Source organism: Centroberyx gerrardi, chromosome 8, assembly GCF_048128805.1.
Source record: "Centroberyx gerrardi isolate f3 chromosome 8, fCenGer3.hap1.cur.20231027, whole genome shotgun sequence".
Taxonomy (NCBI): domain Eukaryota; kingdom Metazoa; phylum Chordata; class Actinopteri; order Beryciformes; family Berycidae; genus Centroberyx; species Centroberyx gerrardi.
The window spans coordinates 1,993,835-2,065,923 of NC_136004.1; the positions used below are offsets into that span (position 1 = coordinate 1,993,835).

Genomic DNA, 72,089 nt, shown 5'->3' on the forward strand with positions numbered 1-72,089 from the left:
CTGTCTGTCTCTCTCTTTAACAATCACCTGATTACCAGCCTGGGACTCTAGGTTAGTTTCCAGTGATCACTGGACCACAGGTTGTTTTTGAGCCTCTTTTACCTTCTGGGATCCTGAGGTAATAGTCTGTACATCCTGGGGTATCAGGAGGTGTAATTTGTTTGCAGGGCTCCATGTATTGCGTACATAAGCCTCCTAGTGATGATAAGTGTATATGCCTACATTGTATTGCAGTTACAGGATGGGTTATCTACAGGATAATGAGCATACCTTAGATGTCTACGCAGTCCATGCACCCTGGGGTTCCAGAAGGTGTACGACTTGTCTGTAGGGCCTCATGTACAGTAAGTATATTTTTCAATAGTAGGCCTACATGTTAATGACATTGGACATTGTGACCTCTAAATGATGGACTGTATTGATTCTACTGCTACTATTACTCTGAAAGGACGTGCTTATGTGTGAACTTGGTATATATGCTGCCACGCGGAGTTAAAGAGCAGCAACTGCATAAGAGCAAGACAGTGAAAATGTGAAAAATTACTTAATTGATAATTAATTTTCATTGTCTCCTGTCCTGATATAACTGTTCTTGGTACAGTATTGGATAACATATATGGTTTAGTAACGTCTATGGGTCTAAATCTAAATTTCGGTCATGACATTTGACCATTGAAAAACACAGCAGTTGCTGCGGTTTGGGTTTTTAGTGCAGTATACACAGAAGCATTTCTTGGCAGCCCACTGTCTGCCTCCTGCTCAACAAGTCCTCCAACCCATACGACCACATAGGTCGTTTGTTCCTACCCTCTAATACGACCCACAGGAGCGTTTCCAACGTGATCTCACAAAAATACGTGAAATGAAAACAACTTGGGTTATGGTTATGGTTAGGCAACTAAAACAACTTGGTTAAGGTTAGGAAAATGGTTTGGTCATGGTTAAATTTGGAAACGCTGGGAATCGAACCCTGGTCGCCGACATCAAAGGCAAACGTATATGCCCTTCCGCCATCCCCGACCACAACTCCCTCACTTTCCACCGTGTTATTTCAATGTTGAGAGAGACGTGACAGTCACGTGACGTGGATGCAGACCAATGTAGCACATTGTCGTTATTTACACAACTGCTAGAGGTCGCTTAACTTTAAAACGTAACTATAGGTCGTAATAAGCTGCTTGTACAAACGACCTATGGGGTCATTTTTTGGGGGAGGACAGGCTCCTCCTGCTGTATACTCCTGTGAATTTTTGTTTTGGGTTATTTATTTATTTATTTATTTATTTTGGGGGGGGGGGGATATCGGTGTGTTACTTTTTTTTGTGATCTATATTCTGTATGTCTGATTATAATATTAGAATTTCTAAAAATAAATAGTTTGAAAGAAAAAAAAATGTCACTCCACTTGAAAAACAAAGGATTACACATAGTAGAGATAAATTCAAAATTCAATGTCGCGGGGCTGACTCTTAGGGCCGGATCTAATAACATGTCGCAATCCCAGCGCAGCGCAAAAGCAATTGTTAAGCCCTAGGGTCGCCTGGACAGACATACCCAAAATAAATCAAGAATAGCTCCACAACTATCAGGTCTATATGCATCACCTTGCCCTCTATGGATAGGTAAAAACCTAGAGCAGTGATTCCCAAAGTGTGAGCCGTGGCCCCCTGGTGGGCCGTGAAGGTACTGCAGGTGGGCTGCGAGAGGTCATTTACAATAAATAAATAAAAAGTTTTTAATTTTCAATTTTGTAATTAAGTTTGAAATTACCATAAAATATTTAATCAGAACTAATAAAACAAAGCCATGGGATTTAAATTACGTGTTATTATTCATTTATCTGACCTATTTTTGATCCGGCCGGAATGTATCTTATATCTCGTCATTGGCGGGGAATTGTAATTGAGGGAATACCTCATCATTGGCGGGGGAAGAGTAAAAATGGAGCGGTGGCTATCAGGTTGCAAAAGGAAAGCTGGAGAATCAACCTCCACAAGCGAATCATCAGAAGATCAAAATTAATCCGTGAAAACAAAAAGAAGGACTCGTAGAAAATACTCAAGTGAGTACCTACCGCTGGGATTTACAAGTGTGGGACCAGAAGACAATCCCCTGCCTGTCTGTGTGTTATGCTCGGAGGTGCTAGCAAATGAGGCTCTTAAACCATGCAAGCTGCGCCGCCATCTAGAAACTAAACATGGACAATATTCATCAAAGCCTTGAGATTTTTTTTAAAACAAGATGAGAGAGTATCTGAGCTGTAGGAAAGCAATTGAATCCACGCAAAAACCGGGAAGCCACACACCATCGGGGAGGATTTAATTTTACCTGCTGCCAAAGAGATGGTTGGAGTGATGATTGGGGAGAAAGCAGCTAAACAACTTAACATGATTTCTTTGTCTGATAACACAGTAAAGCGCCGTATTGATGATATGGCTGAAGATATGTTGAAGCAGCTAGTGAGCAGAATAGGAGCAAGCCGTTTCTATGCTCTCCAGATTGATGAGTTGACAGACATTGCAAGCTTGGCAAATTTGCTTGCTTTTGTCAGATATGGATATGATGGAGAAATACATGAAGATTTTCTGTTTTGCAAACCTTTACCCTCACATACTACAGCGGAAACCATTTTTGAAACTCTGAACGCATTCATGGTATCCAATGAGATAGACTGGACAAAGTGTGTGGGACTAAGCACTGACGGAGCTCGGGCCATGGTGGGGAAACTCACTGGAGTTGTGAAAAGGGTCAAAGACATGGCTCCGCTGGTTACAGCTGTCCACTGCAGTATCCACAGAGAGGCACTGGCCACAAAGACGATGCTGGCGGATTTAAAGACTGTTTTGGATGAAGCAGTGAGAACAGTAAATTTCATCAAAAGTTGTCCACTGCAATCACGCCTGTTTGCCATATTATGCGTGGAGATGGGAAGCGACCACCGGCAGCTTCTCCTGCACACTGAAGTCCGGTGGCTTTCACGTGGTAAGGTGCTCACTCGACTTTTTGAACTGCGTGACAAAGTCAGGACATTTTTCGTGGACTCCCGGTTTGAACTGTCAGATTGATTCTGTGACTTCAAGTGGCTTTGTAAGTTGGCGTATTTGGCCGACATTTTCGGCTACTTAAATGGACTCAATCTATCCCTCCAAGGAAAAGCAGTGACCATGTTTCATGTCAACAGTAAGTTAGAAGCCACAATAAGGAAGCTCGAGCTGTGGGACAGAAGAGTGGTTCAGAACAACTACGAGTCCTTTGACAATCTGTGTGAACTTCTCAACAAAGAGGAGAGGCAGATCCCGACCTCCGTGGCAGGTGCCATCAGAGAGCACCTGCAAACCCTGAGGAGGAAGCTCTGGGAATACTTCCCTGTGCTCAGCGAGCAACACAGCTGGATACAGAATCCATTTGCCCCCCATAATGAGGATGCCATCGCAGGTCTCAGTTCCAGGGAGCAGGACAGCCTTGTGGATTTATCTTGTGATACTGCTTTGAAACTGATCTTTACACAGAAGCACTTGGCACATTTCTGGATGCATGTTTACTCAGAATATATTGATCTGTCTAACAAGGCATTGATGTTTCTGATGCCTTTTGCTACCACTTATCTGTGTGAAACTGGATTTTCAGCACTTGCGGCTTTAAAGACAAAGTACAGGAATAAACTGGATGTTGAGCCTGATCTCCGCCTAAAGCTGACGTCCATTCAGCCAGACATCAAGACTTTGACAGCTGCTATGCAGCAACATCACCCTTCTCATTAGGTGAGTTGCAGGTGACGCAATGTAACGTTACCCAACGTGTGATTCATATCCAGTGTATCGAGATAAATTGTTTGCGGGTGGTCTCACAGAGACTGGAGTAAATCTTGTGTTATTAATGTCAATTTATGGACTTGTGAGAGTGAGCGCTATGATCCCACAGAAAAACAGTGATGTCAAATGTCTGTCCATGGAGACATTTTAATAGGATTAATAGCTTGTGGATTTATTTTTTTCTGTTGTTGCTCATCACAGTTTGTCTCAACAAATATCTCATCTGTGTTATGCACGCAAATACTTCTGATGAGTAAGGGGGAAGAAAATGTTGGCAATCGGGCTTTTGGGTATTTTGCCTCAATTTTTCTATGTAAATTTTAGCTTGAATGTTCATGCCGTTGAACGCCTCAGTTACATCACGGAACATCAGTTACATCAACTTGTTTGTAACGAGTTGAAGTGGTACTATGTTAACTTACATTGTCCCTATCAAATAAACTATATAAAATAAAATTAAAAATGCAACCTTTGGCCATGACATTTACCCTGTGCATCATCAGATTCCACCTTTGTGCATAGTATAAAATCAATAAAAAACAACTAAACTGCATAATTTTGTCTCCAAATGGAGTACTTTTATCAGAAAATAATAGTGTAATAGTAGTAGTATAGTGTGATAATAATAATAGGCCTGCTACCCAATCAGCCGACTTAGGCTATTTACATGGTCAGCCATTGCATGTTGTGGGGGTTTGGCAACTGCAGGCCTTGTAAACAAAGGTTTTGTGGAGTTGGTGAAACAAATATGAAATAACAATTGAAATCTCCAGGTTGATAATCAAATTGCACCAAACAGCTGCATGCAATGTAAACAAGTTTTGGTATAGCCAAAACCTATTGTTTACATTAGCCAAAACCTATTGTAAACAATAGGTTTTGGCTATGCCATCTGAGCAGTAATAAAACGAACAAAATAAAATCTGAAATCTCTCGTTTAGCTATCATCAAAAGTCATGAAACACATACACAAAGGATAAAGTAGCCTACAATCAGCTGGCTGGTCCCTTTACTAAAACGAGGGGGCGGGGCGGCAGTGTGTTTAGGTTACGACGACATGTAGGCAAAGTTTTCAAGCTATGCCATAAAAGTAATAGAGCCACGAACATAAAATTAAATACATGAAGTAAAAGCAGTATAAATATCACGTTTGGTAATGAAATCCCTGCAAAACATACTCAGAACGTCAAACAAACAACGTGCATGCGTCATCGAGCTTGTCCTTTTACATGATCAGCTGATCGCCCAGTCGATGTAAACAAGCAGCATTGTAGCTTAGCTTTACCATGCCAGTCAAACTAACAAAAATGCACTGCAGAGTTGTTCAAAATGCAAAAGAAACAGAAGTATATATGAGGTAGTGAAAATATACTACATGGACAAAAGTAGTAAGGGTGTGGACACAACTTCTCATTAGTGAATTCGGCTATTTCAGCCACTGCCATTGTTGACAGGTATATAAAATCAAGCACAAAGCCATGCAATCTGCATAGACAAACATTGGCAGAAGAATGGACTGTAGTGAAGAGCTCAGTGACTTTCAACATGGCACCGTCATAGGATGCCACCTTTCCAACAAGTCAGTTCGTCAAATTTCTGCCCTGCTAGAGCTGCCTGGGTTAACCACACAAACTCACAGAACAGGACTGCAGAGTGCTGAAGTGCATAGCACATACAAATCGTCTGTCCTCACTTGCAACACTCACTACCAAGTTCCAAACTGCCTTTTGGCAGCAACATCAGCACAAGAACTGTTCGTTGGGAGCTTCATGATATTGGTTTCCATGGCCAAGCAGCCACACACAAGCCTAAAATCATCATGCGCAATGCCAAATGTTGGCTGGAGTGGTATAAAGCTTTCTGCCATTGGACTCTGGAGCAATGGAAACGCGTCACTCCAGAGAACGCGTTTCTACTGCTACAGAGAACACGTTTCCTCTGGAGCAGTGGAAACGCGTTCTCTGGAGTGATGAGTCACGCTTCACCATCTGGCAGGTTAACATCTTTGGGCTGAATTGGAACACCGAATGCAAACCAGGCCTAATCAGGACCAACCAGGCTTTTGGCCATGAAGTATATGTATGTGAGAGTAAAGTATATACATATTTATACCATGGTCTGGGTGAATACTCGATTCTGATTGGCTGCAGGGTGTCCATTAATTCCTGATAATGGACACCTCCTAAGTAGTTCCAGTGAAACTGTCTGTTCACCGTTCTAAATTAATGCGCTGGCTACGTACAGTGTCCGAAATGTCCGACTCACCGGCCAAGGTGGCTGGTAGATGAAAAAATCCACCGGCCAAGCATATTATAATAGCAAAATAATAAATTGCCTTTTTGTGTCACATATACATATATATATATATATATATACACATTCGTTTCAGTACATTTCATTGAGATAATAAGGTATTATGTTGAATACAAACTTAAAGAAGAGGCCAGAGCAAAATTTGAAGCAAAATTATTTTCATATATTGATCAACGGTTAATCAATTGAATACAACTCAAGAAGTCTTGATCTCAAAATTCTACTGAAGTATTTGCTATTAAATGTACTTAAGGATCAAACATAAAAGTAAATTTGAAGGTTTTGTAAACCTATCGGATGCTTAATCATTTTAATCAACTTAAACCTCCTCATCAGACTCCTCACTCTCTACCCTCTTTGCACGGTCCATGAAGTATGGCCTCCTGCTCCTGACAGAGTCCTGGTGCCACAGCATCACAGCTTCTGTGGGATCATACTCCCTGATCTCTGGAGAGGACAGCTGGACCGTAAGGAGATCTGACAGTGTATCAGACCTTAGGTTGGACCGCCAATCGGTTTTCACTCTTTACTCCTTGTAAATATCGCTTGTAAATGGCTTACTCCTTGTAAATATCGCCACATAATAGCTATTTAGTTAGCCTAACGGTAGCTAGCAGCAGACCGGCGGCAAGTGACAGTGGAGTAGCTGATGTCCCGTACGGTAAACAGTGCCGCTAAACTAGGAGAGCTTGAGACGGCCTGTGGCTGGCGCTCCTGTGTGCGTGTGTGTGTGTGTGTGTGTGTGTGTAGGAGCTCAGCCCCGCCCTTGTGAAACTCCGACGCAGATGTGATCTCTCTCTCTCTTGCTCTCTCTCTCTCGCTTGCTCTCTCTGCGCGCCCAACACCAAAACGCGGTAGAGACTCTCAGCATAGTTTTTTATTACATGACTATTTTGGTACAAACATTTACCCGCCATGTGGCGGATAGCCTTCCGAGATTTAAGGCCTTTGCACACCAAGTCCGTATTTTTCGTATGCGTTTTTTTGATCCGTCATCCGATAAAAATCATTACGCACAGAAACCTTGCACACTGAGTCCGATGCGTTTTATTATTCTATTCGTTACGAAAATTCGCAATACGAGACAAAATGGAGTCGTCAAGCAGTGAGGATGATTTTGTGGTCCTCTCACTTCTTTTAAGTAGAAAAAGAAAAAGAAAATATTGGGTCCATCCGATCCTGAGAAGGCGTCAAGAGCAAGGAGAGTTTCACCTGCTGATAAAGGAGCTGCGGGATTATCCCAATTGTTTCCAGGTCTATTTCAGGATGTCAGTGGTCCAGTTTGATACGCTGCTAGCAATACTGGAACCACACATTAAAAAGAAGACCACCATTTTCCGCGATCCAATTGATCCTGAACAGCGGCTGGCAGTATGTCTAAGGTAGGGACACACACACACACACACACACACACACACACACACACTTCATGAGTTGGCAATCCAAATTGTGCCATCGGAAAAGTGCGCGCTAGGTGATCAGCCTTTCGACTGGATCTGCAGATATTCAGGGCACAGCCTCAAAACGCTGCAACATACAAACAAGATCATGGTCAATAGTTGTCCTGTGATCAGTCTGTTTATCACACTTTTCTGCCAGAGCTGATAGTATCAGTGTTTCGAGGCTGTGCGGAGATCCCAGTAGATCCAGTCGTGCGTAATGGCTGAGCTGCCTCATTGCCTAGATCATGCATGCACAGTGTTTACACCTTCTTGAGATTCCTTTAAATTGTTCCATCAATTTATTAAGCTTGTTGCAAACATACACACACCAGAGTTATTATAGTTTGGGATTTTTCATTAGTTTTTATTTTTATTTCGTTTTTAATTTTTGTTTTCAATTCAGTTTAGTTTCAGTTAGTTTCCAGAGTTTGCTTGTTTCAGTTTAGTTTTTATTGTTTAAAAATGTTTAGTTTTAGTTTCGTTTTTATTAGTTTCAGTATTAGTTTTAGTTTTGTTTATTATAATATGGGGGGTATTTGTCAGGGGCAAGATTTAAGAAGTTCAGAATAGGTAGGCTATTACAATACAAACACAACACTTTGTGAAGGCAATTGACTCACAGTCATGTAGACATCCCAGTCTCAATAAACAGCACCAATGCCTCCTCATGCTTGTTGTTGACAAATTTGACCAAATTGACAAAGAGTAAAACTAAAGACATTTTCTGTATATTTTTATTTTATTTTAGCCTAGTTAGTTTTGTAAGTACACAATATTGTTTCAGTTAGTTTTCGGGTTTTTTTTTGTTTTAATTTTTATTTCAGTTAACTAAAATGTTTTTTCACACCTAGTTTCAGTTTTTAGTTTTAGTTAACTATAATAATATATAATATAACTATAACCTTGACACACACACACCCACATGTTTGTTCGTTCATCAATTCATTTGCTATAACAATCTTTGTATGATTTTAGATATCTCAGCACTGGGGACTCATTTACCACCATCGCCAGCAGTTTCAGGTTGGGCGTCAGCACCGTGGGGAAGATTGTGAGGGAGACCTGTGACCAAATCTGGCTGCAACTCAAGGAAAAATACATGCCAGCTCCAACAGAGGAGATCTGGAAGTACACACCAAGGAGGTTCAATGAGAGATGGAACTTCCCTAATTGCCTTGGAGCTCTGGATGGGAAGCATGTCAAAATTGAGGCCCCTACAAACACAGGTTCCCTTTTTTATAATTATAAAGGCACCTTTTCCACTGTCCTCCTTGCCTTAGTGGATGCGGATTACCGTTTCCTTGCCATAGATGTGGGGAGCTATGGTGGGAATAACGACGGAGGCATATTTGCAGATTCTGCGCTGGGACGGGCCCTCCAGCGTGGAACACTGAATGTTCCACCCCCATTGGAGCACCCGTCTGCACCTGAATTGGGGAAGGTCAATCATGTTATCGTGGCAGACGAGGCCTTTCCCATGAAGCCATACCTTCTCCGACCCTACCCTGGAAAGCGTCTTGAAGAGGACAAGCGCATCTTCAACCTCCGCCTGTCAAGAACGCGTCGCATATCAGAAAATGCGTTCGGCATTCTGACCCAACGTTTCAGGGTTTATAAAAGGCCAATGGAGGTGAACCCTGACCTGGCAGACAGCATGGTCAAAGCAACCTGCATATTATGCAACTACCTGCGCCATGAAGTAGAGGGACAAGCCGGCCAGGATGACAGCTTTGACAATGCTGACGGCAACGCGTGTCTACAGGAGATCCAGAGGCCAAGGGGCAACCGTGCATCTGCAGAGGCTCTGCGCATTCGAGACACATTTAAGCAATATTTTGTCTCACCTGCTGGCCAACTACCATGGCAGTACGACCGTGTGCGCCGTGGACTCCAGAGAGATTAGAGAGAGATACAGCAATGTAACCGTAGAAGATGGAAGATGTCATTTGGGTTAGGGTATTTTTACATTTGTTTGAATGTTGTTCATAGGTTCAATACTGTATAGTTAGATACATTGGCTGTTATTATTATATCTTGTAAACACAACACTGAACCAAATATTGTTATACACTCAGTTTACACATTATTATTAGCCTACTATTGCTATTATTGTTATATTTTGTAAATACAACACAGAACCAAGAATTGTTATATACTCATAGTTTACACATTATTGTTACTATTGTTATTGTTATATTTTGTAAATATATTTCATATATTTATATATATATATTATTATTATTACTATTATTATTTATATATTTATTTATATTTATTTATTTATTTATATATATTTTATATATTTATTTACATATATTTTGTAACTACCACACTGAACCAATACATACATATAAAGTAAAAGAACAAAAGACCAGTGAACTCGTTCCCTGTTTATTTTGCATTCATAAATACAAAAGAACCTGCTGCTCAGAAGAGCAGAACCTGAACCAATGCAAAAAGAGTGAAAAAGTGCTATATTAAAAATGAATCAATAATAATAAATTGTTAAATTGACAAATAATAAATTAGTAATAATAATTTTATAGAAATTTGGCGACCTAACATTTAAATGGTTGTGAAAAAATTATTCAAACATTGTAACATGTAAAAAAACAAACAAAGATAAATCACTGACATAAAATACAATTCAGAATTGATTTTTACTTATTGATTTTACTTTTAAAATCACAAAGTACGGTAGGTTGGATCCTGGGAAAACTGCTGATAGAAGACCCCCCCAAAGGCAGCATCATGAACCAATTCCTGCATCTTGATTTTTACAAAGGATAGTTTCTCTGGGGTGAGTCTCCTCATGCTGGGGGCCAAGCTGGAGAGAAAGGTGGACACCTCATCTGTCTGCAGCTCCTGCGAGGCCTGACGCTGCTGTCGCTCTATCTCTCGCTTCTCTCTCATTTCCTCCCTTGCTTCTCTCCACTGGAGATACCTCTCTAGGCTGTCGCCACTCTCTGCCTGCGTCTTTTTTTTGGCACCGCGGCTACCTGAAGGGGCTGAGCTGTCCTCCCTCTCTGTCTCCACACTATCGCTCTCCCTCTCTGTCTGTGTGCTGTCCTCATCCTCTATTTCATCCTCCTCCTCGTCATCATCATCCACCTGAATATTACTATCTGACCTGTTGAAAGTAGGCTATCTGAGTTATGAAATGATACTGTGCGGCTATTAAATTGCACTCTGCTATAAACATCATCATTGCTGTTGTGCATTTTTGGATAGGCTAACCTTCTCTTTGTCGTGGAAGATTTCAAGAAGGACATTGCTTCCATGTATTTCCACTTCTTTTTCTTGCTGGCCCCCTGTCCACTTCTGCCCTGTTCCTCTCTCTTGTTGCGGACGTATGTGTCCCGCAGGTTACGCCACATTTTCTTCACTGCTTCAACTAACATTACACAAAACAAGGCAAATTAATAACTTAGCTATCGTTTAGCTGCCTTGAGCACAATCACTACTGTCTAATCTTTCGTACATCCTTTGTTTTATGATCAGTAACTTAGGCTACCTACCATCCCCAATTCCAAGCTGTTCTGCAATGACCTGCCACAATCTGTCTTTAAATTCCGCATCTCTGTATTCTTTACTTTGTTTTTCATAAAGTGCTTTGTGCTGGGAGACGAGGTGAATCAGCCTGTCAGATGCCATTTTGGATGATGAATAACAACAGTACGGTGGCTCTGAGTGGTCAAACAACTCTCTAAAGGCTTTTGACGGATGCGAAAAAACGCAGAAAATCGAACCTGTTCCGAAAACTTTAATGACGGACAAAAGTTTCGGAGTCGGTGTGTAAATGTGATTGACACAACGTGAGGTCGTATTTATTTTTAAACGTGCGACAATTTCGGACGAAAAATACGGACTTGGTGTGCAAAGACCGTTACTCGCCAAACAGAAAATCTACCCGCATTTGGCGCTTGGCGACTGTTAATTTCGGACCCTGGCTACGTAGTATCAGCCTGTATCTAAAATGAGTAACCATAGCAACAGGGACGCAGTAAAAGCCTCCGTTTACAATTTGTATGTTCGTATTCCGCGGAGGCAACCTCTGGCCTCCCTGTCGTCCATTAATTCCTGATAATGGACACCTCGTCGGGCATTATCCCTTACGTATGTGAGAGTAAAATGAATGTATATGGGAGTGAGAATATATGTATGTGACAGTAAAATTAATATATGTGAGAGGCTCAGAATGAATTACAGCCTAGACGGTCCCTCATAAATTGGTGAAGGCAATACGCAAGTTCAGCTGACACATCAGCTGATCCAGAGCATGGCTCCATTTGAGTTGTCTGCCTGAACTAGCTTGCAGATTTCGCTTCATTAAACTGTTATTTGTTGTCACCCACAGATTTATTGAGATGCTTATTCAAACTCAATGACATTTATTTTTATTTATTTATTTAACCTTTATTTAACCAGGTAAGTCAATTGAGAACCAATTCTCATTTACAATGGCGACCTGGCCAAGAGGCAAGTCTACACAAATAGTAAAAACATAGCCACAATAAACAAACAACATGAGTCAGTTTAAAACATCACAATATACACAATATATACAACAACAGAAATCTATGTATAGTAGCAGGGCCAGAAGAAGCAAAATTCAAAAGCAGGTGCAGTAATCAGAAACTATGTCTTCTAATGAGCTGTTAAAGGAAGGCAGTGGAATGAAGGTGTGGAGTTTTAGGGACTTTTGCAACTCGTTCCAGTCACTAGAGGCAGTGTACTGGAATGAGGGGCGGCCAAAGGAGGTGCAGACTTTGGGGATGATCATAGTTATGAGTTTGCCGGAGCATAGAGCGTTGCGGTTGCTGGTGGAGATGTTGAGTAATGTGAGGTATGTGGGATTTTTACCAATGATGGATTTCTAAATGAACCGATACCATCGACATCTTAGCTATAAGTTGATAAGCATCTTTTTTCATATTGCCTGTTGCACATACAGTAGAATTCTGTAAAATGCATTCAAAAGAAAGAGAAGCTATTGAGAGAGGCAACCAGAAAGAATAGAGTACCTCTATTTACTGTCAGTGTGTGATTAGTCTATTCTGGCTCCCCATAGATGTCATTCTCCACTGTCAAAATATGAAACTATATTTCCTCACATACCAAATGGTGGTATGTTATTCAGTGTTTTAATAAAATCAAGCTATTGGAGAGCTCCTGAAATTTCAACATGTGGATTGAGGAAGTAAGACTGCGCTGGAATAAAGTCATAATAAATGGACAAAGGAATGCACTGTTAGTACTGTTCCCTTAATAGAACTAAGTGTGTTATGTGGCCAACAGAATGGAACAAGCTGGTATGATTGGAAAACACATATGTGATATTGAACATCTCATGTGTGATGAATTTCAAAAATATGGCAAAGGGTTAATATAATGCAACAGAGAAATCTCAATACCAAAGTGACTTTAATCTGCAAGTATTAAATCAATACTAAACTGAGATATATGTGGCATATAATATTGCTGAAAAGAACAATAATGGTTCAAGAATAAAGGTATAGACACACACCATTAAACACAGGCCCATTTAAGTCTACTACATTGTACATTAATGTCTGTCCCTGTTAAAAGCCTCACAATGCAAGCATGCTTGGGGTGAAGGAAGTGTAACAGTGCCGGTCAGTATCTGCCCAGCTTGTTATCCCGCTTAGCATGGCTGCTTGGAGGCTGAGCATAGCTAAGCTGTTGAGTCCTTTGATTAAAAAGAATCTGAGGAATTTTTCCACTGGGGTTACCATTGCCAGATGTGAAATAAAAAAAAGTGATTCTGGATGAACTGTGTTTTTTATACAATTTGGAATTCCACTGAGCTGGCCTTAAGGTTAGAGAAGTATATTTAAACTATGCGTTGTCATACATCAATCAATCAATCAATCAATCAATCAATCTTTATATCTTCTAAAACAATCTTTCTAAAACAAGGTTACAAAGTGCTTTACAAGAGATAAGAGTGGTAAAAAACCATACAGTGGTACGCAGGGTTGGGGAGTAACAGAATACATGTAACAGCGTTACGCATTTAAAATACAAAATATGAGTAACTGTATTCCGTTACAGTTACAGTTTAAATTGGTGGTATTCTGAATACAGTTACTGTCTTTAAAAATAGATTACTTGAAGGGATTACTTTATTTGTTTGTTTTATTTGCTCTAAAATTCATATGAGGCACGCATTTCCCATAAACAGATTTAAAAAATGTGCAACAATTTGTGCGTGCGCAGTGCACCTGCCACACACCACAAGACAATGGCAATATCGGAGGAGAGACACAGCCAGGACACTCTCAGGAATGTGTTTTTGACATGGAAATATAAAGAACATTTTACTTACAAACATGGTCAAGGAGGTCGCAACATTACGGTGCAGTGCAAGCTCTGTTTGCCATCAACCAAGCTGCTTTCCGCATCAAAAGACTCCACGTCTAATTTGAAGAAGCACCTTGAGGTAAGTTCTTTTTTTTGTCATGCTAATTTACTCGTTAGTTTGGCTAACTAGCTTAGCCGAATTGCCGATAAGTATCGCTAATTAGCCACCTAGAGATAGTTATCCAGTCTGCTAGCTTGATGGTTAGCTACATCACCCGACCGGCTAGCCAGCTACTCTGCCACTAATGTTAAAGCCTCTGGAAATGTGGCTTGAAATAGTAAAAATGCAGCCAGCCGGCATTCTGCCTGTCAGCCTGGCTGCCGTTAGCTAGTTAAAGCCTCTGGAAACCCAAATCCACAATAACCTTCTAACTATGTAATTTAGGGTCTTATGTACATAATAGTAAGCATCTAAAAAGTATTAGAAATTAGTTTCAATCCAAATTCGAAATATTGTCATTTAAGTTTTTGTAAACTTTCCTGATATTGGGTTTGAATTGGGCGTGGTTATGCTCGGACATTTATTACGCAATTAATTCCGTGAACCAATCATAAAAAAAATCCACGTCAGTTGTCAGTTGTTGTTGAGCGAAAAAGAAACAGAGCAGAAATCCATCTGCTACACTAGCATATAGCTAACTAGAGAAGATGTCCGCTAGCTGTGATGCTAATTTTCGCTATGTTCAACTCCACTGAGTTATGTTAAAAGCCTTATAGTCCGTGAGCCAGTAGGGTTGGTCGGTACCATCTGAGGGGAATAATGCTCATAGTGATTTTTGGCATGGTATACATCTATAAAGTTAGAAAATATGTGATAGCATTGCACCAGTGGTAGCTTTATGTGTGCTGTCATGCATTTTATAACACTACCCTAAAATAAACATTTCTGGAAAGTGGCCAATATAAAGTACAACATATACGTATATTCAACCTAGTGGTATTTTCTCATCAGTGATCCCTCAACATTGAAATTTGTCACCATGATAGCTGAGTTCAAGCGCTTTTCATCAAATGTTGTTATAAAATTCTACATTGAAAACTGTGTCATATTGGTGGCACTCGCAGTACAGTGCCCAATTTCAGTAGAGTGAATCATTTCATTTTTAGAAAAATATTTGTCGTTTATTTTGGAAAAGTCAATAAAAACCCTAGGACACATATAATCACATGGATTTGTAGAGAATTTATTTTACTTTTTGTATAAATTCCATATTAACATCAGTACAGCAGAAAATGTTACCCCCCCCCCCAAAAAGGTAAAAAACCTCATTTGGAGAGATTTCTTGAGTTTTATCAATGTCATGATATTTTCCATATTGTTACTGAAGGATATACTCCTAGAATTACAAGAATAAGTGTATAATGGGTAGATAATTACTTTATCCCTGTAATTTCTCAATTATACAGATTTTTATAAGGGTATCAAACACCAGTAGTCCACAACTTGGGTTACTTAGGCACTGGATGGTTAATTTATCTGTGCTTAGTATCAAATCAAAACAATCTTAAGCTTTTGTCATAGCATATAGAATTACAGTACAATATTTCAAATGTGGGGTTCCCCACGGCCATAACCTAGGCCCCATTTGGTTGTAAAATGAATATATTTAATCAAAGACTGATTTCCACACTTTGTTTTACATACTTTCATAACCTAATAATCATAATAATTTTTCAAGTCTTCCACGTCTTCCACATCTTCATCTGAACTTTCCACACTCTCTGAGGTGGATGCCTGGTTCTCACAGTCTGCCAGTCTACACATGTCACTACACCTGAGGCCATTTGCAACACACATACATCTTGGGAGTGAACATTTTTTTGGACAGTTACAGGCCAGTAGATCCAGGACAGCATCGGGTGCTGGCTGGTCTTCCATCCAGTGCACCACCAACTATTCAGCTTCCTCTTCTCTCTCCATCTTCCATCCTCTGCCAACAGGGCTTGGCACTTGTGGGTCCTTCTCCAAACATCTTCTCCATATACCAGTCTGGTAGTTGGCTCGCTGTGCACGTTTTGTTAAGCAGTCCTTGCATGGTGGGAGTTGATGACTTTCAATTTCACCTTTTTTGGCACAGAAAAGGTGATTCCTGAGCTCATTGACCTTGGTGGTTGATGCTTTTGGGGCATACAGGAGACATGTAAATGCCTCTAGTTTGTCCATCAGTTCTGGGGAGAGGTCCCATTCCTGACCCAACTCTAAGAATGTGTCCTGAGTTTCCCTGTTGCTGGTCAGAAGTTTTAGGGCACTTGTCTTCCCTTTGCCTGCAAAAGCGCTTAGTGTCACATCCTGTATGCATGCAACCCGATGAGAGCCCTACAAACCTCTATGCCAACAGTGGCAGCAACCTTCCTGATGTCTACAAGCCTTGTACGGGTTCTAGTGCCACACTTCTGGAACAATGGGGCCTCAATCTTGTCACAGAATGCTAAAGACATGATAAAGACATCTGTGTCTTCTGAGCAGATAACTACAGATCGGTATCCCTCTCTTGTGGCATGGGCAGCATGGAGAAGTAGGCGGCCATCTGCTTCTTCTTGTTGACATTGAAGAGCTGACACCTCCTCACTGTCTTGAGATGTGATTCTGTAACATTTGTCATTCACAGTTGCATACAGAATCTTCTCCTCTAGCTTTGCTCTGTACTCCGCCTTCCTCCATTCATGGATTATGAAGCTAATGAGACTAGTTTTGTTACCGACTTTGGTCAGGAAGCTCCTCTACTGCCTCACCATCTGTGTGCCTGTGATACCTTGCAACTCATGACCAGTCTCTTCACCCCGTAGAGATCTTTCACTATTCTTGATAGAGTTCTCCTTGTATGTGTCAAACACAACATCTATTCTGCTACTCTAACTGCCTTCCCTCAGAGCCATACCCAGAATTGTTGTGGCAACATCTCTAAAAGTAACTTGATCACCTTTCACTCTTTGGACCAAGTTCATTCCATCAACCTGGGAGTTGCTCTTCTACTGCTACATTTTTCTGCAAGGTTGTGGCCAAAGTAGCTTTATTTGTCTTTCTCAGCAATCCGTCTGGTGTGGACAGGGCCCAGGGCAATGGTCCAAGGGGATGAGAAAGGATATCCTCCATACATAGACTGTGCCCTTGTGCCATCACTATGATGCGTCCAAACAAAGACCTGTCTGCTTTCAAGATGATCGCCCTCCCACTTGATTTCACTTCTCTCTTCTTACACATATGACAGAAGGTTTTCAGCTTGTTGGTTTTCATTGGGTCATGGAATTTCTTTGCTGGTGGGTTATGTACAGAGGAAACTTTGTGTTACATCTTTCATGAAAACAGAAGTACATCTCATGTAATGTATAGTCACTGTGTTGTCACTGCCAGTAATAGATAACATTTGTAGAGATGCTAATTTTAACAACTTTTCTGAAAAACATATAGTCTGAGCTATATTCCCACCAATTTTCAAAGAGAAAGGGTCAATAATAAGAGAGAACCATCAGTTTGAAGTAGAATGCTTTATTCTGTTCTATGTATAGTTTTGAAAAGTGTGTTTTGGCATGGGGTTATAAATCGAGTGATAACACCCAGAAAGCTACCACCGCTGCAATGCTATCACATATTTTCTAGCACTAGGGGTGTATACCTTGCCAAAAATCTCTATGAGAATTATTCCCCCCAGATGGTACTGGTGGCCCAAATTTGGGGTCCTGGCTCATGGACTATTAGCGATCTAAAAGTCCGCTAGCTGTGATGCTAATTTTCGCTATGTTTAACTCCATTGAGTTATGCTAAAAGCGTTAGCGATCTAAAAGTCCGCTAGCTGTGATGCTAATTTTCGCTATGTTCAACTCCATTGAGTTATGCTAAAAGCGTTAGCGATCTAAAAGTCCGCTAGCTGCAATCGAGTTTTTACTAAAAGTATTAGCTCTCTGAACTAATTATTTTGGTTGGTTATGAATGAAATTGTGATTGTGAAACTGAAGTGAACTGCCTATGTTGTACAACAGAAGTTTGTGAATTGGAGCATTAAGTTGATTTCATAGTCTTCTTAAGTAGAAGCCAGGGAGATGTCAATCAAAACGTGACCTGCCACGCCCACACAGTCTTGAGAAATGGTCTAAACCATAGATATATAAACGTAGATACCGCATTGGCCGCTGCTGTATGTTGCAGCTATGCGTCTGCGCGTCCGCCATATTGGAGCGGTCAAGATCCGCTAGTAAACAAATGCAATGTGTATGGAGAGATGCAGACTTCTCTATTAAATCGACTGCAACTCGCTTAATTCTGAACCGATTTTCACGAAATTTAGTTTGTTATAAACGTGAGAAATGTACATAATGCCGGTTACTTATTGAAATTAAAACTCATTAACTGGGGACGGGTCTAGTCATCTCTATGCCAAAACATTCAACTTCTGAATAGCCACAACTTCCTCTGGGACATGCAGTCTCCGGTCTATGAATAGGCAACATCAAGCGTAATTATTTCGAATTTCAGCTTTTGTGAGTTTCTCCAAAATTTTGATTTCTATGTCTATTATATTGTTATAAAGCCGCTTGGTTGCTTGTTGTCATTGTATTAATAATTTAATTAATTCATTAATAAAATAAACAAGACTACACCCCTAGACACATAAGATAACTCCACTTCTGCAGACTGGACAGTTGCCATTACACAAATAATGTCACAAATATTGTAAATCTCAAATAATATTTTATTTTCATTTTCATTCATCTTCATTAATTCAATGAAGGTTACAATCCGTTTAAAAATTCTGAATTAAGTCTTAATGTATGCTACTCTGTAACATCTAATCCCAACATTTGAAAGACATGAAAATAGTCTTACCATAGTCCTAATGTAACTCCAAATGGAGTCCTGACCCAAAGTTTTGGAGGGCCTTAGTTATGTAGACATCATATTGGTGGGATTAGTGACATTAGACACTGATATGTACAATGTAGTGCTTCAACAAATGTTTGAGACCAATGTTCCAATATAGAGTGCATAGTCATATGTAAACATAAAATAATTGGGCTCTAGAGCTACGAGGTAACAGAGTCAAAGTAGTTCCATGTCTTGGACAAACTCTATTCCTCTCCATCTCACACTTTGCCACAACATATGAACATCTTCTGTTCTAAGGATTAATATCCTTGAAACAATATGGTTTTACAGAGCTTCTGTCTCAAGCTACCACTTTGCAATTGCAGAGTGTGAAGTTTGGCAATATGGTACTGCCTCAACTTGTGGAAGTTGCTGACAACTAATGAGATAATGCAAAAGTGATGAATGTCAATGCCGTCCTGAGTTTCAATAATATGGTCACCAAGACTGAACACATCCTCTGAGCCTATGTCGGACCGGACCATGTGGTTGACAAGGGAAACGCTGCATTGACGAGCTGCTGATGAAATGTTTGTGGTTTGTCGAATGCAGCGCTCTGCTGAGCGGATCACCTTGACAGTACCTATGGATGGAATCATCAGGCCTCCATTGTTCTTCAAGGTCAACAGGTGGTAACTGTCAGAAAATGATGCTGGTGTAACGGTATGAATAAGTAGTTTATGTATATATTTCAATTCCTGTTTAATTTGGGACCACCAACCATAATTTCTCTCTTCATTTTTATTTTCTAATGAAAGTGCATAGCGGAAATCCAAGGTTTGTGTTTTGTATTATATGCAGGGCATTGTGGGTGACCCAAAGCAGAGTAGGCTTTTCATGCTGTGGGTAAGTTGGTCTCCCGCCCGCTCAGATCTAAATTGATCTATAAAAGTGATTTGCATTGTCATACGAAGCTGTCAGCATTTACTGTTTGTGTTCTTTTTTTTATACAATGCAAGTCGTTTCGCAGTTCTGTCGCTACGTGCACATTTGCTGATTGAAAGTATGCTAACATGTCGCATTTTGGCTAGCCGCTAACTAGCTCTGAAGCACACATGTGATAGTCTATTAATGTGCAACCTTGTCTTTTAGCTCAAGCTGGAGCGAATAGCAGACCAACTTTCCATTAATACCAACCGATTGTGGTTGTGTGTGTGTCCCACTATTACAGGTATGTTTATGTTAAAATGTGAAGTGCTGTAATATATGTTATGTAGATCGCCAGTTAATTGGGTGAAAATCCTTTTGTGAAGACTGCCAAGACTTGCACGTATTACGTGCCTGTTATTTTTGGTAACCACCAGAAGGTGGCAGCGAAGCAAACGTATTGTTTCCTTGTAAAACGGAGCATTTAGAGTCAGGGATATGTATGCTTTTGTTTTAATGCAATAATTGTATGTTTATGTTATAAGAATGTAGTACTGGATATTGTTATAGTAGTTGTATGTAATAGTATTAATAGTATTGCACTATTATATTGACACTATTACGTAGATAGATAATATAAAATATCTGTACAGTTAAAATATGTTTATTTTTCTTAAGTTCTTTTTTTTTATATATAATCAATGTACCACTATACGGTCACAATGTAAAAGTAAAAGACAGCAGAGTAGGATTTTCATGCTGTGGCTCAAGCTGGAGCGAATAGCAGACCAACTTTCCATTAATACCAACCGATTGTGGTTGTGTGTGTGTCCCACTATTACAGAATAAACCACTGTAAATGCTCCATCCATCCCGACTCCTGTGCAGTACTTGGGCTAGTAAGCAGAACCGGAGGCCATTGGTCACATTGGTGCCGTGACCCGTCGATTCTTCTGTTGGATTGCAGTCTCATCGGTGCGACCCGGGGACCATTCTTCTGCTGCTGCTGCTGCTGCTCTCTTGTGTGGAGTCAGGTGGATGTGATTTTTGGACTGGTATATGTTTGGCCTAGTTTATGGTCTGCTCAATCTCTGCTACTCAGCTGTATGTACCTTTTTGCCATTTGAGTGTTTTCACTTCCCTCTTAGTTTTGTGTGTTTTCTGATTGACTAATTAGAATGAGTTACACTCAAAGAGATTTCAGTACTCCGCTTGGTGTTGGTAGGGGTAGAGGTGTCTTGAGGTCACCTACTGTTTTGCAGTTTGACAGTCCTGTGTTGGGGGGTGATGTTGTGATGGGGGATAGTCGGGGTGCCACAGAAACCCCTTTAGTCAGTGGGAGTGGGGTCGCTTCCCAGAGCCATCTCATAGGTGTCACGAATGAGTCTCAAGGCATCGGTTCTTCCACTCCCAGCTCCAGTGTCTATTCTGCTGATATAGTGAGTCAACTAGGAGACGTTATTCAGCAGGTCAGTCAGCGAGTAACACATGACATAATTGCTCACCTCAGTCCATCTGTTAGTACCCCTCCTCCCAATACAGCTGCTGCATTCACCAATTCTACTATGTCTGCCCCAAAAGCACTTGACATCTCCCAGGTCCAATTGTTGCCCCACAGAGAATTAAAGGATCCTCCCAGCTTCAGAGGGGATGGTTTGGATTCTGTTTCAGTGCGAGAGTGGGAAGACCTCATGAGAAATTACATTAAGAGAGGGAATTTGATGCCTGAGGAACAGGCAGAGGAGATCCTCGTTCATCTCCGTGGCAAAGCCAGGGATGTGGTTAGGTTTGGGACCAGGAATAGTGACATTGATATTACCCGCAACCCTGAAGCAATTTATGGTCTTCTACGGAAACACTTCGATACTGTCCCAAGCTCACCCCTCCCTCTAGCAGATTTTTACACCACATTGCCTGAAAAAGACGAGGATGCATTCGACTACTGGCTCAGGCTGAACCGTGCTGTCGACCTCGCCGTTGAACGTCTGAAAGAGCAAGGTAAGACGTTGGATTGCCCTAGTACTGAAGTAGCACGCATGTTCATACGGAACTGTCCCTCCAAAGAGCTTGCTTTGACTTTTCGGTCAAAGACGGTGGACAAGTGGTCTGCACATGAGGTTCAGGATATACTAAATGAATATCATTCAGAGTTGAATCTCAAATCGGCAGCGAGCGCAACACCTAAGGCAAAAGTGACGGTGAATACACTTGAAGCCTCTCATACCTTTGTGTCGCCTTCTGAGGGACATGCCACGCTGCAGGCGAAGCCTACAGACTCCCCTGCCCTAGACCGCCTCATTAGTGTGCTGGAGAAAGTGCTATTACAGAGGCCTACTGTATCAGGTTCGAACAGGCAGCCTAGACCGCATCTCCCCAGGATTGGAGGTTTGCATGACCTGCCTTGCTCTGTCTGTCATGATGCTGCTCATTCTGCCTTCACTCACTGTCGTGACCATAGGCTCTGCTTCCAGTGCCACTCACCAGGCCACTCCAGACGTGCTTGTCCTGATCGGATGCCGCCAGCCTCTCGTCAGCAGTCGGGAAACTAATGGATCTGCATGTGGGGGAGGATAGTGCAGATCATGATAGTGACCCTCCCAGCTGTGATGATAATGATCTGGAGTCATTGTACGACTCACTATGTTCTCTCGCACCCTCTGGGAAAACAGTTGTGTTCCAATTGACACACAGACTTCAGAGAGCTGATAGTTTGTTTTATACTGATGTTTCTATAGATGGAGTTGAGCTGAAAGCCATGGTCGACAGTGGCTCCATGTCATGCTCCCTGAGTGAGGCTGCCGAGGCACGTCTCTTGCAGCACAACCCTGAAATGAAGAAATCTCTTGCTGATGACATCGTTGTGATTGGTGTTGGAGGGCACCATGTCACACCGACAGCGGTGTATGATTTGGAGGTGACCGTCTATGGTTTCAAGTTGCTCATCCCGACGTTGGTCATTCCCGGACAAACTGACGACATGATTCTGGGCAGCAATGCAATCAAGACGCTTATACGGCTGATGAAGAGCTCAGACAACTACTGGAGGCTCATGGCTGCACCAGTTGGTGTCGCTGATGATGACTGCTACCAATTCCTGTCCCTCATCTCCAACTCTGTGAAATGGAGGGGAGGACCCATGCCAAGCAAAATCGGCACGGTAAAGTTGAGGCAGTGTGTCACGCTACAGCCATTGTCTGAGCACCTTGTATGGGGCAAGTTGCCGGCATCTGCGACCATATCAGTGGGCAGCACAGTGATTGTAGAAGCAACCCAGTCGAGATCCGGACCCAAAAATGTCTTGGTCGGGCGTGTCATCACACCATTGTGGGGTGACAGGTGGGTGCCCCTGAAACTGATCAACCCTAGCAACAAGACATTAGTTCTGAAGAGAAACTCCAAAATTGCAGATGTTTCACCTTGCATTGCAGTCGAGGAGTTTTCACCACCTGATGGAATATGTGTCAATATGCAAAATGTCTCACAGGATCCCACAGTGACACAGTCTTGTGAAAAGATGGAAGAAAAGCTGAACAAGCTGGGACTGCAGGACTTGAACCTGGATGCCTGTGAAGTGTCAGACCACTGGAGAGACAAACTTCTGCATCTCATTGAAAAGTATGAGTCGATCTTTTCAAGGCACAGGATGGACTGTGGAGAAGCCACAGACTTTGTCCATAAAATACACCTTGTGGACGAGAAGCCGTTTCGCCTTCCCTATCGTCGGATACCGCCCAGCCAATACGAGAAGCTGAGAGTTGCTCTCAACGAGATGGAAGAGAAGGGCATCATCCAGAAGTCACACAGTGAGTATGCGTCGCCACTGGTCTTGGTGTGGAAGAAGGATGGTAGTCTGCGTATTTGCACTGACTTCCGATGGCTCAATGCAAAGACGGTGAAGGATGCGCACCCACTGCCCCACCAGGCAGATGCTCTTGCTGCGCTCGGAGGGAATGTTCTTTTCCACAATAGATTTGACGTCTGGTTTCTATAATGTGCCACTCTATGAGGAACACAGGAAGTACACAGCCTTCTCGTCACCTTTTGGTTTACACGAATACAACAGGATGCCGCAAGGATTGTCGAACAGCCCTGCAACATTTATGCGCATGATGATGTCGATCTTTGGGGATGAGAACTTCACCAGCCTGCTTTGCTATCTCGACGACCTGATGGTCTTTGCCCCCAGTGAACAGCTGGCCCTTGATCGCCTGGAGATGGTGTTCTTGCGTCTGAGAAACCATAAGCTCAAACTGGCTCCCAAGAAATGCCACTTCCTGAAGCGAACAGTTAAGTTCCTTGGACACATCATTTGTGGGGACGGGGTGAGGACAGACCCTGGCAAGGTCGGGGCCATCGTGGACGTCAAAGAGGCTGACTTGATGGAGGATGACACTGTCACACCTTCCTGGAGGAAGATCAAGTCCTTCTTGGGCATGATCTTCTATTATCAGCATTTCATTGAAGATTGTTCTGCTAAAGCCAAGCCTTTGTTCGGGCTTCTTTCTCAGCGGCAAACACAGAGTAATGTCAAGAAGGGCAGGAAACCAAAGAAAAAGTCTTCTTCCCCCCCAGTTCTCGTACCAAGTGACTGGACTTCTGCATGTCGAGAATCGTTCGAGAGCCTGAAACACGAACTAGCGCATAGTGTCACCTTGGCTCACCCCAACTTCGACGTGCCATTCATCCTTGCTGTTGATGCCTCATTCGATGGGATAGGAGCTGTCCTGTCACAAGTACCACCTGGAGAGACGATTGCAAGGCCTGTCGCATTCGCTAGTAAGACGCTGTCACAATCCCAAATGAATTACCCTGCACACAGGTTGGAATTCTTAGCGTTAAAGTGGGCCATTTGTGAGAAATTTGGCCATTGGCTAAAAGGGAGACATTTCACCGCATGGACTGATAACAATCCTCTGTCCTACATCCTGACAAAGCCACGTTTGGATGCTTGCGAACAAAGATGGGTGGCCAAGCTCGCTGCATACGACTTTGATTTGAAGTATGTTCCAGGAGCAAAGAACACCGTTGCCGATGCTTTGAGTCGTGAGCCATTCGTCCAGTCGTGTGTTAGTCATTGTCTGATGAAAGAGCCTTACATCGCGCTGCTGGATGAGGTCAATGGCGTTGTCAGGGGAACTGTGCAGGATGCCTTCCGGCTTTCCAACAACTGCCAAGCTGTCGAGGAGGTGAGTGCGGGCACGCCTGACCTAGGTGCCGAAGTTGTCTCGCAGCTTGAGGGAGGTTCCGTCAGTCCTGAAGAGGTTTCTGCAGTGTTGGAGGCCCATAGTAGCGGTGGACTGTCCAGATTGTCTGGTGCTAGTCCGTCATCGCTACAGCTGCCTGGGGAAGATCCTTCTATTGTTATCCCACAGAGCCAGCTCTTGAGTCTGCAGGAACAGGATGCAACAGTGAGTAGAGCTCTGTACTATGTGCGACGACACAGGAAGCCTACCAGACAGGAGAGGGCATCCGAGCCAAGCTGTGTCACTAAGCTCCTCAGACACTGGAAAAAGTTAAAAATACGTGATGGGATCCTGTACAGAGTGAAAAAGGACCATCGGCTTAATAAGAAGCTCTTTCAATTCATCATACCAGACAGTATCAGGCATCAGGTTCTTCTTGGTGTCCATGATACAGCTGGTCACCAAGGTCGTGCAAGGACACTCTCCCTCGCCAGGGAAAGGTTCTTCTGGACTGGAATGGAGAAGGATGTTACGAACTATGTACATCGATGTGAGAGATGTGTCGTTGGAAAAACACCTGAACCAGAAGCTCGTGCACCCCTTGAGAACATTCATACATCCGCTCCGATGGAATTGGTGTGCATCGACTTTTGGTCTGCTGAGTCGGACAACAAGAAAACCGTCGATGTCTTAGTAGTCACGGACCATTTTTCCAAGCTGGCGCATGCCTTCCCCTGTCGGAGCCAGTCTGCAAAACATGTCGCCCGCCGGTTGTGGGATGACTTCTTCTGCCTCTATGGCTTCCCCAAAAGAATCCATTCCGATCAGGGCGCCAATTTTGAGAGCAAGCTTATGAAGGATCTTCTGGAGATGGCAGGGGTGCACAAGTCACATACCACCCCGTACCACCCGATGGGCAACGGTGTTGTGGAACGGTTCAACAGGACTCTTGGGAACATGATAAGGGCTCTTCCCCCGAAAGCGAAAGCCAGGTGGCCACAGATGCTGCAGACGCTGACCTTCAGCTACAATTGTACTGTGCATGAGACTACCGGTTTTGCCCCGTTTTTTCTGATGTTCGGGCGGGTTCCACGTCTTCCAGTGGACATCATGTTCCAACATGTTCTGCTGGATGACAAAGTTGTCAGCTGCCATGAGTTTGTTACTCACCTGAAGCGGGACCTGAGTGAGGCAGCACAGATTGCTCGGAAGCATAGCCTCGAACAACAAGCACGCCATGCCAAACTCTATAACCGCAAAGTCAAGGGTTCTCCATTAGCTATTGGTGACCGCGTTCTGTTGGCTAATCGTGGTGAGAGAGGCAAGAGGAAAATTGCCGACAAATGGGACTCAACTCCATATGACGTTGTTTCAGTGAGATCCAGGATTAATGTCTACAGGATAAGAGATGTCCTAACTGGCAGAGAGAAAGTTGTACACAGGAACCTTCTCCTCCCGGTTGATTTTCTTGCCTTGGATGAAGATGGGATTCAGGGCTCCCCTGTGGGCTCGGATCTCAGTGACATGGCGTGTGGGAGTGTTCAGGACTTAGTGGCAGTGGGCAACAGTGAGGATCGTAATATCCGGACCATGGACTGGCTCATGCACACCCCTGGAGCTGCTGGCTCTGACTGTGCGAGTGTCCCAGATAATGACCCATCAATTGATGCAAGAAGTGATTCTCCATCAGATGACATTTTGGACAGCGCCCCTGACTATTCGGTACACAACCTTGACACTGGGGTGGACGCTGACAAGGTGCCAGACCCAGTCAGTGTAGCTCACCTACCTGAACCAGACCCAGTCAGTGTAGCTCACTTACCCAATCCAGACCCAGTCAGTGTAGCTCACTCACCCAATCCAGACCCAGTCAGTGTGACCCATGTGCCAGTTTCAGACCTACCTGATGCAAGCCGCTTAGCTCTCATTGATTCCGTCCCCTGCAATGATTCCACGTTCACAGGTGCAGTTGGCTCAGATGCGGTAGTTTGCACACAGCCTCGTAGCGTGCACACAGGTCGCACAGGTTCAGTCATTACAAGGGATGGAAGACGGGTCAGACCTCCCACTAGGTTGATTTGTGAGATGTCTGAACAGAGAGTTGAGGATACCTTACCTGTTACAGGTTCTGTTTTGGGTCTTCTTAAGAGTGTATTTGTGATCTGAGTCATTGAGGTATTTTTATTTTTTGTTTTTGTTTTCTTTGAGTATAGGCTGAGTAAGACTTGGTGACATTTTGTTTGATTTGAGGTAGCCTATATGGTAAGAGCTAAGTTATGTAGATGTTTAGGAGGTGTAAATGGCATCTTCTTTTGGTCTGTATTAAGTGTGGGGCCCGGTACCACCCTATTCTTTTGCACTTCTTATGGAAGAATTTCATATTGACTACATTATACATCAGTGCTCAGGTTTCAAGTTTTGGATGGACCCTTTTTACCCTCATTTTCTTTTCTTTTTCTTGTTTTGGTAATGTTCAGGTGTAGCCCCAATTTTAACAGAATTTAAGGGGGGTGTATGTAACGGTATGAATAAGTAGTTTATGTATATATTTCAATTCCTGTTTAATTTGGGACCACCAACTATAATTTCTCTCTTCATTTTTATTTTCTAATGAAAGTGCATAGCGGAAATCCAAGGTTTGTGTTTTGTATTATATGCAGGGCATTGTGGGTGACCCACAGCAGAGTAGGATTTTCATGCTGTGGGTAAGTTGGTCTCCCGCCCGCTCAGATCTAAATTGATCTATAAAAGTGATTTGCATTGTCATACGAAGCTGTCAGCATTTACCGTTTGTGTTCTTTTTTATATACAATGCAAGTCGTTTCGCAGTTCTGTCGCTACGTGCACATTTGCTGATTGAAAGTATGCTAACATGTCGCATTTTGGCTAGCCGCTAACTAGCTCTGAAGCACACATGTGATAGTCTATTAATGTGCAACCTTGTCTTTTAGCTCAAGCTGGAGCGAATAGCAGACCAACTTTCCATTAATACCAACCGATTGTGGTTGTGTGTGTGTCCCACTATTACAGGTATGTTTATGTTAAAATGTGAAGTGCTGTAATATATGTTATGTAGATCGCCAGTTAATTGGGTGAAAATCCTTTTGTGAAGACTGCCAAGACTTGCACGTATTACGTGCCTGTTATTTTTGGTAACCACCAGAAGGTGGCAGCGAAGCAAACGTATTGTTTCCTTGTAAAACGGAGCATTTAGAGTCAGGGATATGTATGCTTTTGTTTTAATGCAATAATTGTATGTTTATGTTATAAGAATGTAGTACTGGATATTGTTATAGTAGTTGTATGTAATAGTATTAATAGTATTGCACTATTATATTGACACTATTACGTAGATAGATAATATAAAATATCTGTACAGTTAAAATATGTTTATTTTTCTTAAGTTCTTTTTTTTTATATATAATCAATGTACCACTATACGGTCACAATGTAAAAGTAAAAGACAGCAGAGTAGGATTTTCATGCTGTGGCTCAAGCTGGAGCGAATAGCAGACCAACTTTCCATTAATACCAACCAATTGTGGTTGTGTGTGTGTCCCACTATTACAGAATAAACCACTGTAAATGCTCCATCCATCCCGACTCCTGTGCAGTACTTGGGCTAGTAAGCAGAACCGGAGGCCATTGGTCACACTGGCACAGCATCAGACACCAAACTGTTTCGGCACACATTGCATGAAAGCTGCTTCATCACCTGCCGAACAACAAATCCTCCAATATACACCAGTGCATTCTCCGTCAGACCCCCGAAGCGAGTTGGCAGGTAACTGTGGTCCAGTATCACACTACAGACGTCCTCAAATGGAGAGGAGGCAGTGTCAGAGTCATCAGCCGGCACTACAGATGACATGTTCACAGCAGACAAGGAGACCGTCTCATCCTGTGCCGTCACATTGCCAGTGTTCCCCGGAGAAACCCCACAGCGGACCATGAGACGGCGGAAAATACTCTGGAACTGAACCGAACTCGGGTTGTTGTTCCACCCACCTGGAATTTGCACATGAAGTGACATTATAGTTCTGTATTTTATCACCTAATAAAAATTTCAGGCCTTATCCCTCTTAATTATAACATGGCATTGTGTATTCAAAATTTAATTCCTACCTGATGCCCTGATGGAATTAAACAGGAGCTCTAAATGGTCCTGGCTGAAGCGGTATGTGCAGACATATCGCTGTGACTGAAGCAGCTCTGGAATCATCATGGTTAAGGTGTCGATGTTGATGATGAAGCCAGTTACAGATAAGTACCTTTAAAAATCAAATTAAAATTGTAAAAATTGGCAATACTGTAAATACTTCTATCACCATTACCTCAGCCTAATTGCCCCATTTCTCTATAAGGGTACCATGTAAACAGAACACATTTTGCTGTCACATGAGAGGGGAGAAATGACATTTGCTCTCATTGAAAACAACTGCAGTGATACCAAATTCAGCTTTAATTGTTACATCCAACAACTAAAAGATGCAGCTTACTGTATATGTAATGTTTATTGATAAATTTAACAAAATTAGACCTGAAACAATGAAACTTTTTGATTCGACAATTCATGAAGGTCATTTGCACATCACTTCACTTGTTTTCAATGAGAGCGAGTGGCGTTTATCCCCTTCCCATCCGATATTCTATTTACCTTATACGAAACAGGGCAATTAGGTAAAAATATTTTAATGTAAAAATGTGATTGTCAATATAACTATATATAGAAAATAAGGATTGAGAAAAAATAACCCTGCTTAAGACATAATTTTTTGGTAATTACCAAAAAATTGTGCTGCTGCAAAGTTTCAACCAGATGTTTTAACATACCGATGATGAGCCCCGTATGTTGCTTGATGAACTTCTTAAACACTTCAACTTCATGATACCCACACATACCTCTGATTTCAAGCACCTCAGATTTTTCTGGGAATAGAAAAGGATAAAAGGCAACAAAAAGAACACCAAACTCAACATCAAACAAACTTAGCAGAACACAGAACTGAACGTTAAACTTCATTGAACATAGAAGTGAACATCAAACAGCAAAAACTTTAAAGAGCAAGTAACACTAAATAAAATAAATGTATAGCTTCAGGCCGATGAGAGACAAGAGTCTTGGATGAGCCTTCAAAATTTCTGTACAATTGTGCATTTTTTTAAAATTAATAAATCTGCTGACATGCAAAGGAAAAATCAGCAGAGCATACCTAAAGCTGGGGTTTCCTTACTCTTTAAATTGTTACTCAAGGTGTAAACACCTCTATTAAGCCCCTGTACCCTAATCCACTTGCATATACAGTGTATTATGCATTTTTCAATGGACTCAGTACATAATCATTTAAATATCATGGGCCAATCAATTAATTTTTGAACAGTTGCTTGATATTTGATATGAAAGATTCATCTTTACTGTCATGAATTTTTAAAAGGACTGTCTTTACCATTTATTTTAGATTCCTGCGGGATTATTAGGGGTGTTTACCTTACTAAGGAAGAATATTAAAAAAAACCTCTTTGAGCGGTAAAGTGGTGTCCCATCCTTCATTGCCAACAGAGTCAAGTACAGCCTTTACACTTCCGGTTCCGCTGCCACGCTGTTCCGCTGTTAGCACGCTGCTAGCATCTTCCCGACGTCGTCCCGGAGTTTTATTTGTTTTTTTCTTATTATTCGTTTTTTCCCTCTAACATCCTAACCTTAATTCCTCCCTTTCAACCTGTGAACTGCATCTCCCCTCTCGATTTCTGTTGGTTTATCTGTAGCAATTTTGTATCATCTGTTAGCCTTGCTTGTTTACCTAGCCGCAGCTAGTTAGCAGTTTTCGCTATTAGCCCTGTCTTGTGGGCTTGTTTCCTGCTAGTTAGTAATTCCTGCTTACTTAGTTACCCGCAGCAAGCTAGCACCCTGTGCTAGATAGCCTTTTGCCTAAAGCTATTCAGTCTAGCCCTATACTATAGTGTCTGGTAGCCGTTAGCACAGCCCAGCACCCTCTAGCCTTTTACATAACGTTACTTAGCCTAGCTTTGTATCCTAGCTTGACTAGTGTAATAGCTTCTGGTAGCCGCTAGCATAGCCTAAGCTCCTAGCCTCAGCTAAGCCTTTATTTAATCTCCTCTGCTACCCTCATCAACGTTGGTAAGTATGACTTCCTGTTCTGTCTGTTCCTTACTTTTAGATAAGCTCACTCTATTAGAGAGTCGTGTCCGTCAGCTTGAGGATGATAGATTAGTCACGTTAGATACGACGGGCACTCCAGATAGTTTACGGTCCGGGCTGGCTAGCAGCCCTGCTAGTGTTAGCGTTAGCCAGGACTCCCCAGATAGCGTAGCCCCTTCGGCAACGGGTGATGAGTTTATCCCGGTCCCGAGGCGTCGGAGCGCCCGCATGAGCCAGCCGTCTGTTGTACGGCCCGATTTTCAACCGCCGCCCCCGGTTGAGAATCGTTTTGCTCCGCTTGGTAGTCCCTGTGGCCGGCCTGCCGCCCCGGCTCCTCGGCCCCGCTCTAAACCACGCATCCTAGTTATAGGTGACTCCATAACCCGTAACATTAGGCTAGAAGCGCCAGCCGAAATAGTCTGTCTACCAGGGGCCAGAGTTCCCGACATAGAGGCTACTCTTAGGGTGCTGACAAACAGGCATAGACATGTGGATAAGGCACACAACAACCAGGCTAACCAGGCTACTCATGATAACATCGTAGTACATGTCGGCACCAACAACACTAGGATGAAGCAGTCGGAGGTCACTAAACACAGCATAATTAGGACATGTGACCTCGCCAGCAAGATGAGTCGGCATCGCTTAATTGTCTCTGGTCCCCTCCCCGTTACGCTTAATGATGATATCTACAGCAGATTAGTCGCCCTTAACCGCTGGCTGGCCAAGTACTGTGAGCAACAGGGTTTTATGTTTTTAGATAACTGGCCCTCCTTCTGGGGTAAACCTGGCATGCTTAAGACTGATGGCATACACCCTACTGGGTTGGGTGCCCACATTTTGTCTAGGAACATGGACAGGTGCTTGAGGCAGGCATGACACACTCCCCTAAAGCATGTTGGGTCTCAGGTTGTTTAGACAGCCTGCTAGGATTTCACCTAGTGCGGGTTTGGAGTCTGATAGCTCAGGTAGCTTAGTGTATCCAATCTTGACTGTGTCCCGCCCTCGCCATGCCACCTTTTGCCATCGCCGAGCCAAACGTTCTCAGCATAACTTTATTCATATCAATCCTTCTGGCTGCAGCATTGACGCTACAACGAACTCTATTGCGTACTCGCAAATCAGCACTGTATCCCTTCCTCGTCTCTCCTACCGTCGTCCTCGGCCGCCGCATGGAACAAAAAATAGTAACGTAATTGAGATTAAACCTATTCGCATTGCTGAGCGTCCCGAACCTACTAGCAACACAAAGCGCATATGTCTCGGATTCATCAATATCAGATCACTCGCTAACAAAGCCCTGCTGGTCAATGACTTAATTAAAGAACATAGTATTGACATAATGGGATTATGTGAAACCTGGCTAAAGCCAAATGATGCTCTTCCATTAATTGAAGCTTCCCCCTCTAACTTCACCAACTCGCATGTCGCTCGGACATCTAAGAAAGGTGGGGGCGTTGGCCTAATCTTAAATTCGAGTCTGAACCTTTTTCCAGATCTAAGTAACAAACTCTCATCTTGTGAGATGCTCACTATGCGCCCGTCCATTCCAGTTAGCATGGGCCTCAACCACTCTGGTATCCTGCCTTTCTACCTAATCATCCTTTATCGCCCTCCTGGGCCCTATTCATCTTTTTTAGAAGAATTTTCCAATTTCCTCTCTGACCTTGTAATTCGTACGGATAACATCCTAATTATCGGTGATTTCAATATTCATCTAAATTGTAAAACTAATCCACTTAGCAAAGCTTTTTCGTCCCTAATTGACACTTTTGGCTTTACTCAGTTGGTTCACGAACAGACCCACTCTAGCGGCAACACTCTTGATCTGGTCCTCGCTCGTGGTATTAACGTGTCAGACTTAGAAGTTTTGCCGTATCCACCGGCATTATCAGATCATTATCTCATTAAATTTCAAATTGCTCTGCCCTGTCGGCATTCCAATCCAGTTGATACCTACAGCATCCGCCGTATTGATACTTCGACAACTACAAAACTTGCTGATCTCCTACCTAAAACTCTTGCCTCTCTCCCTGAACGAATTGGTTCCCTCGACGAGTTCACGGATAACTTCAACTCTATTCTAACTGACTCGCTTGACTCTGTTGCGCCCCTACTCATAAAAACCCGCCGTCTAAAGAAACCGTCGCCCTGGTTCACTGATGAAACTCGTGCACAAAAACAGGCGTGTAGAAAGCTAGAACGCAAATGGCGGTTATCCAAACTCGAGGTCTTTCGACTAGCTTGGAGCGATAGCCTATTGACTTACAAGCGTACGCTCTCCGCCGCTAGGGCCTCCTACTACTCAGATCTTATTAACACTAATAAAAATAACCCGAAGTTTCTATTTGACACGGTAGCAAAACTTACTCGTAAACCCTCCCCTGTAGCGAGCTCTCAATTTACCGCGAATGACTTTCTTAATTTCTTCAATCACAAAATTGACTCTATTAGAGATGAAATTAGCAATTCTTTACCCACCGAGGGCGTTGATCCCTCTCCTAATCGTGCATTAGCTCCATTAGAGACCACCGCCGTACTCTCGCAATTTGAGACTGTCTCCTTAGACACCTTCTCTAAATTAGTACTTTCCTCTAAATCCACAACCAGCTTATCTGACCCTCTTCCTGCTAAATTGGTTAAGGAACTTCTCCCAATATTAGGCCCCTCCCTACTCAATATCATTAACACCTCTCTCTCCTCTGGCATTGTGCCCTCGTCCTTCAAATCAGCCATAATTAAACCTCTGCTCAAAAAATCTAACCTTGATCCGGATGATCTTAATAACTTTAGACCAATCTCCAATCTCCCCTTCCTCTCTAAAGTCTTGGAAAGAATAGTTTCTACCCAACTAACTGACTACCTCTCGTCTAATAGTCTCTTCGAACCCTTTCAATCTGGTTTTAGGTCTCTACATAGCACTGAGACTGCTCTCACAAAAGTGGTAAACGACCTACTCCTCGCCTCAGATTCCGATTCTTCTTCTGTTCTTATCTTACTTGATTTGAGTGCGGCATTTGATACAGTCGATCATAATATTCTCTTAAACCGCCTAGCGAGCGACGTTGGCATCCGCGACTCTGCGTTTTCCTGGCTAAATTCCTACCTATCTGACAGAACACATTGTGTCTCACATAAAAATACTATATCTGATTACTCTAAAGTTAACTTTGGCGTACCGCAGGGCTCCGTGCTCGGACCTTTGCTTTTCTCCATTTACATGCTACCTCTTGGTGAAATCTTTCGCAGTTATGGTATTAAATTTCACTGTTACGCGGACGATACTCAAATTTACATCCCAATTAGACCTGACGACCGCTTACAACTTTCAAACCTAGAATTATGCCTAATCGCTGTCACCAATTGGATGTCACTAAACTTCTTGCGACTAAACGCCAACAAAACTGAGATGCTAGTTGTTGGCCCAAAAACCCAACTACCTCTTGTTTCAGACCTTAATCTAAATTTTGGGGATTGCTTAATTACCCAGAGTCCCACAGTTAAAAACCTTGGCGCTACGTTCGACTCAGCTCTCTCATTCGATGCTCACATTAAGGAAATCACTAAGATAGCATTTTTCCATCTTCGTAATATCTCGAAAATTCGCTCCCTACTAAACACGGCGGATGCTGAAACCTTAATTCACGCTTTTGTTTCATCAAGACTCGATTATTGTAATGTCTTACTCTCTGGCCTACCTAACTGTAGTATTAAAAAACTACAACTTGTGCAAAATGCTGCTGCCAGAATACTAACCAGAACTAGAAAATTTGACCACATCACTCCTATCCTAACCTCCCTTCACTGGCTCCCAATTCAAGCCAGATCTGACTTTAAGGTGCTTCTGTTAGCTTATAAATCGTTACATGGGCTTGCACCATCATATCTATCCGACCTCATCATCCCTTATATTCCACCTCGTGCCCTCCGTTCGCAGGACGCTGGCTACCTTATTGTCCCTAGAATCAAGAAAAAATCAGCAGGCAGTAGAGCTTTCTCCTACCGAGCTCCCTATCTCTGGAACCAGCTACCTCTTACAGTCAGGGAAGCTAATTCTGTCGAAATCTTCAAATCTAGACTCAAAACCTATCTTTTCTCGCAATCTTACGACCTACCTTAGCACCGCTGGCCTGGGCTCGTCACAGTCTTCTCTCTTACCCTAGCCTAGACAGTATTTATATAGAAATTTGCCGTTGGGAACATAAGCATAGGGATGCCCTCTGGCTACACTGTGTCTAATCACTTCCTATCTGCTGTCTGTATGAGCGTGTCTGTGCCCAAATACGTCCGGGTCTTGTGCTGCTTCTGCACAGCTCTGTGTGTGTGTGTGTGTGTGTGCGCGGCTGGTTTTCTCCTCCCTTTCTCAGATTCCTCTGACCCTGATGGTCTTCGGTGCTGGCCTTAGTCCCATCCCTAACGCTGCTCCCACCTGGATCTCTCTCCGTGTGTTCGTTGTCTTTGTGTGTACCTGTCTCCTCCCCCTTTCTCAGACTCCGGTGCAGTGCAGTGGTCGCCAGTGCATGCCATAGTCCTATCCCTGCTGCCGCTCCCACCCGATGTGTTCTGACTCCGTGTGTTCTGTGTGCAGCTGTCTTCTCTCCCCTTCCTCAGACTCCGGTCCAGTGCTCCACCTGCCAGTGGACAGGTGTTGCTCCCGCCGGTCGTTGGCGCCGGCCTTGGTCCTGCTCCCACCCAACGTGCCTGTCTTGTGTTCTGCTGCTGCTGCTTCTCCCCTTACTCTCTCCCCCCTTCAGACTCCGGTGCAGTCCAGTGGTCGTCAGCGCCGGCCTCGGTCCCTTCCACATCCCTGATGCTGCTGCCCCCCGTGTGTCTCTGACCCTGTGTGTTCTGTTTGCAGCTGTTTCCCCCCTTCTTCTTTACGTGTGTGTGTGTCTGGGTGTGTTGTGTGTGTGTACGCGGCTTCCTCTCTCTCCTCCTCTCTGACTCCAGGTCAGTGTTCTACCTGGCAGTGACGGGTGCTGCCCTGGCTCTTCGTCGTCAGTGCTGCCTTGCTCTTCCTTTCCGCTGCTCCCTCCTGGACGCTGATTTACGACTGCTGCCCTCGCTCCTTTACTGCTGGCCTCAGCCCTCCCCCACCGCCGCATGCTCCTCCCCTTCTTTTGTCTCTCTCTGTTTTCTCTTGTCATCATTGTTGCCCATGACTCTGTCAATGTTTTGCCCGGCACCTATTGCACGCTAAGCCGTCCCGGGGGGGGATCCCTATCTGCCTCAGCCCGCCCAAGGTTTCTTCCAAATTTTTTCCTGGGAGTTTTTCCTTGTGTGCATTTAGGGTCTAAGGCTGGGGTGCCGGGTAGGTTAGGCTGTATAGAATAGGTAGATTGTTTGTCTCGCTAAATCTGCTCCTACCTACCTTGTGTTTTTCATCATGCTGTCCTACAAAATTTTGTTTACCACTGATTGTGTTTAGTTAGACCTAGCTAGACACACTCTCTGTAAAGCCCTCTGAGACATGCTTGTGATAAAGGGCTATATAAATAAATAAACTTGAACTTGAACTTGTACAGCCGGGCCTCTTTCAGGAACTCTATTGTCTCTGCCCAGTTGAGGGAACCCAATGGCGCCTTGAAGCCTTTAGCGTGCGGGTTTCGGCTGTTCATGATGTCGAACAATCTGTCAATCACCTGAAACACAAAAACTCCCTATTGTAGGTTAACAGTCAAATGACTTTCAATTTTTTGGCAAGATATATAGAAACACAGTTCAAAATTGCAGTTGTGGTGTCACAACTGTAATTTTGAACTGTGTTTCTGTACCTGTTACCAGAATGAAATCTTGCCAAAAAATTGAAAGATACTGTTTTCAATGCATCTTACTGATAACACTGAGGTAGGTTAGCCTATGCATTACATTTACCCATCACTGGCAGTAGAAGAAATCACAGCAAAACTAAAACTAGCAAGGATTACCTCAACAAATTCAGCGGTAGCTGAGCAATCCTGGAACTGTGGGTACCCAGTTTCCTTCAGCATGAGCAGCGCTTTTCCAACAGACCGGCTCAGTGTCTGTGCAGCCAAGGACACCTTCATCTTTTGTGTGCTGAAGTTAATGTGCTTGCTTGTGACCCTGTTTGCAGCATGTAGACCCTCTTTTTCTTGTACTTCATTTAGGTGGACTATATAGCTCCAGTTCACTTGTCCAGCAGAGCTCAAAATGGGACTATACGCCTGCAACATGTTCCGGGCCAACTTCAGCATATGACAGGCATCCATCATCACATACACTCGCTCGCCTGTCGAAGGGTGAGCAAAATATGTCGTCAAAAGCTCAGAAGATTTCAGTTTCAGCTGGCACCCGAGCATGGTGCACATGCTGACATTGGTTGCATGCCCATCCATTGTCACACACAGTACTTTGACACCTCGCTCATGCAGTGCCTCTAATGCATGCCCCAGCAAAACCTTCTGAGTGCCTGGTGTCAATGTCTTTGTAATGAAGTAGGCGATGGGGGCTTTCCAGTGGCCTTGCAGTCCAACCACCATGAACACAAGGGCCTCACTAGCCACACTGGTCTCGTCAATGCCGTCCCCAAGATCCACAAAGCCCGACACTGTCTGTGTGTGAGAGTCGTACTGCACTTGCCTCCTGATAGTCATGGCATCCATCATAAGACACACCTGACCATATTTTGCTGGATCTTCCTGATTTTTTCGTTGTAGCATGTCTAAAAGCGAAGTATTTATTCCAGGCTTGCCATCCACAGACTGCAACCACCTGTGTAAAAAAACAAACATTTTTTGTATGCACAACTACAACACATTATTTGTAAAGGTTGGAGATGGGATTAATGCATGCTGATAGTAAAGTACTGTACATTTGCAGTGTGTTTGGGTGTGGAAATAGAACATGCCAACAATAATGCACCTATTACAAACAATACTTATGTAGATTACATTAGTATGTTTACCTTTGAAGTGTGTGAGGATGAGGAAGCAGTATGTGCACTGTATCTCTTAAATAGCTGTAGGCTTTGGGCCCATGCAAGTGCAGTGTTAAAGCAAACTCCCTTTGAGCCGGAGTGTAGGCATGGTGCTGTTTTAGGAGTTCAACTGGAAGATCTGGGATATTAGGAAAAACAGACTCAACAATCTGAAATTTGATTTCAATTAATGCATTACGTAGGGGCGAATGATAGTTTAACATTTTTACAGTGCAATTCAGATCACAAATCAGGTCTATAGGAAAATGTTATTGGTAGTCTGATTTGTTATGTACTGCCTTTGCCAGTATGAAATAAAACCCACTGTATATTACATAAATAAAGAAAACTGACAGTCCAACCTACCAGAATAGTGGTCAAGCTTTAGCTGTAGTTCCTCTGAAATCATATTTTTCTCTTTTAAATCATCTAGCAGTGACTTTACAGTTCGTTTATATCTTCTCCCACGATCCTTGGCATTTCTCAGCTGCCTCTGCAGCTCTGCAACTCTTGCTTGAGCCTCAGTTACTTTATATTTGACTTGATCAGGGTCAAGGGCATAATGATGATCCTATGAAATATAACACTTGTTGGATACGCGCTATACAACACAACTCCATGTATGTTGCAAAAGTGCTGTGGATAAGAACTGCTTTATTTCACTTACCAAGGTTGATGAATTCAGCTGTTCAGGAAATTCAGACACAGGTACAGGATCATCACTTGCTTCACAAGCTTGTGTTGATGTCCTAGTTGACCTGGCTTTATTGGGCACCTTTAAATTAAGTAAAAGACATTTAAAATCAATATTAGTAAAATCTAAAAGGGAAGTTTACTTTTAATATCAGGTTTTGTGGAAATTCCAGTTATGTTAGCAAGAGATAATTTGTATGCTCATCATTCCAGTCAGTTTCCACTATATATTAACACTGTTTACCACAAAGAACACTATAATCGTATAACTTGAAAATACACTAACTTTGTTCAGATGATCTGGAAAGGATGCAAAAACTGAAGGGATCACATATTCCTTCACACGCACAGTTTGCCCAGTTCTGTCAAAATCATCTGCCTTGAAATGACAGCTACAGAGAACTGTAGTGTCATTAGGCTCAAAATCCTTCTGTCTGACAGCTATGGCCCAAGCTTTTCTTATTCCAGGATCCTTTGGGAACCTTTGACAAAAAGAAGGCCATCTCAAAATTACTTCTGGCATGTAGCTGAAAGGTGCAGTCAGTGCATTAGGCTAGCAGCATAAATATGGCCTTGTAGATCTAATTTAGGCTAGCTAGCGTGTATTTCATGAGCACAAACACATTCCAGCTGATAATTTTCTATAAAGTAAATAACACAAAGAATGAGGCAATTGTTAAGTAAATATCACTTTTACCCCTAGTCACGTAGTGCTTTAACAATTATTTAGTAATGTTATGTTTTCGTTAGTTAGCCATCATCACGACGGTGTCATGTCAGTTTCAGGACCGTCTGAAGCGATATATCACGTTCACTAACTCAGATAATAGTAAAATACAATAAAATTGCCACTTGTGAAAAGTTATCCCACAATCCCTGTTTTGTATGTTTCTTCTGTTTGTACAGCCAAATGCCACACACGCTTGTGGCATTTTTCCAAGCGGTCTACTCTTGACTGTTGACCGCCCCAATATGGCGACCACGCAGACGCACGTCAAATCGCGAACGCGGTATCTACGTTTATATATCTATGGTCTAAACAGCAAAATGAGCTGTTTTTTGAACTAGGTTTTCTAATAGTTATGAACGTTTATTTTCACTCAGATTTTTGTGGATGCTTAATGAGACACTCAACTTTGATATCATATATGCATTTTTACTATTTCAAGCCACATTTCCAGAGGCTTTAACATTAGTGGCAGAGTAGCTGGCTAGCCAGTCGGGTGATGTAGCTAACCATCAAGCCAATGAGTGGGGACTGACAAAACAACGGCAATTTCACACTTTTTAAAGCGCGACAGTATCAGTTGCAGGACAAAACATACCACATTTGTGTTTACATACTTGCATAACTTTTCCTCTGAAGACAGTAATAAGGTCATTCCTAAGCAAGTGTTAACTACATTCAGAGTGACCCAGACAAATGGGCTAAGCAAGACAATTTTGAAGTATTCCAAAAGTAATCCAAAGTATTTAGAATACATTACTTAACTTGAGTAATCTAATGGAATACGTTACAAATTACATTTTAGGGCATGTATTCAGTAATCTGTAGTGGAATACATTTTAAAAGTAACCCTCCCAACACTGGTGGTACATAGGACACACCATGAGAGAACCAGTTAAAGGGATTTAAAACAAAGCTACAGAAGTTACTATGAGGGGCAGACAAAAGAGTAAGACATAAAAGACAAAACAAGCAAATAAAAGCAAGAGACTAAAATACACGTAGGAAATAAAAGAACCTAACAACAGCAAAACAGTATCAAATACAATTGAAAGCAAGAGAATAAAAGTGTGGACGTTAAAAAATATGAATGGCATCTGCTGATCTAACACTTGGGGCCTGGCTGTTCCACAGCTTAGGCACTATCACCTTTTAGACGTAACCTAGTATGTGGAATCTTCAGCAGTCCTCGGTTTGAGGACCTAAGGGATCTCCCAGAGTTATGAGGACTCAGTAGTTACATACTCTGGGGCTAGACCATGTAGGCTACAGCTTTGTAAGTGATCAGCAACATTTTAAAATTTATCCTACACTTGACTGGCAGCCAATGCAGGAAGGGAAGAACTGGAATGATGTGCGACCTGTGTTTGGACTTTGTTAACAAGCGAGCGGATGTATTTTGAACTAATTGAAGCTGGGCCAGTGCAGATTGGCTAAAATACGTGAACAGGGCATTGCAGTGGCCGAGTCACAATGCCACAAAGGCATAAATTATTCTCTCAGTTTCTTCAAAAGGCAGAATTGTTCTGACCATGGTGATATTTCTCAGCTGTAGAAAACATTACTGAACCAATTTTTTAGAGTGTTGTTCAAAATTCAACTGTGGGTCGAAAATAACACCTAAATTATTGGAGGCAGACTTTACATTAGAGGTCAATGGGCCAAGTAACTGCTGAAAATCTCAATGAATTTTCGAGGCCAAAAACGAGAACTTCTGTTTCATCCAAGTTTAGCTGGAGGGAGTTTTGTGTCATGCAGTCCTTAATGGCAAATAGACAATAGATAATCTTTTAAAATAGACAATCTATTAAAATCATTTGGTTTCACTGAAAGATAAACTTGGGTGTCGTCTGCATAACAATGATATGAGATGTTAAAAGGAGGCTGAACACGACCCAATTTAATATAGTCACGGACACAAACAGAGGAGAGGGAACTATTTACAATATTAAATAAGGAAGGGCCAATGGCACCCATGACCGCCTCAAGAAATTTGGTGGGTCATATGACAGAGACAGAAAGGCCAAGCCACTGTCAGTTTGCAATATCTCAAAATGTCTTAATCACACAAAGAAATAGTTATTACTGATTATGTACACTATCAATTAACGACTTATTGATCGTCTCATAGACCTCCAAAATCCTCTGGGCTTTCTTGTGTTAAAATTCACACCATGTGGTCATACATACATTTTTATCTTCAGATGAGTTCAGTTAGGAACCATTACTGTACGAATGGTATTTGGTGGTAAGGGCTCTGCTGTCTTGGGTACTCCCTGTATGAACCCAAGCCTCATACCAAAGATTTAGCACGGACTGCAATCAAATCCCCCAGGGATAGAACAGAACGCAGCAGACACATATCACTGAGATATGTAATATACATAATTTCAAATACAAGCCTACAGAAAGTGTATTGTATCTGATTAATAAGGAACCAGAACAGGAGGAGGCTGGGGTGGCACAACCAGTCAACAGTAGCATGTGGAAAGGTGGGAACCGCAGGGATGAATGAGGAGCTGACAGCTTAAATCAGGGGTGGGCAATTATTTTTCCTGAGGGGCCACATGCGAAACCCAGATTGTTGCTGGGGGCCAAACAAATTTTGTCATGCCGTAACCTCTAATTTTATCACTAGATTAAATTATAGAAAACATACTGTGCACTTATTCTTCAGCATTTATTATATTGAAAATCACTCCAAACCTGACCGTTTTGGGTAAAAATGTTTCCATTAAAAAAACTAAACAAAATAAAAAATCTCTCAGCATGCCAAAAGATAAAAACATGCACTGCAGGTCCAAAAAGCAAGGTTGAAAAATAAAACCAAACAAACCTGATGAAAAAAAAAAAATCCAAACCAGTACACCATCTCATACACACACATGCACATGTTACTTTTTTCCACAATTTATGAGAACATGAGTCTGTTTGTTGGATAATCCACTGTGGATTGTCAATGCCAAAAAAGAAAAATGGGGGAAAATAAGCTTGACAAAATAATGTTTTATACACACAGTACATTAAAACATGTGATACGCAGATGCTTTCATGGACACAACCCATCCTGTATTCGTGTTTGTATCTTTGACAAGAACTGTTACCTTAAAGTGCACTGGTCATTATGACAGTCTTTTAGACTACAGCAGTAAGATCTCTGTGATACAAATTACAATCCATGGGTAGTTTTGCCAACTTACTCAGTGGGAGGAATCAAGTCTCTGATGGGCTTGAACTAGTGAATTAAAGTCAGGTGTAATTCCTGATGTTGCACAGCTGACAGATGATCATCACTGAGAGAGGATCTGTATCTTGACTTGTTGAATTTCATTACTGAGAATGTCTGTTCACATATGTATGTTGATCCAAAGAGAACCAGCATCCTCTGAGCTAGACTTCTCATGTGTGGGAAGTTCTCCTCTTTGAGAGATGAGTAAAATGTCAGTAATGGCACTGATTTGAAGTGCTGTGCCAGCAGTGCATCAGACTGCAAGTCTATGAGTTCAAGTTGTACATCACTGGGGACACTGTCCACATCACATGTAAAAGGAGAGGAGATTGTGAGCCTTTCAGGTTCCACTGTTGTAGGTCTCCAACATTCAAAGACTACAACTTGTTCCAAGTTGTAGTCTTTGAATACAGCCACATATTCGTTGCAAACTAAGCACACAGCTTTACCGCCAACCTCAGTGAAAAAATACTTAGTCCATGAATTCTTAAACACTACATTCGGCATCAACCTTTCGCTTTTTAGCGCTCATTTTGTGTCGCAGGTGACTCCAAATTGTACCTCCATCGACTGCGTTGCACGAACAAAATGAGACGTGCCTCGGCCTCAGCAGATGTCGCTATGACTTCAAACTAGGGATGCACCGATACCAGTATCGGTATCGGTGCATCCCTAGTTTGAAGTCATAGCGACATCAGTGCCGATACCAGGCTAAAATGGAATATCGGTATCGGAGATTTTACCCAAGACTAAAATCTGATCCCGAAAGCCATGAGTAACATGTAAGAAATAAAAGCAAACTGTCTTGATTTTATGCATTTGTGGCACATAGAAGCCTGTATTTCTCAAACAGTGGAAAAAACAAGGATTTTATCTCAATAATTTTGTCCATTGACCCCAAACTAAGGAAGTAAGCCTGCACTGTTCAGTAAAAGTAATGGATCAGATCGGTACTCAGTATCGGCCTATACTTAAACTTTCATACTCGTAATCGGTATCGGCATTGAAAAAGTGGCATGGGTGCATTCCTCCTTCAAACATCACTCACGTCAAGGTCATCTCATTTGATTTTTTTTAGCTTCATAAGTAAAATGGTGTGGTTTGTCTTAGACCTCCCGGGCCAGGCAGAACCATCATGAGGGCCGCAGGCCGTATAATGCCCAGGTCTGCCCTACATACTGCTTTGCTTTTGAGGACTATTTTCTCACCGGCTATGGTGCTAGCTCTGCTAGCTTAGTCTCTACCAGTACACAATACCACCACGCTACGCTTGCCTACAAAACATATTTAGGCCCTGGGTATGCAGCCTCTAAGTACATTTACATACAATCGACTAGATAGCCGTGACATAGCACAGCTGCTTACATTATTAAAACTGGAGCACAGTCTCTCAAAATAAATGTGCAAACCAATGCTACTGTGCTGATGTGCAAACATGCTACCAAGCTACTTGCTAACACAATGCCTGCAGACGTTCCAAACACTTGCGTCCCGTTTATGCAGTTTCCACTTATTAATACCAAAATAGATAAGTCACATCACAAGAGAAAACAGAATGATATAGCAAAATAACATAGCTAGTTACCTGTCCAGAAGAAATACAGCAAGCTGGGCGTCTGTCTTCAAACCTTTGAAATCCCGCAGCTCTCGCCATCTTTGATAAGCCACATCGATGTTGATTCTAGTTTTATTCCTTGATCGGTCAGCCTCCTTCTTGGATGATACCTTTTCTTTTTCTGTCTTTTGCTTTTTGGTTGTTTTGCTTTATAAGCTGTGGCTGGCAACAGTGGAATCGGAAGTTTCAACGCTGCCGACTTCTCCGCCATTGTTATGCTCCAGCCTGTAGCATGCTAACTGCCGTAGCAGCCACATCGGGCTTCAAGCCACGGCTGGGAACGCGCATGACGGGCAGTAGCGACGCACCCCCGGATGACCTCCCCTGATTGGTTGAGGCTTTATGGGAGCTGTGAGATTTTGAGAAGGGTCTGTCTGCAGACTGCAAGAGGTGGTGTAACGTGAAGTGGGCGTAACTTGTAGCAGGGGGCGTAACTTGAAGTTGTCCAAATTACACACTGCAAGAGGGGGCGTAACGTGAAGTGGGCGTAACTTGTAGCAGGGGGCGTAACTTGAAGTTGTCCAAATTACACACGGCAAGAGGGGGCGTAACGTGAAGTGGGCGTAACTTGTAGCAGGGGGTGTAACTTGAAGTTGTCCAAATCACACAGAACCACACGAGATGTCAAAACGAGAACTTGTCGGCAAGATGGCAGACCGTATAGAGACAACGGTAAGAATATTTTCCAGAGATAACCGTTTAAATTGAAGTGTTTAAGTCATTTTTCATACAGCTTTAACTCTAGTTACTCTGTATTAGAGTTCGGGGGTTCGCTAGAGTTGTAGAGAGTTTTAGAGAGAGTTTTAGAGTTCGCTACCATAGCCAGCGTGGCTTTTAGATATAAAACGATTTAGCAGTGTTATTGGTTGTAGGCGGACACACCTGCTGCCAAAAGGTTGATGCTCAGAAACGTTCCCAACATTCAGAAATAAGAAAATCCAGGCAGAAGGCAGGCTCTCTGCAGACACACACACTGTCACACACTACCAATGGGCCAGTAATGATTGAGTAGGATCGTTTTTGGATTATTATTATTATTATTATTATTTATCATTTATTTTGTCTCATTAGTTAGGTTGAAGTTGTGTAGGTCTGTGCTTCGTTGCTGTGGTGACTGAACTGCATAGTCCCCTGAATCATAAAAGTGCAAGTTGTGCCACTCTTAACAGGTGCACTTCAGCCTGAATAGAGAACTTAATCAGCTTACTGAAATTATGTGGGTGTATTACACCTTTAGGGAACATGACTCTTTTGGAAAGTGTTGTAAAGTGTTTTTGATGAAATGTTGATGTGTGTAAAAATCTTACTTTTTTATTTGCTTCCAGCTTCATCCAACAGTTTGTAGGGAAGGTATCTTACAAAAACCCATTTGTGAAGGCCCAAACTACAAATGCCAGTTCTGCAGCACAGTGGGAGAGTATGCATATGTTGTGGCACATATGCAGACCCACGAGAAGACAGCTGTTAAACATGGAGGTATTTGTCAGTTCAAATAAATGTTGCAGATCTTGTAAAATGTATAAATTGTCCACTAGTAAAGTTAAGCATTTTATTCCAATGTTAATTTGTATACAGTTTTAATTTTGAACAGTGCCTTAATAATAAAGTATGTATCAGTAGTTTGTAAACCGGATTTCTCTTTGTTTGTAGGGTATAAAATGTACAGATGCCACAGTGGATGTGTCAAAAGCCACCATTATCACTGCTGCTATTGTGCAAGGATTATAACCCGGCAAAATTTATTTTTGAGCCATGTGCAGAAATGTGGGTTAGCTGACCCGTCAGCAGGTCCCTGTGTCTCCGCACCCTCCGGCGCCTCTGTAGCCTCAAGCGTCTCTGCAGCCTCCCACGTCTCTGCACCCTCCATCGTCTCCGCTCCCTCCATCGTCTCTGCACCCTCCATCGTCTCTGCACCCTCCATCGTCTCTGCAGCCTCCAGCGTCTCTGCACCCTCCAGCATCTCTGCACCCTCCAGTGTCTCTGCAGCCTCCAGCATCTCTGCAGCCTCCAGCATCTCTGCACCCTCCAGCATCTCTGCACCCTCCAGCATCTCTGCACCCTCCAGTGTCTCTGCAGCCTCCAGCGTCTCTGCACCCTCCAGCATCTCTGCACCTCTATGAGCCGTAGGTGAATCTCACTCACTCACAGGATCACAGTTAGTTATAGGTGCGCTCCACAGAGACATGCCGGCTTGCCACTTCTTACATACTGTATCTTAATCCGAGATGTGACAATAACTACATATATGCTATCTGCAGGACACAAATGTGAAGGCTACAGAACATGCAAATAAAGAGTGGTCCTTCGCCTCTGACACTGTGTCCTTGTTCCAAGATGATGATGGAGACCTATTATTGAGCCTACTGATTTTGTAGTGACTCATGTTTTATGTTCACAGCTGCCTGATGAGGAAATTTTGCGCATGATCTTCATCCTTGTGGTGCTACAAGATGGCGACCTTGCAATCCGTACCCTGGCTCTCACGTGCACACGTTTCTGGAGGATAGTGAGAGAGGAATCCTTTCTGAAGGAAGCACACTTCTGCTGGCTTGACAGTAAGTTGAGTGTCTTTCCTTCTGCCCTCCTCCCATCTTTTTAGATGCAAAGCACCTCTGAGCTATAGGTGAAAGTCACTCACTCACAGGATCATGGTAAGCTATAGGTGCACTCAACTTGGACATGCCGGCTTGCCGCTTCTTACATTGCAGCGAGGGCAGAGCAAAGGGTTTGTGGGTGGCAGCTGTAGGCTTCTGGCTTAAAAGAAAAATAAATTAACCATCAAAGCCAAACTTAAAATCATGTTTGTGCTTCTGCAAGCATTGTGATGGTAATCCAGTGACAGATTTAACCGTGATTTAGCAATAATATGTGCTGTGGGTCAGGTCGACAAAACCAGCGTATGCTGGTCCAGGTTCTAGTGCTAAAATGATTTTAATCGTAATATAATCATTACTTCTAAAAAACACTGGACTATTTTTTTTTGTTTTGTTTTAGATAAGTGTTTATTTTAATGTGGAAAGAGAGGAAAACTGCAAGGATTCTACTCTGAAAATGACCTTGCAGGATACTGCAGCATTGACTGTTTTTATGTGGCTGGAGGCACTTTCTCTGAGTAACCTCTTCAACTCTACCATCAATATAAGAATTACAGGGAAATGTGTATAAAATGCTAGGGTTAAGATTCAATATTGATAAAATTATACCCATAACAGCTATTAAGTGACATGCAGTCCACTTCTCTACCAGCAATACTTTTTGCAGGGCAGGATAAACATTTATAAAATTGTTTTTCTCACTTTCACTGCTCACAGTTATGAATCTTTGGCTTTTTAGGGAGCTATAATGTGGTAGTAAAACCCACACAACACCAAAATGTAAGCATGAGAGGCTCCTCATGCAACGTGTTTGTCTGTTGTATTCCAAAAGTGATAAAACTGAGATGCAGTGCAGAAAACATTTGAGTAAAACGGCCCAAATCAGATCCGTGCTGCAGGTTGAAGAGCAGATCTTCTGTTCAGTGACTCTTCTGGAGGAATCGGATGTCTGATGCTTCGGCTGACCTGGATGACGTTGTTGCCTAATTTTGTACGGGGGAAAAAAACATCTCTCTTTTTTCATTTTTTATTAGTAGATGGGCGTCTGAATGTGAAAAGACACCCAGAGATGATGTACATTTGATAATTAAAATCAACTGGAATAAAGATTGATTCATAGTCACTTTATTCTCCTTGCTGCCATTTCTCCTCGGCTCTTCTGTCATCATTCAGGTCACAGGAATATTGATTTCATCTGTGACCTCTGACCTCTGTTACTGTTACTTTGCTGAAACTTTACTTGAGTAGAAGTAAAAATGACGAGTAAAATGTGCTCAGAGTAAAAGTTACTGAGTTACTTCAAAACAAGACTGATGGGTGGGACATTCTGGTCCAGTGGTGAATGTTCATACCAAAATATTGGTTGTATCATTTCAAGCATTAGGCTTGGTTACTGGACCATGCATGCTTCAAAATGTTTAATATTTGTTAAGCAAGAATACACTGCAAAAGCCAGTAACTTCAATGTGTGATTGTGCTAGTAATGGAGATTTATCTTCTTTATAGATGAGAAAAGTGCCCTGCTGTCCACAGAGGGCATACTCATCCAGATATTCATGACAGTTGGACATTTAAGCCAAATAACACTTTCAGTTATTTAGTACTCTGCGGTGGTTTTGCCTTTCTCCTTTTGCACCTGCTGAGAAGAATTTTAGGTGTGCAGACACCTCAACTCACCAGTACTCTATGTGGTGAAATTACATACAGCAACATTTTGATTAAAAAAAAGCCCAGCTAGATTTACATATTTACATTGATCAATCATGCACTCATCACATGTATTTTAAGCAGCTGGTGAGCTGGACACAAGAGGACAAAAATTACTGTTTTAAGCCTGTTTCCCTTTATTTAATGATTTGATGAATAATTACCACCAAGGTTCAAGGTTCTTTTATTTGTTACATCCCATTATACAAGTATAAGAGTAAAATTCTTGTGTTTCAGCTCCTCGACATTGCAGCAACAGAAAAATAATAACACTAGTTATAAAATAGCAATAAAATAACAATAGAAATAATAGAATAATAGAAATAGCAGCAAGTACATACATACATATATAGTAATATATACAGTATATAAATATATACAGTAAATACAGCAATAAAATAACAATAGTGTGACTAAATAATATAAAGTGTATAGTGTGTATGGTGCGGTGTGTGTGTAGGTCCAGCCGTAATAAATATGCATATGTGTATGTAGTTGTTTGCTTGTCTGTGTGTGTTTGTGTATGCACAGCTACATCTGTGTGTGTGTGTGCGTGTGTGTGTAGCAGAGCAGACAGGCCACAGGTCGCAGGCCGTTAGTGTCCATTGTTCATAAGCCTGGTTGCTTGGTGGAAAAAGCTGTCCCGTAGCCTGCTGGTCCAGGCCTTGAGGCTGCGGTACCGCTTGCCAGACGGTAGCAGCTGAAACAGTCTGTGGTTGGGGTGGTTGGGGTCTTTGATAATCCTACCACTGCACATAAATAGAGAAAAACATTATTATAAAAATAATGATTTGATGAATAATTACATCCACTGCACATAGAGTAAAAAAAATATTATAAAATGTATCAATTTAATGTTGTGATAAACTATCATTTGCAAAAATCTTTATTTTAATCACAGGTTGTTTTGATCTGTCAATACTTAGTTATACTCTTCATTCTTTATGCAAATTCTGTGTTTTATACTCTTCATTCTTTATGCAAATTCTGCGTTTTAAATGCTCATTGAACATCATATCTTATTCTTCAAAGTTATTTTTTTTTCCGTCGTAGTAGCTAATTAAAATAGATGAGAAACAGATAAAAGCCAGAATGCCCTCGGAGGGTCATACACCTTTAAGAAAGAAGGGGACGTAACTTGAAGTGGGCGTAACTTGAAGTAGTCTTGCAGGCTGCAGACAGACTCTATTGGAGATTTTGGCGATCCGGAAAACAGAGGCGGGGACAAACACAGAGGCCTGATTTTCTCTCAGAGCGCTTGGATTATAGATAGAGGGAGGTATATGACATATGATATGACATTTTGGCCAAATAACAGTAAAAGAAAGTTGCCTACCCTAGCTTTAAGCCTCTTCTGTCTGATTAATATTCAGATCAAACTGTTTTGTTAGTGACATCCACTGTATGAAAACATGCAAGCGCAAATGTTAAAGCCTGTGACAAGAAAATCTCACTCCAGCCAGCTGACCAAAGTTGGCAACCCTGCTATTAATTGAGTGGCCACAGAAAACGACAGGTAACCGCAGTAATAACTGATCTGATTGTCAACAGAAAACAAGTTATTACCGACCAGAGAACACTGGTCTCTAATAACATTTATAGGGTTGCCAACTGTTTACATAGATAACAAGTACGCTAGTGCTTTTTCAGAGCCCGAGAGTGCTTTATTTTGAATGTATACCGGCAGTACACTGGCTTGCTCATTAGCCAGAAAACAAACAATGCTTTATATAATACAGAAGCAATAGCTGATAATATCATACTGCATTTCCAAACATGGAACCTACAATCCTAATTACGCATCAGTACAAAACACTCTTGGTTCTAACTAGTTGTTGCTAGTGTTGGGCCAGGCCATATGGTCAAACAAAGGAAAGGCCTACATGTAAGATTAAAAGCCTAAAACACCGGCCTAACAAGGGAATCAGAAACCTGAACTCTAGCCCACCCGCTGGGCTGGGACCTTAAACAAAGGAAAGCAGCGCCAAAATTCCAACAGGCCCTGAAGTTCACACCTAGGTGCGAACTGGCTGAAACCCAACCTCTGGTCTCTCATTGGACAAGACTCGGGAGAACCCAGAGATGCCTTTCCTCATCGCCCCTTATTGCGACCCCGTTGCTGAACAAGGTGGTACCTGAAACGTTCGAACTATTCTTTTGTTTAGCCGAGGCGCAGTCTTCAACTCGCGGGACGAGACCAGACTGTTTAGTGTTAACCATAACACTGTTGGATCCAGAAGAATTAGATTAGCTGTTTGTGCATCCGGCATTCTAACTCCTTACACGCACTGCCGTGGGTAGCAGACCTGCAGAAGTGGACTGGAAGAGAATACAGCTAAGGACACTCCTTCCCTCCAAGAAGACAACGTAAGGATACGTTTCTTCAACCAAGTCGACTCCTGGCTGACATCTTCACTGCCTACGAGGAAAGCCAGCTGGCCGTTGTTCCGTGCACGGAGAGATAACGGTCCTGCAGATATCCTGGGAAAACCCCGGATCGATAAGACGGACTCAACCACACACCAATCACTCGAGAGCGATTCCCAAGTAAGAGGCTTTGGTTCTGGGCAGAGACTAGAATAGGTATGTTAATTAAGCTTACTGATCAGAAGCTGTATTTGTGCGTATTGGGAAGCGCATCGGACCGCCGCGTCCATATTATGCTGTATGAATAATACCTCAATCATTATGCTTGCTGCTTAATTTGATTGTGTTAATGTGAAGCTGATTTGTGTTCAATTGCATGCCGCTGAGCTTGCATCCATGTTAGTAGCCACCGTATAAAGCCAATATACTGCCTTTTACCAGTTCAAAGACCAGTAACCCGGCGTACTATTTCCAAGTCGTACCCCGAGTTCCTGTGTGGTAAAAGGCTATTGTTGTGTCTCTAGACGGCGAGTAGAACCTCTAGGTTTACCCTGAGTGTTTCCCCCTTTCTCTCTCTTTCTCTCTCTCTCCCTTACTAACCCACACACACACACACACACACACCCACATCTCACTACACATTCATTGCTACCTAAGAATTAGATGGTGTTGGTTTAGCTGCCTAACTCCAACTCCATCTTGGTTCCAAAACCCCCTTTGTTCAAACTGCGCGGTCACAGCCGCCATCTTGAACTCTCGCGAGACGTCCCACTCACGTGGTCAAGTCCGCCATCTTGCTCTCTCTCTCTCTCTCTCTCTCTCTCTCACACACACACACACACACACACATACACACACACACACACACGCACGCATCCATACGTGCCATATGCTGTTTGTGCCTTTATGCTTGTTAGACTGATAGTTATAGTTGTATAATAAGTTGTTGATCAACTGCAGTGTTATTGATTATTGATTGATATTGCTAAAGTTAAATAAAACTCCATTATACTTTTAAAGAGAAGTTGTCTGTGGTTCCTTGTGCATATGTGTTGCAATAACTGCTGGTTGTGAGGGCCTGTGTACGAATTCACCCTTCACTGTTCACTCATAAATGTACAGTGGTCCTTAAACACTGTCATTTGGGGGTGAACAGCCATTCTGAGACTGTATTGAAGGTTCGGTTATTGGTCCCTGATTCCAGGGTGGTGCCCCGTTAATATTGACTCCCGTCAATAAATTTCTGAATATTAATAATTTCACGATTATTAATTATTAATTGCTAATAACCAAACCTGCCCCTATCAAAGCCCAACAAATGATTTATAATTTTTTTTTGTGACCAACTTTATTAGTTTTTCCACGCCATCCTCACAAGGTGGCATAAACATACAAGTATACAAATTATACATAAATACAAAAAAGGGGGGCAAGGAGCCATCCCCTCGCCCACTCCGCCTCCCACACCCTACCCCCCACCCCTCTTGCCACTTCACAAATAATACAGATAGTGTTGCTTATCTGCAATCGTGGAAGTTCATCTATTCATACACATATTAGTATAACATATCATAATTGTACACAAAACTAGGCATGCACACCCTCAGACTCGCCCTTCCTCGTATAAAAATATACACATATCTACAATCATATTTTACATAAAGGATATCACTAGGTCAGCAGCTCTTTTAATGGCCTCTAATGTTTCTCCTTTAGCATTATTTGCAAATGCAATTGACAATTCTAAGTCTAGTACATTATGAAAGGAAGATAACCATTGATTAATAGATAGAGTATGTGGGGGTATCCATCTTGTGATAAGGATTTTTTTGCCTGCAATTAAGCCAGCAAAAAACCTTTTCTGATGGTTTGATAAATTAAGAGAAGAATCATCGTTCAGCAATACAATGGGCCTCATGCAAGAACCACTCATATGCACAGATTCATTCTTAAATCACTCGTATGAGCGATTTAAGAGAACTTGCCGCATTCACCAAATTTCTCGTATTTAGAATTTTCTCTTAGGTACGAACAAAATTTACGAGTGGTCCAGACCTGTCCTACGAGTCACGTACAATCAACCTGCCGTTCTCCAAAGCAATAAAACTTTGTTGTTGACTAATGGATTGTGTCCCTTTCATTACTTTGAAGACATTTTGAGTTTGAATATATAAATTACACTTCAGAATTCATAATCATGGTGACATTATCCTGTTTGACAGTAGTATTTGACTGTTTACGAATGATATTATCATTCATTTCAATTGCCTATTGAAACTATGGTATAATGCCAGCCTACAATATCAATATTAACGTCTGAAACTGCAAAACGACTGAAATGGTGCACTAATTGAAGGTTAATTGTTCCCTGTATAAAAGGACAACGGGCAGTGTGACCATGCGCAACGTCATGGCTTACCTGCTTCTTTTGGATGCCCTAGGGGCCTTGGAAGAGAGCACGTGTTCAGAGAGCGTGCTGATTTATTTGCAGAGACAGATGAATGGTTAGTGTCGCGTTTCAGGTTACCACGGGCTGTGCTACTGGACATCTGTAACTTGCTGGAGCCACAACTTAGCAGACAGACGCGCCGATCCAACCCAGTTCCACCACATCTCCAAATACTCACTGCCATCGGATTCCTGGCCACGGGAACTTTCCAAAGGGAGATATGGGACAGATCGGGTGTGTCCCAGTCTTCTGTCAGTCGTGCGCTCCCCTCGGTCATCAAAGGCCTCATCAGACTATCGCCCAGGTACATCAAATTCCCATACACCGCCGTCGATCATCTACAAATCAAGAGGGACTTCCATGCCATCGCTGGACTACCCAACATCATAGGAGCAATAGACTGTACCCATATGCGCATTAAAGCGCCTTCCCCTGATCCATTCCTCTTCCTCAATCGCAAGCAATATCACTCCATCAATGTCCAAGTCATTTCAGATGCAAAATACAACCTGCTGAATGTTGTTGCTCGATGGCCTGGGGGAGTGCACGACTCATTTGTGGTGCAAAACAGCACAGTTAGGATGCATCTTGCGCAAGGTGCGCATGGAGATGGGTGGCTTATTGGTAAGTGACTTGTCAACTGTTAATTTTCACCATGCAAACTGACTATTTTCATTTAATTGAAATTTACCTTCTCCAGGTGATCGAGGTTATGGTTTGGCTCCCTGGCTCATGACTCCTCTAGTCAACCCACAGTCCAGACAGGAGCGCTCATATAATGGGTGTCACACATTTAAACGCATTTAATTGGAGGATAAACAATTTAAATCATATATTTCTCCAACATAGCAAACTGATAACGTAGTTTAGCCTCTTATCAACACAATACATAATTTTCAACACTCACTTCAGTCAAAGACGCATGGGAAAAGGAGAGGTGCAGCCAGGGATTGGCGTGGCTGGCTGTAATCTCCTATCGGGTTTCCCAGTTGCCTAGCTAGGCAGGTAGTGCCTCCACTACCTTTAAAGGCGGAGCATAATTGGTAGGAGTGGAAGAGCTGGGAATGGAGGGAGGTTGAGGGAATTCTTGACAGTAGTATTTATTGTAGTCTCGGTGTTCAGGGTTTCTACTTATTTTTTGCCACAACCCCAGCTGATTACAAGACTGGAGTTACCAGAGTAGGTGCAAAGACAGAACGTGAAATGTTACATCTCATAAGCCAATAACTCCCTTCCATTCATTTGGTGTTAAAAGTGAAACGTCCCTGATAAACAAAGTACTTTCGAGTTTTGCCTAGGGTGACCACATTTTCAAACCTCCAAATCGGTACCTTTAAGTGTACCGCACGTTCATGCATGCGCACATGTATGTGTTTATGCACGCACCATAGTGCATGTAAAACGCTCGTCATAGAATTTTTAAATTAGACCAGCTGTACAGTCCATGGATCGAAAGCTCACTGTCACCGGCGTTTGCCCCGCTGAAGTAGGTCGCAACGGTGCTACTACTAGCTTGTAGCCACCGCTTATGTTTGGCCATCTTAATATGATCTTTTATGTCAGTATTTCTACCGTGCGTGACCGAAAATGTACTCTTGCAGTGTGTGCAGAACGCAGCACTTTCGTTGCCGGCTACTTCACGAAGAAAAGAGTAAGCCTTTTGGAGGTCTTTAGAAAAGACCGACTTTCTCTTCGGCATGACAGCTAACCGTTAGCGTACTGACAGATTCTGTCAGACAGAGCCACAAGCGTCATAGGTTAGCAACAGCCTTGACAACGACACATTGATTGATTGACACACATACAGACAAATCAGTGTTGACTTCAGACGCGTGGTGCATTGTTTATGTTTTTTGATTGGGTTAGGTAATAATGAGTGGGACAGAACATGATAAACGTCTATGTAAGCGCTGAAAACAAGTATAATACTATTATTATTATTTTAATTGTGGTGAAAACCGGGACAATTTGGTAGTGAATGTTGAAAACCGGGACATTTTAGAGTTTTACAGATATTTGTCGGGACTCGGGACACCCATCTTGAAACCGGGACAATCCCGGACAAACCGGGACGTCTGGTCACCGTAGTTTTGCCACTTTACAGGTGCGGTTGTCTCATTTAAGGGCCAATTTACATGCAGCGCTCTAAAACGCTTGGAAAACGCTGCTTGCATCGTTTTATCAAGTGCGCTTGGACGGTTGCGCAATGGGTGCGCCTGCCGTTGCCAAGCAACCAAAGACAACAACTTCTCACAAGGTTTGTTAGTAGTTATCTGAAATAATGGATTACCATCGCAGTAAAACTGTCGTAGTAGCTTTACTTCTTGATCTACATATGAAGCAGAAAAAGATCTCGCCATGAATGTATCCGTCTCTCCAAGCCCGCAAAAATACAAGAGTACGGAAATATCACCGGTAGATCCTGGACCTTCGTTTGGTGAGCGATTCAAGGCTTATTTCAGGCTTTCAGGCTATGTGGCATGCGGTGCGCTTGCGGCCTTCCAAAAAGTTGAGATATTTTTATCTCAGTGCACCATGGTCGCAGTCGGAAAAAAATTGCCCATTGCCCTCTCGTTTGCGCGCGTCCGCCGCGTGCCTCCCATTGAAAATAATGGATTTGAGCACGCAAAAGACACAGCATGTGAACCGGCCCTAAGGAGATGTGTCCACAAAGTGAGCCAGAGGAGCTACCCTTAGCTAACGCTAACGGTAGATTAGCTAGCTGCTAGCGGCACTAGCCCCTAACCTTGATTATAGTAGGTTTGTCCTATTGGCACCGGGTTAACGAGATGAGGTGCTCATTTTGGCCAGCTGAGGTACAACCGACTCTGGCTGCACATGTTTTTGCCCCAATTGCTAACTGTTGTCGTTGTGGCCAACAGGCTTTCTCGTATTCACAGGCCCGCAACAAACTCTGTCTCATCAGGACTGGAGCTAAATCGCTACCCGATGCTAATCGGAGTGAAATACCATGAACTACCGTATCCATTTCTCATTCTCAAGATACGTTAGCGGACACGTCTCTCCACACAACGCAACTGGTTTAGCAACAAAGCACCATAGAGTGTATTAAAAGAGAAACAAGAAAACAATGTTGCAAACAAGCAAATGGAACATCACACACGTGACTTTATCGTTAATATCTCTGAAACCTTGTGACATCTCTTAGAAAAATACAAGCACACTTGCCCGACGTAGGGCGCACATTTTGAAGATGAAGATGAAGAAAGGTGGCAAAAAAATGTCCGGAAGAAAAAAAGACAATAGTAATAGTGTGCTTTGCCTACAGCAAGCACCCTAATAATGCAGAATAGGGCATTAATAAGTGCTTTATAATGAAAAATAAAGAGCCAATATGCTACTAATATGCATGCTAATAAGCAACTAGTTAATGGTGAATATGTATACCTTAATGTAAAGTGTTACCAAACTTTCAAATAGCAACAAAAAGGTACAGGTGAACTAGGTTCTGCACAAAAAAAAAGGAAAACTCAAAAAGGCAGTTATGGAGCCTCGATGGTCACACTAAATCCGTACTGGGGCTAAGTTACAATGGCTGCGTCTCTTTAGTAAAGTCGCATATACCAGGTCGAACCACTGCAGCAAGTTTGAAGTAACCTGCTCTACCGGGACCTTCACAGCTGTGGTGGGGATTATTTATAAGCGGCCACAACAAGGTAGGCGCTGCTGTTCACTCCTTATCTACATGGCCGTTACCAAGCTAAATACCAAGGGGAGACTTGTCCCCATTACACTATGATCACAATATGAAGAAGAGAAAAAACATTTTTTACTATTTAAAGTGAGTGGCATTCCCCTAGAGGTAGTAGAAAACTGTACTGGGCAGCTCCTCAGTAGAGGACTGTAGTTGTACTGGGCAGTTTCCAGTGGCTGACAGTAGAAGACTGCGATTGTACTGGATAGCTCCATGGTGTGAATGTTTGTGTGTGTGTGTGAAGCAGCATTGCTGAAAAAAAGAGAATAGTCCTTGGATCCCTGGAGAAGCATTATGACTGCTAGTTTATTTGTCATGTCCTTCCTGAGCAATTTTCTGTTTGTTTTTCAAACGATATCACAAAATCCGATCATCTGACAAGCTTCCCTTAATGAGTGCCTTGGGAGGTTTCCCAAACTCTCTTTAAATACAGATTAAAAAAAAAAAAAAGTTTGTGTGATATGAGTTGTGAAAGGCTGCAGGGAGGGACAGTGTTCTGACAGCGAACTCCTTAATGCAATTCCAAGCATGTGAGCTTCAGATTAGTCAGTACAAAGTAGTTTTGCATAAAAAACACATAACTTCAATTCTGGTATTTTTCTTTTTCTTGCTTGAAGTGACCCTTAGACCTTTGAAACTGATTAAAAAAGAATGCATAAAAAACAACAAAAGTAAATAAGAAAATGAACATCCTTTTCCTGATTCCTGAGAAATGTACTTTTTGTGGATAGAATATTTTCAGAATAAAGCCCTGTACAGATAGAAAACGTCAGATTTATTTATTTATTTGAACAATTATTTATTGAGTTTTAAATTTCATGTTAATGACAAGCAGTAAGGAGGAACAACAATATCATCATCACCAAGGATAGTGAAAGGATGAAAGTAATAGCTAGCAATGAAAAACAGCACAGAAAAACAAAACCCAACAAAGTTGAGAGTCCCAAGGAACTCTGTACGTTTTTAATGCTGTACGTAATTTAAGATATAGGAACCAAGAAGAGCCTGGAAGAGAATACATGTCCTTCAGCTCTTGAAATGAACGGAGCCCATTCCGGTCAAAAATATCACTCAGTGTGTGTACACCCTGATTAGACCAAGAAGGGAAAACAAAAGGCACAGTCCCAGTTAATAAGAAGTTATTATTCCAGAGAGGGGACAGATCATGTAGATTGCATGTGATTGACAGATATTTGTTAATTTGACGCCATACATCAACATTATTTAGAATAATGGACCCTGACTGGGATGAATAGTTTATTATTACTGAAGATTAAATCTTGAATTCTCGTTGGGTATGCAAGAGCATTTTCTAGAGTTCTCCAAGATACGTCAGTGTTGGGATTTAGCCAGATCTTGAGTGATCTTAATTGGAATGCCCAAAAATAAAACTTAAAGTTAGGGAAGGCAAGACCACCAGTGTTTTTAGGACGTTGTAATGTAGACATGCTGATCCTGGGAGGTTTGCCATTCCATAAATTTCCTGCAAGCTGAGTAAAGGTCTTGGAAAAAGTGGGAAGGCGGCGGAAGGGGTATCATTAAGAATAGATAACTTACCACATGTGAGCAAGTTCACATGTGGCAAGATATTCATTTTAATAACATTGATCCTTCCATAAAGACTAGCATAAAGAGAAGACCATTTTAATAAATAATTTCTGATTGAAATTAAGGACAGATCATAATTTTCTTTTACCATACTGGAGAGACTAGGTTGAATTTGAATGCCAAGATAGATGAAACCTTTGGGATCAAAGGAGAGTGGGGGTAAAGATACTTGCATAGCAGTGGAGTTGAGTGGCATTAGTCCAGTTGATTTTATAGCCAGAGGGTACCAAATTCATTGATTAGTTTTAATAGGTGGGGGAGTACATTTTTGAAATGTCAGAGATAAAGTCAAATATCATCAGCATATAGCAATTTACAAATTTTACAATTTACAATTTCCCATTTGGCAGACGCTTTTATCCAAAGCAACGTACACATGAGATTTTAATACAACAAAAGCAAGAATCTAGTCAGGAGAGAACGACAAGAACAAAGTGCCATAAAGCTAAGTTCTAGTCCAACAGGACATAGGTGCCATGAGGCAGTGCATAGAGTGCATAGAGATAGATAAAGATTAACTCATTCCACCACCGAGGAACCACAGAAGAGAAGAGTCTGGATAGAGACTTAGGGCCTTGTTGTGGTGGCAGCACCAGGCGCCACTCCTTGGCAGAGCGTAGTGAGCGGAAGGGAGCGTAGACCTGAATGAGGGAGTTCAGGTAGGTGGGAGCCGTTTTGGTTGCTGCTTTGTAGGCGAGCATCAAGGACTTGAACTTGATACGGGCAGCAACTGGGAGCCAGTGGAGGGATATGAACAGCGGAGTGACATGTGCTGTTTTGGGTTGGTTGAAGACCAGACGCGCCACCGCGTCCTGGATCATCTGCAGAGGTTTGAGCGTACATGCCGGGAGCCCTGCCAGTAAGGGGTTGCAGTAGTCAAGGCATGATATTACAAGAGCCTGTACAACTGTACGAGTTGTGCTGCATGTTCAGACATGTAGGGTCTAATCTTCCTGATGTCGTACTGGGCAAATCGACATGACCGAGCAACGGAAGCCACATACTCCTTAAAGGTTAGTTGGTCATCAATCATGACACCCGAGTTTCGGGCAGACCGGAATGAGCTGAGCTGATTTGAGCTGGATACTGATCTGTTGTTGTATAGAGGGACTGGCTGGGATGACAAGGAGCTCAGTCTTTGATAGGTTAAGCTGAAGGTGGTGTTCCTTCATCCATGCCAAGATATCGGCGAGGCATGCCGATATCCGTGCCGAGACTGTGGGGTCTTCTGGTGGGAACGATAGGAAGAGCTGGGTGTCGTCAGCATATGAATGGTATGAGAAGCCATGTGAGCGGATGACTGCACCACGTGAGGTGGTGTATATTGAAAAGAGAAGGGGTTCAAGCACTGACCCTTGAGGGTACCCCTGTGGACAAGCAGTGCGATTTAGACACTTCCCCCCTCCAAGAAACTCTAAAAGATCTCCCTCAGAGGTAGGACTCAAATCAGCGGAGAGCAGATTCTGACAAGCTCAGCGAGTGTGGAGAGGAGGATTTGGTGGTTAACTGTGTCAAAGGCAGCCGATAGGTCTAGCAACATTAGAACAGAAGGCTGACCAGCAGCTCTAGCTGATCGCAATGTTTCCACTACAGACAAGATCGCAGTCTCGGTAGAGAGTGGCGTTTGAAGCCAGACTGGTTAGGATCATACAGGTTGTTCTCAGAAAGGAATTCAGTGACTTGATTAAAGACTGTCCGCTCAAGTATTTTGGAAAGGAAGGGGAGGAGTGAAACCGGCCTGTAATTTTCAACCTGAGATGGGTTGAGTGTAGGTTCCTTTAGCAGCGGGGTAACCCGAGCTTGCTTAAAAGCAGTGGGGAACACACCTGTTGTAAGTGAGGAGTTGATGATGTGTGTGACTGCAGGGATAAGTGTGGGCGAAATGGCCTGCAGGAGATTGGAGGGTATGGGGTCCAATGGACAGGTAGTGGGAAGAGAGCCAAGCAGATGCTTGGAGACTTGCTCCTCGGTAAGATGGGGAAATGAGAGGAGTGACGCCCTGTTAGCTGGCGGCGGCAGACTGAGCTGGTCAGGCTCAGAGAACTGATTACTGATGCAGAAACCTTATCAGTAAAGAAGGAGGCGAAGAGGTCAGCAGTGAGCAAAGTTGAGGGTGGAGGTGGTGGAGGGTTGAGGAGTGTGTTAAAAGCTGAAAATATTTTTCGAGCATCTTTGGCGCTGCTGATTTTGTCATGGAAATAAGTGGTCTTGGCACTTTTTAAATGGGAGGAGAATGCTGATAGAAGAATCTGATAGTCACTGAGGTCAGTGGGATCTCTGGATTTGTGCCATTTCCTCTCAGCTGCTCTGAGCCCTGCCCGTTGCTCTCTGATGACACCGGTGAGCCATGGACTAGGGGAGGTGTTACGAGCAGGTTTGGATGAGAGGAGGCAGAGATTGTTTAGAGAGGCGGCTAGCGAGGAGCAGAGTGTCTCTGTAGCCTCATTGACGTGAAGTGAGGAGAATTAATTATGAGGAGGCATGGTAGCCGAGACCTCATTGGAAAGCTGAGCCGGTGTGAGGGAACGGAGGTTTCGTCGGAAGGAGACCATTTGCGACGGAACGTGAGGATGTTCTGGTAAGGAAACCGTGAATTGAATAAAGAAGTGGTCTGACAGATGTAAGGGGGTGACAGTCAGGTTTGCTGTGGAGCAGTTCCGAGTCACAATCAGATCGAATGTATTGCCCACTTTGTGTGTGGGAGGGGTGGAGACCTGTTTGAGGTCAAATGAGGACAGAAGAGAAAGGAAGTCAGCCGCTTGGGGTTTGTCAAGATGGATGTTCATGTCCCCCATGACAAACAGTGGGGTGTCATCTTCAGGAATGGCAGAGAATAGCAATGGAATTTCAATTTCAATAGAAATGTCCAGTTCAACTACAAAGTTCCCCAGTAGCCCTGGTGGGCGATATATGACAACCACAAACAGCTTAACAGGTGCGGTAACCATGATTGAATGGTATTCAAAGGAGTTATTGCTTAGAGGAGAAAGCTTAGTAAATTTCCAGTCTTTGAAATTGAGGGCACCCGTACCACCTCCACGCCCAACGGAACAAGGTGTGTGGGAGAAAGTAGAGTCAGCTGAAAGTGCAGCCGGTGTGGCTGTGTTTTCTGGACGGATGCAGGTTTCGGTCAGGGCTAGTACCTGAATGTCGGATAGGTTTGCAAGTGCTTGGATAAATTCTGTTGTATTTACAGCAGACTGACAATTCCATAAGCCAAAAGAAAAAGAGGAGGGAGTAGATGAGGCTTTTCTGAGAGAATAGAAGTTATCAGGATTGCTTTGTCTTTTGTGACTGATGCGATTTTTTCGGTTACCCCGGATGACAGGGATATATTGGTAGCACATGGTGAGTGAGAAGGCAGGCCAAGAGAGTAAATAAGAATAACTTATCAGTGTCCTTGCTCAGTGGACTCGCACAGGTAGACTCGAAGGTCTTTATACAATTAGGTCTTCACACAAGAAGAACATACAAGGCCTGACGCTGACGCTACAGCGCAGCTTAAGTGTTTAAATACCAGGAAATGCCACAGCTGTGTCCAGTCACAGCTTGTTACCACGCCCCTTTCAGATTTCCACAACAAAGCAACAGGTAGAGGGCGTGACCCACATCAGCTGACCCACCTATCGAAACTTAGAGGCTACATTTCATTCCAGAGGGCTAATCCCTACGCCCTACACCCAGTGAAGTCACTTCCCTTCGTAGTGAAAACTCTGAAGGGCCGCAGGGAGTAGGGTTTCCAAGTAGCGGTCGTTTGGAATGCCCTTCGACGTCATTTTTTGGGGCCGTCGCATATGTGTCAACAAGGCAGACGCTCATCAGTGTTGTGAGACTGTCCACTGTCCACGAGATAAACTGCTTTCACCTGCCATTTATCGGTTTCGCAGTAAGTTATAAACCTACTGGGTATGTCGAGTCAAGAAGATATGTTGTTGATATAAAGTTAGTTACTTACACTTGTACGTGAACTGTTTGCTGCCGGTCGCCGCCATTGTTGTCGTCGTTTTCTTGATTAGGCTCGTGACGTCGCAAAGAATTGTGGGAGCAAAGTGACCATCGCCTGCTCACTTCGAAAACGACCATTACTTAGGGCCCTTTGAAGGGGCGAGTCTTACACACATTGGATTGGAATGCCCTTCAGTATGGCGGCGATGGGCGTGGCCCTCATTATGTTCACTTTAAAGTGAAGAGCCCTACATTTTGAAATACAGCCAGAGAGTGAAACCAGGAAGTGCTCAGCCACAACAAAGCCTGACAACAGCCTAAGTCCAAATCTAACCCAGAAACAAAGATTCAAAACCCTTACTGACCGACTGCTATCTCCTGGATCAGAGCTTTCTGCTTTGGAGCTCAGTTCAATCTGTCTTTGTAAGATTTGAGTGAAAATCCCACCCCTTTCAGATTTCCACAACAAAGCAACAGGTGGAGGAGATAGTAATTGGTTTTGTCTAATTGATTGGGCAAGGGGTTCAAGGAGGAGGGAAAAAAGAGGGCAACCCTGTCTGGTAGATCTGGACAATACAAAGTCAGACACACCCGGATGACCTGTTCGATCATAGAGCGTGCAGACCATTTTGATAAACTTTGTCCCGAAACCAAATTTTCTCAAGACTGCCCACTGGTGATGCGCGGGTCAATCCGAAACCCGGGTCCCGCGGGTTTATCCGTGGGTGGGGCGGGTTATGGTCGACTGAAGATGATATTGAGAACGGGTCGGGCGGGTGCGGGTCAAATGGGCTACACACACACAGTATACACACACTGGCTACGCATTCTACAACCGAACTCACTCCCTGAAAATTCAGGTATTGACTACTGAATTTGAGTCCGAGTAGTGTGTACCAGAACCGGACTGGACAACTGGTTGTTACGTTATGTACGGCGTGACACTTGTTACGTTACGTAACATTATCACCGTTATTTTGAAAGAGATGGAGGTAAGTGTTGTGAGACATTCTAAAATTTTCTATTTAGTCTGTTTCCTCAACATTGCGGTTGTTTCTACCAGTTCTGCTGTCTCGGCCCGGCCCAAATGTCGGCGTTAAAAGTATCAAGTCCATGCGGTGGAAAAAGAGAAAATGACGCCGCTGTCAGTGGCGGTTTATTAAGATCTTATGGATAAATTGATGCCTCTGGTTACTGGTGTTACTGGTATCAAGTAAACTGAAAATACAGGCAATGGTAGCCGCCATATTGGTCTGAAGTAAACGTTACTATGGTTACAGACATTCTTTACAACCATCGCAAGATCGGAGGAGTGTGTACCAGACATATGCGAATTCACTCTCATTCATAAATTTGGTTGTCACTACCGAATTCTGGCAGTGTGAATTCTAGACTAAATTTCAATAAGTTTTACATGTACATACTGCAGCATTAAGTATTAGGCTACCTTTTTTTTCGGGTTGCGGATCGGTTTCGGGTCGTTGTTTTACGTGTATGAAAATGGGTCGTGCGGGTTCGGATATGTGCATGTGTCGGATCGGGCGGTCGCGGGTTGAAAAAAACCTGACCCGCGCATCACTACTGCCCACAGAAAGTCCCACTCCATCAAAAGCCTTCTCAGCATCTAGTGAGAGCAGAGCACAGGAGTGTGATTGAGTTGGAGCAATGTCAATAATATGTAGGAGACGTCTGATGTTATCTGAAGCAAAGCAACCTTTGATAAAACCGGACTGGTTGTGATGGACAAGGGAGGGAATGTATTTGTGTATGTAATCTTCTAGACAGTAGTTTTGCAAAAAGCTTTAAGTCACAATTCAAAATTGAAAGTGGTCTATAGCTGGAGTATTCCAGGGCATCCTTCCCTTTCTTTAAAAGCAATGAAATTAGAACAATTTTTTGATCTCGATGGAATGATCCAGTTTCTAGTGCATAATTTATAGAATCTAAGAGGACTGGGCCAACCAGACCCATAGCGCTGACAGCAGCTCCGGAGGGATGCCATCTAGACTGGGCGATTTAGACCATCGAATCCAACACCTCTTTTAGTTCAGAAAGTGAAAGAGGAGAGTCCAAGTCTGCAGCTTGCTGAACAGAGAGAGAAGGAAGATTTAAGTAAATGAGGAAGGATGTTATAGTGGGTAAATCTGTGGTGGACTCTGAAGCATACAATTTAGAATAAAAAGCAGTGAGTACTTGATTTATTTGTAAGGGTGACGTACAGAGTTTACCATTGTGGCTACGTATGGTGTCAATGAATTTAATCTCAATGCCAAAAGTCTAGATGGCCTCTCCGCATTTTCATAATTAATTTGATGAGACTTTCGATGGAGAAATTTAGTGTTGGCATGCAATAGCATTTTGCATTCTGATTTAAGTTTTGAAATTTCAACCTGTCTAGTATTAGAAAACTGAACTTTCTGCAGAGTCAAGGCGATCAATTTCATTATCAAGAAAAACATAGCTGCATTTACGCTCCTTAGGAGGTACAAATACCACTTATTGCAGCTTTAGTAACCTCCCAGAGACTCTTAGGATCAATCCCTGGTTGAGTATTAATTTCTAAAAAGTCTTTGATACCTTTTGAAAGTTGTTTCAGAAAGATGTTATCTTGTAATAAGGTTACATTGAAGCGCCATCGCTTGTTGCCGAGTGAGGTTGGGACATGATCTAAAGAAATTTATACTGGGGAATGATCTGAAAGGAGCATGGGTAATATTTTGGATTGGGAGACAGATTTGAAGCAAGAATGTAGTCAATACGTGAATGACTTTGGTGGTGAGCAGAATAAAAGGTGAAATCTTTGACTAGGGGGTTTAACATGCCAAAAAAATTTAATCTTCTAAAAATAATAATGGATAGCTGCGGTTGTGAGGGGTTAGAATTGCCGGTATCAATTATAGGGTCAACAACTAAATTCAGATCACACCCCTGGACCAACATACAATCAACAAATTCAGTTTCAATTTCACACCATCAAAGAAGGAGGGTGTGAATGCACTTGGAGCATATATAGCAGACAGACACATCTTTGAACCATTAATAATAGCAGTTACATAACAAAATCTCCCTTGTCCATCCGCCCCGCTGACCCCAAGGTTGGCATTCAATTTCCTTAAAACACCTTTAGATTTGTTTTGAGCACATGAAAAAGCAATTACCTTGTAACTATTGTTCTGGAATCAGTTAACATCAGCCATCTTGAGATGGGTTTCCAGGAGAAATGCTGAGTCCACATTCGTAAGTATGAAATATTCAAGGATTTTCCTTCTCTTTAGAGGAGAATTGAGACCTCGGATAGTAAGAGTTACAATATTAAGCAATGCTTATAGGAATTAATAACAATTGGACAACGTTGGCATTGTGAAAAGAAAGCATTGACAAAAGTTGGCAATGTGAAAAGAAAACATTTGACAAAAGACAGAACAATAATAATAGAAAATAATAACGACTCCAGAACAAATACTAGAACAGAAATAGCTTCGAACTGCTTGGGTAGCAAATAAGAGAGCATGTCACCGTGATAGTTGAGAACAAATGTGGCGTCTAAAAGACTTGTGATATCGAAATGAAAAAAGAAATGAAAGTAGCCAATATGCCAGGTGGAGGCAGAGTGACCCCTGAGTGAGAACTGGCAAGTAAAGATTGTATTTGTCTTGCTTTGCTGACAAAGGGGGGGGGGGGGGGGTTGTTGACATCACAACAACAACAAAGCTATTTCCGGGTGGATAACGGACTCTGACAACTTTGACCGCTTCAGGACCAAGGTAAACGATCAAGAAAACATTTTCTGAAATATATTTTAAATGTAATGTAATGTTTTACTTATTGCTTCGCTACGATCGGTTAACCTAATGCAAATGCGACTGTTATAACGGCCCGTTATCCCTAACAACAGCCGTTGCTGTCTAGTAAGTAGCTAGCTGTGTATTAGTAGTTAACTCTCCACAACAGCCCAATTAACGTTAACAGTTAGGTCTAGTTAGCCATCTTTACCTCAGATACCATATCATATCAGATAGCGAGCCATCTATTGACAGATAAAGTAGGTAAAAGATATGAGCAACACAGAGGATAGCCTAATGGACCTAACAGTAATGATAAACCTTTGTGTGGGTTTTTGACAGTTGCTGCCACCTGAGACTAAGAGAGAGAGAGAGAAAGAGAGAGAGAGTGTGTATCTGTCAATATTACTCATTATACTGGACACTACCCGCACTCTGATACTTGCAGTGCAACACCTTTTAATACAAAGAAACCTTTCGGTCCAATCGGTTCCTTTGTAGGTATTGCACTGCAAGTATCAAAGTGCGGGAGTTTATGCCGTTGTGTATTCTATTGTTTATGTTAGTGACTTTCTGCTCTGGCAACATGTTTTATCAAAACTTAATGCCAATAAAGCTTGAGAGAGAGAGACTTTTGAATTCAATGAATGAGATTTGTTCTTGTAATCCATCATTATAGGAGGAGAGTGGAGAATACTGTAAGAGACGAGTGGCAGGCAAAATGATGATCATCTAGACCAGTGAGGAGAGCCTGTCAATTCAGGGATGAGAGAGAGAGACTGACTAGCAGAGGAGAAGAGGCAGGGAAACCAGACAAGAGACAGATAAACCCAGGAGAGAAACTAAGGAAAGGAAGAGCAGTTGTGACAGGGAGACTGTGAGAGAGAGTAAAAATGTCCCAACTGTCTAATTATGCATGTAAACTACAGGCAGCAGATCTGGATAGACATGTTCAGAAATTGCAGTTTCAAGTAGGTGAGCAATTCATTTCATTGCCCGACCCGTACACTTTGAATGATGGATGGTATGCTGACCCCTCCAAACTACCCCCAATGCAATACATTGACATCCATAACTACTTAATCAACACTCCTGACTGCACTGGTGAGGCTTTGCGAGCCTACAAGTCCTTGGAGGCCTATAATTATTATGTTTGTGGGCATGTAAAGGAAATGAGACAGCATGACGTAGGAGCAAAGAGCCCAGTTGTTTTTGTTGCAGCCACTGTGGACCCAGGACAGAGTCTCACAAGCACCCTATAAACCCTGGGTTTGTCTTGAAGCTAAAGATGGCTATGTAGTGGGAACTCACTGCACATGTGCAGCAGGACTATGTGAGGCATGCAGTCACATTGCTGCCATTCTGTTTGCGATTGAGGGCTGTAGTAGAGATAGTGGAAATGCTGCGCTTTCTTGCACTGATGTCAAGTGTATGTGGAAAAGATATGAGAAGAGGAATGTAGTCAGCTGCCCTGCAGCGATGTTGGACATTTCTCACCCTAAACATGGGAAAACAGAGACACGCAGAAGAAAGAAGCTTGATAAAATTCCAGGGCTGTCTGACCAGGAGAAAGTGCAAGCTCTTGCTGATCTGAAGCAAATTCTTCCATCAGCTGCTGTTTTAGTCAAGAGTGGAAGTGACACAGATACAGCATCTGAGTCAGAGGACAGTTCATCCCTGTACCCACCACATCCTCACAGAGTTACAAGGATCACTAATGCTGCCACTTACTCCCCACAGGAAATTGTTACAGATGCCACACCAACCGATCAACAAGTTGTAGCCCTATCATCTGCCACTCCTGATCAAGCCACATCAGCTCTCTGGAGAGCTCATCGCAAAGGAAGAGTGACTGCAAGCAACATGCACAGAGTCCTGCATTGTAAATCAGAAAATATTGGTGCAGTGGTGAGAGACATAATGCAATATAATAACAACAGCATCTGCCATCTGTGAAATGGGGTGTTGAACATGAAGAAATTGCAAAAGAAGCATTTTCACGTTACATGAGGGAATGTCATGACAACTTTGTTCTGAAGTCAACTGGACTCATAGTTCGCCAGCCTTACCCGTTTCCCGCTGCTTCACCTGATGGAATGTGTGTGTGCGACTGCCATGGGGAGAGTCTCTTAGAGGTTAAATGTCCATAGAAATATAGAGGGCTGACTTAAGCTGAAATACTTGAAATTAGAGATCCAGCATTTTTCCTACGTAATAATATACTTGAGACATCTCATCCATATTACACACAGGTTCAAACACAGCTGCTTGTCACCTCAACTCATGTCATTTTGTCATCTGGACAGAGCAGGGCCTTACTATCTTAAAAGTTGAACGAGATGAAACATTCATTAGCAACATATTGGCAAAATCAAAGGCCTTTGTTGAGATGCACCTTATCCCTGAGCTAACTGAAAGGAAAGTGGAGAGAGGTCTGATGGAGAATTAGGATGGTGTAGTGATTTGCAACTGGAAAAGCACCAAGTTTGGGAAAGTAATGTGCTCAAATAATAATTAGAAACAAGAGCCAGTGGCTTAGTGATGAATGCCAACAGCCTCATAATAAATAACTCCCAGACACAGCCCTTAAGTACAGTATATACTGTAGTATCTAATGTATGTATGTTAAGTATGTTTGATATGTATTAGTGATGGGACAATATGCTTGCCTCACGATATGATTCAATATGTCATATGGGGTTCAGGATTCAATTCAACCAGGATACGATGTAATATATAAAAGTCCAATGACAACAAAGTCTGACTGCAGATTTATGTTTATTTCTGAGACACAAATCTTTCTAGCAATGGCATTGGCTTGCTAGAATGTAAACAATTCAAAAATGTCATTACAACGTTCAAATAATATAATTTGGATGGAGAGCTTGAGAAATTGTGATGGTTAAGTGTTTCATTTGTGATTACTACAGCAGAATAAAATGCAGCTAATATTGCGATTCATGTTTCTGACCCACCATACGGATTGTCCCATTTTTGTATTGCAATATATTGAATTTAGATATATCAACCATCCCTAATATGTATTATAATTCATAGGACATGAAAAAAAATAGTGATATCACATATGCTTCTCGGAATGTTTTGTAGACCACATTTTATTTGCTGCATGTGTGTGATTCAGACATACCAATATATGTCATATAAAATGCTGAACTTCCACAAAGGTACCACACTAAGTTATTCATCTCCCACACCGTTTGTCCGATTTACATGAAACTTGGCACACGTCCACCTAACCGTACTCCACAAATTTGCCATAAGGACCCTCAAGGTCCGCCAGGAAAATGTTTGAGATATTTTGAATTATTTGAAAAACACATTTTTAACATCTCCTCCTACACCGTTTGACCGATTACCACCAAAATCGGTCAGTAGCATCAATGGTCCTACGCTCTTTCAATTTTGTTTATAGATTGTTGATATCTACTGTAGTTTTGAAGATATTAACTCTTAAAGTTGTGAAGGAGGCGTGGCCTATAAGCTAAATTGTTATAACTTTGTGATAGATGGGGTCCAATCATCATGAAACTTGGACAACATGTTCAGATATAATGAATGAACATGTGTGCAAAGCCATTCAAATATTGACCAATAGGGGGCACCACAAAGGCCAGAAAACTGTATCTCCTAATCCAATAGGTGAAATTGCACAAAATTCACTACACATGCTCTAGGACCATATCCTAGTCAAAATCTGAAGTTTGGTCGTCATTAGTGAAAGTGGGCGTGGCCTATGACATTTTGGCTTATAACTCAATACAGTAACAGAATTTCACCAATCGCTATGAAACTTGGCACCAGATTTTGCCCAACAGCAGCATTTTGAGTGTACAGCTAGGCACAGTAAAGCCAATACGAAGTTGGATATTGACACCTTTTAACTTGCTATTACATTGTTCAGTATCAGAACTTGATAGGTTGGGGCCTGATGGCTCAACAGCCTAATATGACAAAACTGACAGTAATCTTAATGCAAACTTCCACGTTTCAGCTCTGGCTGCTTTACTGGCATGAACCCAGCCATCGCCGCTAGCAGCTATATTTAATTAGTAGTTAAATTTATTATTGAGCGTTAAAAAAATAGTTAAGGTACATGCCCTTTATTATTGGGGAATGAATTGAATGGCTTTTTATTACATTTGACTTAATTTGACTTCGAGGATTGGGGAATTTCGGGGATATACCCTCCTAGTTTAAAACAGTAAAAAAGCATGCCTAAAACAAGCCTAAAAACTCAGCAAAGCACTATAGTCTGGCTTTGCTACTAGTAATTTACCAAGGGTGTAGTTATAGTTAATTAGGTGGTTATACTACTGTGAATTTGGTTATAGTATATACACTATTTCTGTTGGCTATTCTTGAAATCAATAAACAGATTGAAAAATAAAATTATAAAAAATAATAAAATTATAGACACAGACACCGGAGATGCTTTAACTATTTAAATTGTCTAAATCACCGCATACAATAAAGGGGCGACAACATAACTATCTGGAAAAACTGACGTAGATGAACATTGAATAACAGAACTGTCAATGGTTATGTATAAACTTGCAAAACGCTGAGTCACTAACTACATGGAGTCGTAATAAAGTGTATGATGTGTTGTACAATGATTATACATATGCCACCAGCGGAGGTCTGGAAGGAGATGAAGCACACTGAGGCTAAGCATCTGTGAGGATGCTCGGTTCGACAACAAAAACAATAGGCAAAAAAAAAAGGCAAGTCAACATTGCGTCCAGAGTAGTGAGACAGCACGCTTGTAAGACACAAGACACCGGAGATGCTTTAACTATTTAAATTGTCTAAATCACCGCATACAATTCAGTTGTTGCGGTATGTTTTGACTTTGACTTTAGAAGACAGGATCGTTGAACATATAACTAATAAAACTGTGGCTAGCTACAGGTCGCACAGCAACCATGCTTAGCATACTGCTAGCAGTAGGATTTCACTAACCTAGGCTATATTAAAACTGCAGCAATATATGAATCAAATACATGACTAGAAAAGAAAGACTTGCACTTACTTGTGATAAAATGTGTTCCACAAACTCGGTCGTGCTCCGTTGGTTGCCAATCTTTTCCCAACCTTGGGACAGCTAAACCACCAGGTGAATTAAGCGTACCACCAACCCTGGCTCAGCATCTTTTTCTCTCCTCAAGCTTTGAATCCAAAGATACGACAGCGTTTTAGGACCACTGTAAAAAAAAACAAAATCTAATATTTTGAGAATAAAGTCATAATATTACGAGAATAAAGTCGAAATATTACGAGAAAAAAAGTGTGTGTGTGTGTATCTGTGTGTCTGTGCGTGCGTGCGGGCAGTGAGCTAGAAGTCTGTGTGAGAAGCCTCAGCCTAAGCAGAGTGGTGGGAGTACAGGACAGGAGAGACCAGCCTGTCAGCCTGCATGTCAGAATGAGGGATGTGGAGGATTTGGTGAAATTATACTTTAGTATAGGTTTCACAAATAAGGAAATACTTAGTCTTCTGGCACATCAGCAACAGATTATCATAAGTGTCCGGACACTGAAACGACTGTGTAAGAAACTGCGTTTATGTAGAAGAAAGAACCACACGGACCTGGAGGAAATTGCCTCCTTTATTGAAACTGAACTTGCAGGCAGTGGTCGACTGCAAGGCTATCGGTGGTTACATCTACGTGCCATTCAAA

The 72,089-nt window shown here is 42.4% G+C and overlaps 1 pseudogene; it reads right to left on the reverse strand.

Annotated features, from left to right (window-relative positions):
* Positions 1 to 37,142: 37,142 nt before the first annotated feature.
* Positions 37,143 to 39,584, reverse strand: LOC139916767 (THAP domain-containing protein 6-like; annotated as a pseudogene).
* Between the last annotated feature and the right edge of the window lie 32,505 nt (positions 39,585 to 72,089).